This window comes from Phocoena sinus, chromosome 11 (assembly GCF_008692025.1).
Source record: "Phocoena sinus isolate mPhoSin1 chromosome 11, mPhoSin1.pri, whole genome shotgun sequence".
In the NCBI taxonomy this organism is placed as follows: Eukaryota; Metazoa; Chordata; class Mammalia; order Artiodactyla; family Phocoenidae; genus Phocoena; species Phocoena sinus.
In genome coordinates this window covers 12,110,514-12,182,602 of record NC_045773.1, presented here as the reverse complement: position 1 = coordinate 12,182,602, position 72,089 = coordinate 12,110,514, and the positions used below count along the sequence as shown (strand labels likewise).

At 40.1% G+C, this 72,089-nt stretch overlaps 1 protein-coding gene across 1 annotated transcript; it reads left to right on the top strand.

The window, feature by feature from the left end:
• The first annotated feature begins 20,255 nt into the window (after nt 1-20,255).
• On the top strand, nt 20,256-59,768 carry LRRN1 (leucine rich repeat neuronal 1). Its single transcript, XM_032647561.1, has 2 exons — nt 20,256-20,725; nt 54,305-59,768. Exon 2 carries the CDS (start codon nt 54,584-54,586, stop codon nt 56,732-56,734), a length of 2,151 nt encoding a protein of 716 aa, XP_032503452.1. The 5' UTR covers nt 20,256-20,725; nt 54,305-54,583; the 3' UTR covers nt 56,735-59,768.
• The last annotated feature ends 12,321 nt before the right edge of the window (nt 59,769-72,089 follow it).

The window sequence follows — 72,089 nt, the reverse complement described above, 5'->3', positions numbered from 1 at the left end:
GAGAAAGACCCTGTTGAAGGAGTCACCTTTTTAAGGCAAGTGGCTTGCTCAGTGATCTAACGTAACTGAGTTTCAACTTCCCCAGAAGTGTTGATCCAGGTACAGCAGGTGGTGTTGGCCACAGCACAGACACCTCCTAACTCACCTAAAAGACAGTCAAGGGCTGTCCTATTACCAAGAACGACTTTGGCCAGAGATTCTTAGGATTTTGGGGGGTAGCTATTGTTTTAGCAATGGATTCCGCAGTACTTTCAAGAGTTAAGGAGAGGTTCCTGATCATAGCCTCATTTACATTTACTCCTAACCAGAGTATTAGAGGCCTGCCAAAGCAAATCCTGATTTATGAAAGCATCCTGGTAGGTTCTTCCTAACTCAACGATGTAAATTCAAGGGAGTGGACTAGTGAGATGTCTCAGTCTGTCTGTGAAGAGGTAGGGGCACAGTTAGGTAACCTAAAAGGCATTGATCTGTTATACATCAGCCATCTAGGCATTCACTTTTTTAAAAATGTAATTGGATCCTTTGCAGTCTTAGCCAGCTTGTCCACACATTAAAGTTTCTTTCTAAAGACTCCTTTTCCATAAACCTTCTACAACTTTCTTTTTAACATTCAGATTCTGTTCTGTTTTTCCTCTTTCCTACTCTGAAATACCCAGTCTCACATCAGGACAAAATTACTTTCTTTTCCCTCAAAAAAATGCATCTCTGTTTCTCATTCCTTCTCTTACCAAAAACACAATCCTACTTTGCATGCATACAGAGATGTTGCCCTTTTTCTTCCTAATAGCATTAAACAGTTGTGAACAGTCTGTTACTGACAAATTTATGAATACATTTCATAATTCTTAAAAGTATATTTTCCTCATAGTACATTTCCAATGTGACACAAAACATGTTTACCATTAGACCAAAATATCTTTAGTTCCTCTGCTAAAGGAAGCCAAAAATGTATAAACCTGTTTTTAGTAATGTTTCAGTTTTTTATTTGGAGATAATCTAGATATTCAGTAAATTTGACTTAACTCATCATTTAAATTAACCTAGCAAAACCTCAAGGTTACAAGTAACCAAAAGACTTTGGCGAAAAGTTCACCTAGAAACTCTTATTCCATTTACATCTATTACATCTTTAAACCGCTTGTTCTTAATAATCATGTTTCGATTACCTGCAAAAACTTCATTAGACATTATACAAAGGTAATCATCATCCTAAGTTATTTTTCTGGCCAACAAATTTTGTAGGAGATAACATGAACTTAATTAGTAAACCCAGATAGAATGAAAGGATTATATTTAATGCTGATAACTCTAAAGATATGCCTGTTTTAACTAAACCAAAAACCTTAAACTAGCTTTTATTTACTAAAGATTAATCCTATATTATGAGAACTTGAATTTGAGTTATGTTTTTATATTTCCAAGAGCTTTAGGAATCTTTAATTTATATAAGCACTTAATTCTCTTCAAGCCAATCAAATAGAGCTCTTCTACAAATCATTTATAGTAATATCATCCAGAGGTAGAAAACACCATATATCTACAACACATATACACAGATACACATAAACATATAGACAGACACAAACAGACACCTTTTAACTTCTATTTAAAAATTTTAGCCATGAATCAGACACAATAATACAAAATTCACTAGTTATAAACATCGTTGGATCCAAATTACGTTTCTGGCAGCTGGAAAAATTTAAAGTTACCTGCTCAGGTAGCTAAAGCTTTTTTTTTTTTTTTTAATATTTAAAAAGAGGGTCAAAGATAGAACCTTAAGAACATCTGTATTTAACAGAGGACTGCAGAAAACTCAGCTAGGAAGAAAGACTGAGAAAGCATGATCTTTTTTAATTTTTTTTTTTGGGCCGCATCACATGGCTTGTGGGATCTTAGTTCCCCAGCCCAGGCCTTGGCAGTAAAAGTGCTGAGTCCTAACCACTGGACCGCCAGGGAATTCCCTAAAGCTTTTTATTAATAGTAGTGAAGAAGACACTTAAGACTTTCCATTTGCCTAAGTTTCAAAATAACCTTTCTCCCTTTACTTTTTTCCTTCTGATAAGAATTACCTCCCTGAAGTTTTCATTTCAAGGAGATGGCCTAGATAAGAAGATAAGAGTTCTAGGCAAAGACCAGGTAGAACATTTACATCTCAAAGGCACAGAGAAAGAATGCAGGATCCTCCAATAAGGACTTTTGTTCTCTAGGACCAGAATTTTTACACCTACAAGTTGTTTGCCTTTGGAATGTTTCAGTAAATCTTTTCACAAAAGCTTCAGAAGGTTTTTCTTTCCATCTGGGTACATAGTTTTCTTTTAGCTTAGGGGAGAAGGCTTTAAAAAATTTTTTTGTCTATCAGGCTCTGAATATCAGCTTCACATTTGGCCAACTTCTGATGACAGAGCTACTTAAAACAAAACAAAAAAATCCTTTCAAATATCTTGTTACTTTTTAGCCTGGACAAACAGTAAATAATTAAATAATTTTGGCAATATTGAGTAATTCCCCTTCAAGAGGTGTCCCCCAAAAGGATGCAAAAGATATTTTCTTTTCCTCTGTCTACCTGGTATTACAGACAGAGATTCAGGAGAGCAGACTCTGGTAAGAATTCTCACCCTTTACTGACTTCTGCCAGTTTTTCCAGGATACAACATGCCTGCTATGAATAGCGTTCAAAGTACAGAGTATAGCTATGATATCCACCAGAACTTGGCAAGATTTTTTTTTAATTTTAATTTCAGTTTTCCCTTGGCTGTTTAAAAGTATTACTGGTAGCGTTTACCAGAGCGTCCCTCAGAGGCCCATCAGCTCTTGAAGGGGCCCACATGGGGGCCCTCCTTTAGGGGGACAAATGGGAGCATTTGAGATGATGCTGAAGACTTTTCATAGAGCCTCTGAGAACTTTTCTTCCCAGCGCCCCAGCTGATTACAAGAGAGACATCAGTCCCTGGGCCAGCATTTTGATGTTGCTTATGCGGGTGTGATGTAGAAGGCCCAGGTGTTGTTTTGGGTGCCAGGACTTAGAGCTGTTGTAGCTGTAAGGCCAATAGCTTAGCAGATTTTTGCTTGTGGTCTTGTTCCAAAATATTTGCTAAGTGCTCAGCAATGGTCATGAATTCAGTCAAACCAGCAGCCTTCCGTCCTATTTTCTGCCCTTTTATGAGTCCATCTATCTCAGGAGAGAATTTCTCTCTCTTTTTTTTTGCGGTACGCGGGCCTCTCGCTGTTGTGGCCTCTCCCGTTGCGGAGCACAGGCTCCAGACATGCAGGCTCAGCCACCATGGCTCACGGGCCCAGCCGCTCCATGGCATGTGGGATCCTCCCGGACCGGGGCATGAACCCATGTCCCCTGCATCGGCAGGCGGACTCTCAACCACTGTGCCACCAGGGAAGCCCCAACTCAGGAGATAATTTCTTTACAAACAGGGCACCTAGAGCACATTGAGTGACCTCGTTTATTGAATGAAACCTGGAATGTCTTAGGAAAAGATCTTCCAGACAGACTTTAAAATCTGCAACAGATTCATCTTTCTTATGTTTACATGTTTGAATAATAGACCAACCAATGTGGGTAGGGAAGGCTTTAGGAATGGCTTTTAAAAGATTGGTTGCTATTTCTTGAGCTTTATTTTTTGGTCCATGAGGGGACCATGTTGAACACTGAGGATCTCCTCCTCAGGGTTATGTCATTATGCTTCGCACATCCATTTTTTGGCTTCATCAGGTCCTACCAACATGTGCACAAGCTGACAAAGATCTGACAACCCAGGGTCATACACCCTGATAAAAACTCTAAACTCTTCAGAAAACTTTTGGGAATCCTCCCTAGGTTTAGAAAATTCTTTAACTACTGCCTTTAGTTGGTGTGTAAAAGAGGAGTGAAAGATACCTAAAGAGGATCTCCTGAAACCTCAGGTGGTGTTATTTTAAAAGGCAACTGTTTAATAGTCTCTTTGCAGTTGAAAGGCAGTTTAGGTGGAGGATTAGTGGAATATAAGCACCCTGGTGAAGGATAGAGGGGAACAGTAGGAGTTATGTCAGTTTTATTGTTTTTGTTTTGAAACTGAGCAGGACCCTGTGGGGCTCCTGGGCATAGAAGCCTTTCTGTGTCCCCTGTTTCTTGTTTGTAGGGAACAGACTCCAGCCTCCATGACCTTCCCTGAGTTCCAAAGGGCAGATTCAAACAGTTGAATCAGGGAAGGGAGGGGATGCAGAGACAAGGGAGGAGCAGTCAAGAAACAATAGTGCAGCCTTGGGGCAGGGTCCTGGTTCTCAAGGGATACACATAACAATATCTTTAAGCTCTTTATAGAACTAAAACTCCCAAGAATGGAAGATGTCAGCATTCTTAATTCCAGAGAAGATCACCTGAGGCCATATTAAAGGAACTAGAGAAGCTCATCAAGAGCTTACCTGAGACCAGGCTAAAGGAGTGCAGGCCCTGCACACACCCTAATCTTATCAGCAACCCCACCCTTGAGCCATTGCTATAAAAACTTCCCACCAAATCCTCCCAGGTTGGGACCCTCAGTTTTCGAGGGCAGGAGCCCGCTGTGTCCCCCTTTGCCTGGCAAAGCATTAAAGCTCTTCTCTTCTACTTTTCCCAAAACTCTGTCTCTGAGATTTGATTTAGCACAGGGCACAGAGGCCGAGTTTTCAGCATCAGTTTTAGGCACCTCTTGGGTCTTTAATTTTCCATTAGTCTTTTGCAACAAATTTTTCATTGAGGCTATTTTGGAATCTTGAAGCCTTTTGGATGTTTCTGCACACCAACTAAAATAGGTGTCCCATTCTGGTTGTTTAATTCAGGAACGCTTGCTTTCAACTGTACTTCTTAAATGAACAATCTTGTCTAATTGGAACATTCCCCATAATGGCCATGGTAATACTAGATTGCCTTTAGTAAGATTTTGCCATTTTTTGTAGATATTTATAGCTTCCGGAACCATAGTTCTTAGACATAAAATAAGCACCTGTGCCAGAGATGGCATGCCCAACTCTTTGGAATTTAAGCATTCCATTTTATTATCGTTAATTTATTTATTTATTTTAGCTAAAACTTTGGGTCTCTTGGAGCCAAACTAATACCTAAAAGGGATGTGCCTCTGGGTTGGGAAACTGTAATGTTTTGCAGTGTACCTCATTGCACAGAAATTTTCTCGAGATTGGCAGGTCAATGTCAACCTAACCCATTCCATGACCAGCTTAACCTAACGTGGGTGTGTTAGGGGCGCGCACTCGAACACCTTTTACTTGCTTGACTCGTGTACATTTCTGTGGCTTTCTGGCTTCTGAGATGCCCGTTAGCAATAGCCTCTACTTCATGTGCGCATTATCACTGAGATGTTACTGTGGAATGGCCAATAGAAGGCCCTGTGTACACCAACAGCACTTCCCATGGAACTGGGGGCTGGGGAAAGAACTGAACCAGCAGATCCCAAAGAAAGGGAACGGCAGGCTGACTCCAGACAAATGAGGAACTCCAGACTAAACTGCCAGCAGTTCCCAATGTGGAATCTAGGGACAGAACCAAAGGCTGAGGTTTTCCAATCAAATGAAAAACTGTGGACTGAACCAAAGGCTAGGGTGTTGGGTTCTGGATGGGACCATCTGCTCACTCATGCTGACCTGCCCTGTACTGCAAAGCCAATTAGATCAGGAGCTTGACACAAAGAGAACAGAGCTCAGAACCAAGAAGAACTTACCCACAGCCCTCAGAAACGGTGAGAAAGACAGAACTCAGAAGAGTTTGCGGTTACTATACCTCTGTTTCTCATTGTCCCTGAAGCCGCTGGAAGTCTCCTTCGACTCCACCACTGTCACCAAGTCTGTTAAAAAACAAAATTCAACGGAATAAATTTGAAGATCTAATTTGCTGAATTTCATGATTCATGAATCGGGCAGCATCCCATCTTAGCAGATAGAAAGGAGCTCTAAGGAGCTGTACAAAATGAAAACTTTTATAGGCAGAAGGAGGCAGGGCAAGGAAGCTATTCTAGTGAAGAAAGGATTGTTTCAGGCAAGGTCACCTTCCTTTGGGGAAAGCCAGGGGGCTTTCAGGCAGATTACCTCATTAATACTGACCAGATAATTCCAGATTGACTGATTAAAGGTCACATTCCTGGGAGAGGCTGAAACTGCAATTAGGTTGGGTATGAAGTCTTGGTTTGCTGACTTGGGACTTAGCACAGGCAACTCCGTTTTGGGCCTGTTGTTTCTTTTTTTGACATTTCAACTGTGTTTTCTCAGACTCATGGCACAGAAAGATTTCTGCCTACTTTACATGGCAAAATGTATATATCTGTCCTGTCTCTGTCACCTTTCCTTTCCCTTAAATTTGCACATGGCAAGGAAATCACGCAGATAAAGGGATTAAGAGGCAATAACTTAGGTAAGGGGGGAGGTTTCAAAAGGATATGATCTGAGCTGGCTCCTATGATCTATATAAAAATAACATTCATCATGGTTTTTAAAAACATATAAAAAACATGTTTAAAAAAACATTTTAAAAAACATAAAAAATAAATATAAACATATAAAACATATAAAAAAATAAATATAAACATATAAATAAATAAATATAAACATATAAATAAATAAATATAAACATATAAAACATATAAAAAAATAAATATAAACATATAAAACATATAAAAAATAAATATTTGCTGCATATTTTATCTCCGGGGCCTGACAAAGTAACCGCAGCACTTTGTGTTCCCAAAATTTGACCATGCTAAGTTCTAGAAGCTTTTAAAAGATACCCAAGACATAAAAAGTTCACACCTGCACTTGGAGTTCAACCAATGAAAACATTTAAAGAGAATTTCCAGGGCAATACATGAAGCACAAATGACGAAGCTTAATGCAGACCAGCACATGTATATGAAATTTCTTATTTTTAAGCCAGGGTAGTATGTTTTCTTAATTGAAGACAGAAAATTTTTTAAATACTGCATTTCTTCTCTGTGCTAGGCATGTGTACTATCTCATTTAACCTATTCAAACACACAGAGGGTAGGTATCTATACAATACCTGCTTCTCTAGATGAGGGAGCTGAGGTTTGGAGAGGTAATTAATTTGTCAAGGGTTATCACAATACCAAGAGCTAGGGCCAGAGTCACATCTGCCCTCTTAAACCCCACTCCAGACCACTTTGGACAGCATCACAGCTACCTCCCAGCACAGAGTTTCTCATTTTAGATGCAGGGAGTTAAAGTCCTCCAAGGTAGAGAGGCTGCCTAATAGTGGATATAAAACCTGTTAGTATGACCAGCTCACTCTGGTCTAGACTGACCTTTCTGGTTTTGGGCACCAAAATATTGCATCTTGGGAAATCACTCAGTCTCTGTTTGAAAAAGAAAAATTTTGTGCACCAGCAAACCCCTCAGTTGCAGGCAAACTGGGACAGTTGGTCACCCTACTTGTGGTTTTCCCACATATGTAGGGGCAGAGTCAATCCTAACATCTGCTTCTTCAGCATCATTCTCCCATGTGCCCACCACAGCCTACATCTGATCCCCTAGGGCCTAGCTAAAGCTCAGAGCCAAAGATAGCCCCTAAACATCATAGAAACTCAAAATATATTTGCTGAATTTGTGTCCATGTTTGTCTAGCCTCCCAGTTCATGGACCATGGTGTTTTGCCTCTAGTCAATGTTCATCAGTGTTTACTGAATCGTATATAGATGAAATCAGTCTGTAAATAAACACTAATGGAAATCTTAAAGAAATAAAGAAGGTTCCAAGCAAGGGAGAGCTCTGTGTCTACAACTTGATGATGGTAGAGGACTTGGGTGTCAATTAACCATTTATGAATATCACATCTCTCTCTGCTAGATCAATTGGTGGAGCCACATTTCCTCTCCTGGGCAGCAGCCTCCCCAAATCACTGCTCGACTGCCAACACCAACTGGGCTTCCAAAGGAGCAAAGGTCAAGGTAGGTGCTCCAAAGACTGTTCTAGAAAACATTTCTCATGTCTCAGGCAATGTGCTAATAATTAGCCCATTTAATACTTGCAACATGACACCGTTACTATTATTATTCCCATCCTATGGATAAGTTGATTAAAGCTTCTAAAGGGACTGAATCCAGAAGCCAAGCTCTTAGGCACAAGGACATAGTACGTTCCAGGTTATCATACAGTTGATGGATATGCCATGTGTAATAATGTGGTACCTCACTGATTTCTGTTGTCTTTGGGGTGTCCAGATAATAACCAGAATAGTTATTTTCTGGTAACTGACAGATGTTAGGGAGTAAAAGATACTGTAAACGGATCTTTGTATATTTAAGGTAGATTAAATTTGCTTGTTCTTTCTTCTGATTTTTGAAACTTTGCGCTGGGAACTTGTAGATCTGAACCTGTGCCAAACACTGTAAGCAGTTTTCCTATACCTGCATCTGCAAGTATTTGCAAACTTAAAAATGCTTCCTTCGAAAGGCCCTAAATATGCCCTTCTGAAAAAAAAAAATCCCGTGCAATGTCTTTTTCAAATGTCCCTCCTTCCTTTCCCTTGCCCTCCCTTTTCTCTCCTTTTGTGTGAATTGGATGTTCTTGTACCAATATACCTAACTGAGGGAATCAAGCAAAATGTAAATGTAGGTGAAGCCATACTCCTTGAGTATAATATCCTTAACTACTCTAATTATAGAGAATATATTGGAATTGGCTGAATCGTACAGGAAATAATTCTTTAAACTTCTCTAATTTAACCTTAGAAATGCATAGAATCAAGAAATTTTAACACTAGAGAGAATCTTAGAAATAATCTAGTTTGGTGGTTTTCTACCTTTGGTCTACAGAGCCCTGGGAGCCTGATTAGCGAGTGACCAGCCAACAGGGTCCCATCAGCATCAAGGAACAGTGACAGGTAACGGTCAAAGAGGGGCTCCTGCTCACCTTCAATGCGCACCAATGGCATGTGTTGTGAGCTGACCCACCCAGCACGTATTGCAACCCCTTTCTAGCTGGCCTCCTGTCCTGCACAGTGCCTAGGTTCAGTCAAGCAACACACAGGTACAAGTGGGCTACGTGAAAAGGCAGCCATAGGCTGGGGGTTCAGATCTTCTGGCAAGGACAATGGCAGCATCATTAGGCAGAGCTGTGTAGAGTTTCTGGATTCCAGTCTATAGTGTGGTAGGTATCAAGTGATGGGCAAGTGACAATTTGGCTTCCACCAGAATAGGGGCATGGTGGAAAATTCTCTAGCTGCTTTGTTCCTGGATGGGCAATAGGCATGCCCAGCTGTCTAGCCTTCCAGAGACCCTGTAGGCTTACTTGTATCTTTTATTAAGCTCTTCCTACCTGAACTACCTACAGTAGATTTGGTGGTGGCAACCAAAAACCCAGACAAATTTGCTTTTATGTCTTGATGTAGTGTTTCCTTATGATTTTATTTAACCAAAGAATTCTGGGAGGAAGAAAATGTGACAACTACAGATTCTATCAGCTGCCTATCAGTTCTGATTCTATCAGTACTCTTACATACAAAGAACTTGGGGTTCAGAGAAGTGAAACTATTAGTGGTAAAGCTGAGTTTAGAATCCAATTCTCATGATAGGCTCACCAAGTGATGTTCCAGAAAGTGACCTTGGCAAACCAGATCCCATTCAATTGCCCAGTCCTTAAGAATCACCTAGGTGGGACTTCCCTGGTGGCACAGTGGTTAAGAATCCGCCTGCCAATGCAGGGGATGCGGGTTTGAGCCCTGGTCCAGGATGATCCCACATGCCACGGAGCAACTAAGCCCGTACGCCACAACTACTGAGCCTGTGCTCTAGAGCCCGGGAGCCACAACTACTGAAGCCCTTGAGCCACAACTATGGAAGCCCACGCGCCTAGAGCCCATGCTCTGCAACAAGAAAAGCCACCGCAATGAGAAGCCGGCGCACTGCAACGAAGAGCAGCCCCCGCTCGCCGCAACTAGAGAAAGCCCACGCACAGCAACGAAGACCCAACGCAGCCAAAAATAAATAAATAAATAAAATCTACATTTAAAAAAAAAGAAAAGAATCACCTAGGTGGCCTTTGGCTGGCCCTTCCTGCACACTTTTTAAAAAGCTCCAGTTTTACAAATTAAAATATTGTTTCCTTTTACATTTCAAAAGTTTTCAAATGTCCTGCTGTAGACTATCAAATATTATTATTTTGTGAATGTCTCCATTATTCTAATAAAATGTGATTAGTATTCCTCAGATTTCTCCTTTCCAAAAGTATTAAGATATTTGGGGACAGTTCCTAGAATGCTACATCAATCTTTTTTTTTTAATTAAAAAAATTTTTCCCAAAAGGTGTATCTATGTCAATATGACCAACATGGTGCAGGTCTTTCAGATTATAGTACTGTATCACAGATGGAATCTGAGATTATATACTATAGCATAGCTAAGAGCATGAGTTCTGATATCTGGGGCATATTATCTACCCTCGTTAAGATCTCAATTACCCTATCTGAAAAAAACAAGAGTGATGATCATACCTACCCATCTCATGGGATTGTTGTAAGAACTACGTGGAATCCATGCAAAAATTGCACCACGCCTAGCACATAATATATGCTTAATAAGAGTTAGCTGCTATATTTTTCTTCTTCTCCTTCTCCTCCTCCTCCTTCTTCTTATTAAAACAAAATCTTAACTATGATAAGGAAAATTCCAGAGAAAATTGCTTCCTGTCTTCCAATCCCAAACTCCTTTCAGATTTCAAAAGAAACTGCCCCGGAGGGCATTTAGTTATTTGTCCCAGAGTCTGCTGGTAACTTTTTTTCTGCCCAGGAATGAGGGTGAAGGGAAAAGGAGCAGCTGGCCAAACCAAACAGGCCAGTAAATCTAAGTGTGTGAGTCAAGTCCGGTGTAAGGCAATAGGCAGGGTGGTTTCTGAGAGCATCTAAAATTCCCTGCCTCCCTGAAAACATTCACCTTCAAGAGTCGTTAATGTGCAGGCTTACTGTCACTCTTACACACTGCTGCTGGGAATAAAAAATGGTACCACCACTTTGGAAAACAGTTTGGCACTTTTTAAAAAGCAAAAAAAAAAAAAAAAAAAACCAACCCACCTACCGTATGATGTAGTCATTTCATGCTTGGGTATTTACCCAGGAGAAATAAAAGCATACATCCAGATAAAGACCTGAACACAATTACTCAGTGTAGTTTATATGTAATAGGCAAAAACTGGAAACAATTTAAATGCCCATCAACAGGTGAATGAATAAACATATTGTGGTATATCCACAGTGGAGTTCTACTCAGCAGCAAATAACAAACTATTAAAACACACAACGACACGGAAGGACCTCATAATAATTATGCTGACTGAAAGAAATTCTAGAAAGTACAAATTAATCTAGAGAAAGCAGGTGAGTTTACTGAACCTAGGGATGGGCAGCAAGGAGGAGAGCACAGAGGGTAGGAAGGAACAGAATACAAGAAAGCACAAAGAACCCTTTGAGGGAGATGAATTTTTTCATTATCTTGATTGTGATGATGGTTTCATGGGTGTATACAGAGGTCAAAATTGGATACTATAAATATGTGCAATTTATTCTATGGTAATTGTATCAGTTTGCTAGGGCTGCTATAACAAAGTATTGATACCACAAACTGAGTGCTTTAAACAACAGAAATTTATTTTTCCATAGTTCTGAAAGCTAGAAGTTCATGATCACAGTGTAGGTTCTTAGGACTGCGAGGGGGAATCTGTTTTGTGACTTTCCGCTACCTTCCGGTGGTTTGCTGACAAACATTGGTGTTCCTTGGCTTGTAGAAGCATTACCCAGACCTCTGCCTTTGTTTTCACTTAGTGCTCTGCCCACGTGCATGTATGTCCAAATTTTCCCATTTTATAAGGACTCAGTCATTTTGGATTAGGGGCCCACCCTACTCCAGCATGACTAATCTTCACTAATTACATCTGCAATGACCTTATTTCCAAATAAAGTCACATTCTGAGGTCCTGGAAGTTAGAACTTCAATATATGAATTTGTGGAGACACAATTCAACTCATACTAGCAATTATATGTAAATAAAACTGTTTAGAAAAAAAACAAAAAAACCTACCAAACCAGTTAAACTCAAATTCCACCATCAATTCTATGTAAGAGTTGAACTTTTCCCCTTTTTTCCGTAAAATTAAGTCAACTTTTAAAGTGTGAACATGGTACTCATGCCCTCTCTCTCTCTCTCTCTCTCTCTCTCTCTCTCTCTCTCTCTCGTTTAGACTACTCCATGTTGTGGGGTGATTCAGTTCTCTTATCCCTTTTTCTTCCTCCCCTCACTTTTCAACTCATGAAATTTCTCAGGAACCTTCTTTCTTGGAATGTGCTGAGACATCATGTGGCCTTTACCCGGTGAGAAGACATCATTTCTACATCGAAACCACCCCGTTTTCCTCTCATTAGTTCCAAATACTTTAAGTCGTACTGCTTGGCATGAACGTGATCATAAACACAAACATAAACACAAGCACTGGCACTAGATGGCATTTTTCTTCATTCAATTATAAGGATGCTATTCAAATGACTCAGAATATGCTTATATTAAGTCTTCAGATTATTATTGGAATTCAAACAAATAACATTTTCTTATAGTAACCTAGCAGACTCCTGAGAGTGTATCCACAAAATCCTGGGGGGCCTGAGGATCCCAGTTAAAGTTATACTACTGCTAGAGAAAGATTCCTGACCTAAATATCAAAGAACGAGATTTTAGGTTTAGTGCTCCTATTAACCAGCAGCGTGACCTTGGATAAGGGCTTAAATCCACCCAAACTTTCCAGATGCTCTTGAGGTACACGGAAATGTTAGCATTCTTGAGACCTGAGTTTGCTCATCTGTGAAATGAAAGGGTTGAGCCAGATTACCTCTAAGGTTCTTTTCAGCCCTCAAATCCTATGGTACTTGCTGAACTGAATTGCAATACAGCCTCATTTCTAACGACAAGCCTAAGTCACCACTTACATATCGCACATCTTTCTGTGGTTTTTTCTTCTCCCAAAGTCACAAAACTCAAGACTAAGTCCCTTTTCCAAAAGACTGTGTACAGTGCAAGGTTTGGGCAGGATACAGACTCAAGGGTACAATGTGAATCAAACTTCAGAGGAATAAGGATTTCATTAGATGATCAGTCTGGTAGGAGAGTAGTTAAGTTATCCATGAAAATGGAATACAGGCAATGTTTTACTCAGAAGAGACTGTTAACATGCTCAGAGATATAAAGTGTGAATGTCTGTTATAAAATGGAGTACAGTCAAAAATGCAGACAAACTTGACAGAGGAAGGTGCTGGATGAAATGCAGGGGAATTCTGGGAGCTTCCGTGTTTCTGCAGGATGAGTATAAAGCATTTGTGTCTACTCTGCCTGACCATCTTTCTTTTATAGGCTGGTAGGCCCCTAGGACTAAAAGTAAGTGTGGACATTCAATTTATGGTAATAGGGGCACTGAATTCCAGTGCAGTAGTCTCTAAGCATTTTCTTACGAGGAAATATTCTGAACTTCTTTAAAGTTTTATGGTTACTGAAAGAAAAAGGATGTCAATGAAAGAAGGAGTACAAGCTGCTATTGGGGCAGCTGACAGTCACCTCTCCGTGCTTTAAGTTCTCTGGGAACTTCGGGAAGGCAATATGGGGAGGGTAATCAGGTTAGCCATCTACCAAGAACAGTTTTTTTGTTTTTGTTTTTGCTGTACGCGGGCCTCTCATTGCTGTGGCCTCTCCCGTTGCGGAGCACAGGTTCCCGACGCACAGGCTCAGCGGCCATGGCTCACGGGCCCAGCTGCTCCGCGGTATGTGGGATCTTCCCGGACCGGGGCACGGACCCGTATCCCCTGCATCAGCAGGCGGACTCTCAACCACTGCGCTACCAGGGAAGCCCACCACCAAGAACAGTTTTAAGAGGAAGTGAGAGGAGAATATAGCCAATATTTATAACTATAAATGGAGTATAACCTTTAAAAATTGTGAATCACTATATTGTCCATCTGTAACATATACTATTATACATCAACTATACTTCAATTTAAAAATTTTATAATAGTTAAAAAAAGGAAGTAAGAATTGGAAAGCCCTGTCTAGCAGCTGTTCTATGTATGTTTTGTTTGCTGTAATTATGGCCTCTTCCTTGCTGTATGACCCTGAGTCAGTCATGTGCTGGCTCTCCTACCTTGTCCAGCTTGTTATGAGGACTAAGCAAGATGAGAAACAACAGTAAGAGAGATTGCTGTATTTCTAATATATGTTGCTATATATTTAATACAGATCGCTGTGTGTTGCAAACTTTCTTCTACTCTTAGGCACACACCTCATCTACCTTTGCCAGTTTCCCTTGCTATTCGGTGTAGCTATGTATCTGAGTTCTTGCCAATAGAACGTAGGTGGAGGTGATGTGAGCCATTTCTTAGCCTGGCCCATAAAATTTTCCCGTGTGGTCCTTTCTTGTCTTTCTTTCCCCATCCTCTGTGTGAATGGGAAGGAGTCTGCAGAAATAGAGGAAGAAGAATCAAAAGATGGAAGGAGCCTACACCCTGAATGACCATGTGGAGGCCACCCAGCCAGGAAGACACTCTGTTACACAAGTGTGAAATAAACTTGCCTTATTTAAGCTCCTGGGGTTCTTTATTTGTTCCAGCAGCTAGCATTATATTTACTAATACATTAATATTTAGTGAAAGCTTGCTATATGTTAGGCACATAAACATCTCTTTAATCCTCACAAACCGCATGATATAGATGCAATTACAAAGAGGACTTAAATAACTTGCTCAAATCCATACAGGTTGTGCTGGAATATAAACCTTAGTAACATGAATAAAGAGCTCTAGCTTATAACTATTATAGTATATTGCCTCTTTCAATATAAGAAACATTACTAAGTGTATTACCTGGCACAGAGTAAGTACTTAATTTATGTTAATTTATGTTAGCTATTATTATACAGGCAAAAGAGAAATCAGAATGGAGAGCAAATAACTGAAAACAAACATATCAACTAAAATCTTTATAACATAGAAACAAAAAACCTAAATAATTCTTTATTTTTTAGTAAGGCCTGGCTGTCTAAAAATAAATAGTAATGAAAACAGAAAAAATTGAATATGTTAAATTGATGATCCAAGCTATGGTTCATGTATCCATAGTTCAATAACCAAAATGGGCATTTCTAATGAGTATGTTTACTATAACATATGTTTTAGCAAATAATTGATAAAGGCCTTATTTCTCACCAACAGAAGACTGGTGGAATGATACGGCCATAAAGCATTATAGTTTTAAAGACTTTTTAATAGTATGAAGAAAATGCTCATGATATATGTGTTCTAATTATATAGAGACATTAATTTATTAATTGATTCAATTCATCCATTCAAAAAATGTTTACGGAGTACCGATTACATGCTGGGTGCTGGGCTAGGAGATGGCCATCTGGTCTCTGCCTTCAGACAGTATATAGTGTAGCTTTTTAGTGTAGGCTTCGTCAACAGACTGGCACAGTCCCTTTCTAGGGCTTAGTTTTCTTATGTGTAAAATAAGGAGGTTGGCTTAGATGATTGTCAAGGGCTATGTATGCAGCAATTAAATTAAGTGGAAATGGGATTCTTGATCCAGTCAGGCATAAGCACATTATCTGGTGTATGTGCAAGGTTATAACACAACTAAAGTTGCAAAAGTACCATAAACCTATCAATGTGAGTTATTTAGAACAATGAATCATCTTGGTTTGATCCAGACTAAGGGGTTTCTGAGATGTGAAACTTCTAGGACTAAAACCTGCAAAGTCCTAGGCAAACCAAGATGGTTGGTCACCTTAGTTTCATGTCAAATTATTAACTTAAATGCTAAAATAATTTTCATTAATAATAATCAAATTATTTTGCTAATAATTAATACATAATAATTACAGAAACCTCAATGAATAGTTTTTTTGTATTGGAATGATTTCATATGCAGTACAAAACTGAAAGAACAGGAAATATGAATATGTAGTAAAGTCATTCAACTGTCAAAAATCTTTAGAGAAGTACACATTTCATGTGAGAGTTAACAATGATCACAACAATCACATAACTATGAGTTTTACAGTCATCATCCTCTGGAAGCTTGGTGATGATTACAGTTTTGAAACTATAATCTTAATTCAGAGGCTGTAAAGAACACTATTAATATTTCAATTAGAGAGACATATTTTCTTTATTATTATTTTTTTTATTGAAGTATAGTTGACTTACAATGTTGTATTAATTTCTGCTGCACAGAAAAGTGATTCAGTTATACATATAGATACATACTTTTTAATATTCTTTTCCATTATGGTTTATCACAGGATATTGAATATAGCTCCCTGTGTTATACAGTAGGACCTTGTCATTTATCCATTCTAAACATACTAGTTTGCATCTGCTAACCCCAAACTCCCACTCCATTCCTCCCCCCTGCAATCCTTGGTAAGCATAAGTCTGTTCTCTATATCTGTGAGTCTGCTTCTGTTTCGTAGAAAAGTTCATTTGTGTCCTATTTTAGATTCCACACGTACGTGATATCATACGGTATTTGTCCTTCTCTTTCTGACTTACTTCACTTAATATGATAATATCTTCATCTTCAGGTCCATCCATGTTGCTGCAAATGGCATTATTTCATTATTTTTTATGGATGAGTAGTATTCCATTGTATATATATACCACATCTTCTTTATCCATTCATCTGTCAATAGATATTTAGGTTGTTTCCATGTCTTGGCTATTGTGAATAGTGCTACTATGAACATAGGAATGCATGTAACTTTTTGAATTATTGTTTTGTCCAGATATATGTCCAGGAGTGGGATTGTTGGATCATATGACAACTCTATTTTTAGTTTTCTGAGGAACATCCAAACTGTTTTCCATAGTGGCTGTTCCAGCTTACATTCCTGCCAACAGTGTAGGAGGGTTCCCTTTTCTCCACATCCTCTCCAGCATTTGTTATTTGTAGACTTTTTAATGATGGCCATTATGACTGGTGTGAGGTGATACCCCATTGTAGTTTATTTGTACTTCTCTAATAATTAGCAATGTTGAACATCTTTTCATGTGCTTATTGGTCACCTCTATGTTTTCTTTGGAAATATGTCTAAGTCTACTGCCCATTTTTCAATTGGGTTGTTTGTTTTTTTGTTGTTAAGTTGTATGAGATGTTTATATATTTCGGAAATTAAGCCCTTGGAGAGGGATATATTTTCAACTTTTAAAAGTTGTGGCTTAAAATGGCATACAATAATTTTGTTCTTAAAATACAGATGTCCTTTTAAAGATTATTCTAAGATGATCACCTTCTAAAGTTTCACCTTTCTTTCTTCCCTCATTTACCACATAGACCAGTACAATTAGGCTAATATCAATTATAATGTTTCTTCAAACTGAAGCTGAAGAACCTCAAGGGGATAATGAGGGAACCCAAAGGGATTTGTAGTGTCTCAACAAGGCCAACTCCAGGGGCAAGAACTCCTCCCTACATCAACAGTAAGACCTGGCTCCCTTGGGAACTCTGGGGCCCTTTTATCCATTCCATTCTCCTCCAAAGCCTCCAAGGTTTTCCAATATGTAAGAAATATTTACTAATAAATTTAGGACCCCAGAACTGGGTGAGCTCACTAGGAGTAATTCAGATACATTTGAGGATTCTACAAAAGAAACAAATGAGTTTGGTTTAGTTATCCCTGTCTATTGACTGAGTGTTTCCTCTTCATTCATTCCAACAACAAGGGGCTTTTAAGTGTCAGTTGATAAAACAATCCTGAAACCACTTCGCAGAGTTACAAAATGGCAGTTCCTAAAATTTGAACCCATAAACCATTTAGGCAATTCATCAAATCTCCAATGACTGAATCAAACTTCAGATTTCTTTATAAACGCTCTGCCTACATTTGTCCTCCTCTGTCCCACAGCAATCTTTCCAACACACAGCAATCTTCATGCTCCTCCACAACCAGGCCCCCTCCCCAACTCTGGCACACACATTTCTTCCTAACGATAATGCTCCTTCTGTCAGGAGCCAAATATATGCAGTGGTCAAGGGAAAAGAGGCAGAGGTTCCGTTCCCACCCTTGCCTTGGGGAAGAAGGAAATTAGTTTAAATAAATGATATGGTGATTTAAAAAGAAATGAACAGTGGAGAGACAGAGTCTGTTTCTCTCACTGGAGCTGCTAGTGCTTTTAAAATATTCTGTCACCTGTGTCGGTTCTGTGAAATAATCGTCCCACCTGTCTGACCTGATGTCTTGCTTTAGTCCTCACTACCTGGCTAATAATGCCTAGTGCTTCCATGTGTTGAATGCTTACTATGTACCAAGACCTGCACCAAATATTTTACAGGCTTACTCTTACTTAACCAGCACAACCCTTTGGGATAGATACTGCTATTAACCCTACTTTGTAGCCAAGGAAACTAAGGCTTAAAGAGGTAAAGTGACTTACCCCAGAGGGACACAGTTCCTAAATTGCAGTGCTGGGATTTAAAGCAGTGTCAGCCTGGTTTCAAAGTTCATACCTTGGAGTCTAACTCAGTTTCTTCTTAGCTGGGCTTAAAAACCATTCTCATGAAGTCTCTTCCAAAACCTGGAGGCTGTTAGATATCTTGCCCCCTGGGAAAAGGAACTCCAAACCACCAAGAATTGCTTCAACTGCTCCCCAGGACCTACCTCTGGAAAGCCCCACCGTGCAAGGTACAGCATTGTTTCCCCTCCTCTCCCAGAAAAACCTAAAGGAGACTCCCTAAGAAACCTGTGTTTTGTCTTTCCCTGATCATTCAAGTTCTGTGTTTCTACCAGAGGCCAACCTTCTTTCGGACAAACTCCAAGCTACATGTAATCAGCATGAGAAAGGGAGGAAGAGACAAAAGTATGGCTCTTGAGAAAGGTTCTAGACAAGTTATTTTGAAAGTTTTTAAATCTTCTTTTACAGGTAGCACCCTCCCACTCTAGTTGCAATGGGCCGTTTCCTATAGCTGTCCTTCTACTCTTCACTTACCTTCTTCCCTAAATCCTAATATCTTCTTTCCCTAGAGCATTCTAAGGCACACTGTGACCCACTGGTATTTATATGACAGTTTCAGGATAATATAGAGTAAATGGACATATGAGAGCATCAAATATTTATCAGACATCTATGAAAGACACCAAGAAATGCTATAGGAATCAAGATATAAGATTATTGTTAAATTTCTACTATGTTTTCAAGGAATTCAAAATATGATTCTATAATAATGAATGTATCCGTCCTAATTCCCCAGAAGTTCTAAGCTTGGACATCATGAGGAAATGTCACCACATTCTCTTGCGTGAAGTTGCTTGGCACTGAGAGGTTAATAATGCTCTAGCTTAAATCAGATCCCCCAGTAACAAGCACCAAGGGCTTCTCTGGAGTCTGGCTCTAAGCTGGCCACTTGGAAGATGAAACTCAGGTTCATGAGCAGTTTCCAAAAACCCATCTCCACCTTGCTCTCTGACACCCCCCTCTCCAAACAGACTATATTCTCAGCCCTCCGCTTATTCGAACACAACTTTCACACCTAACAAATCAGAAAGCTGTAATTACAAAGTTTCAGAGACGTTTTCTGAAAGCCTCCCTAAATAAGAAGCTGCTTCGCCGTTCATTTAAGCGCCATAATAATACTCTCTTTCCGCGGCAAGGGCTCAGACCAGTTCCGCGTGCACGTACACCCAGGCATGTATACCCAGGCATGTACACACAGCACAAGGAATCGCCATTCATTTTAGGAGGAAGGGTCAGATTTCATACTGAGACTTGGTTCTGTCGGGTTGAATTTTATCTGCTTCTCAGTCCCCGGAGCCCAAGTTCTACGTTGCACAGAGATCTGGCACCGTTGTGCCTAGCTGGCCTGGAGCGTGAGCTTTTTTGTTTTTTCTGGTGTGTCTTTTGCTAAGAAACGGCAATGTGTTTTGCCTGCCTAACCCAGCCGCAGCCTGTCGTCCCCTAGACAAAAAGCGGCAGCCCGCTGCTGCCTGCAGCGGCCGCGGCGGCGACGCAGGGAGGCCGGGCCACCTGAGACCCGCGGCGCTACGCCTTTGTTGGGCGGGCTACAGATGGTGCCCCAGCACTGGGTTGAGCCGGGGGCGGGCGTGGGGGGCCGGAGGACCGGAGGGGGAGGTCGCGAAGGGGGTCGGGAGGGAGGGGAGGAGACCGTGGAGCAGCCAATCGGAGTGCAGCCCATCAGCTGACCGCTTTTGCTTACACCAGGTGCACGCCGGCTGCGGGGAGCACAAAGCCGGGCGCACCGAGGGCGCCGGCAACAAGCCGGCGAGCTAGGCGAGGCCAGTGCGTCCGCGCCTGCAGCGCCCTCCGGGCGGGGAGACGGGCCGCCGGCGTCAGCCCGGGCAGCGGCATCCGCGCGGTGGCGTCCCTAGGCGCCCCGGACGCCGTCCTCCGGACCTGGACGCTCGCTGCCCCGCCCTCTGCACCCCACTTCTGCCTTTTTTCCCAATCCTGACTGCCCCTGCCCCGGCCCCCGAGAGCCGGATTGAGCCCAGGCCCGCGCAGCAGCTGTTGCTTGTGTGGCTGCCTCGCCTCCTGTCTTGGTGTTCTGCCGGGAGCCCCCCAAGGAGCCAGTGCCTGTGGGTTGGGAGGGAGGCGCCGCTCAGCCGGTCCTCCTCCTCCTCTTCCTCCTGCTGCCACCGCCGGTGCCTGGTCCGTGCGCACCCCGACACCCCCGCCAGCCGGGCCTCGGGGTAAGTGCGCTTGCCTAGCCGGGCAGCGGCGGGAGATGTGGGCGGCAGCGAGGGGAAGTCGAGGCAAACTTGGCGATGCGGCGGGCCGGAGAAGGGTCTGGGGAACCTGGGACAAGATCGCGGGCCTAAGGGGTACGAGGGGGCGCGGCTCATGAAACTGGGGAAAATGACGAAGTCGGGGAAACCGGAATCTAGTGACCTCCTTACTGAAGAAAATCACTGGGGTCGGGGAGAACGATACTTCGGAAGGAAGGCCGAACAGAAGCGAGCAAAAGGCATTAACAGGAGGCGAGCCTGCTAGATTTCAGGGACCGACGCGGGGGAGGGTGATGCCCGGGTATCCGGAGGAAGGAGGGCTGCTGGAATGTGAACTGGGGAAGGCAGCCGGAGCCAGAGAAGAGCGCGGAGAGGGGGCCCGGGGAGTTGGAAAGAGGACTAAGAGAAGGGGAAAGAAGGTGGCAGGCTGTGGAAAGAGAAAAGAGGAAGGATGTTTTGGCGGTGGCCTTGTAGGTAAAGAAAGGGACAAGGGGCGTAATTCACAAAGCATCGAGTGTACTGAAGTCAGGGTATTGGGGAGAATTGCTCAACTGTCGCGCGGTCGAAGTGGGGAAAAGACCTCATCCTACACGTTTTGAGTCCAGAAGGGGTGGCAGCCTCAGGAGGCTTGCCAAGGATGCTGAAATGTCAGGGAAGCCTCGGTCCGCTCGAGGCACGGAGCCGGTGCTGGGTTCCCCGCGCGGCCGGGGTCGATGGCGAGGAAAGTTTGCCAGCGAGTGTCCTTTGTGTTGCGTGGAGAGGGGTGTGGGCAGCCGCCGACTCGGCACTTCCCAGGGCCCTGCAGCGACTACCTCCGCGGAGGGGAGTCCCTGCTTGGCAAGCCCAGGTAGAGTGGAAAGATCGAGTAGATGGAGGGGCGCGGCGCACTGGGGACTGGTGGGAAAACCCGTCCCAGGACGGTTGTGAGGGAGCCGGCCTGCCTACTCGCACTTGGAGGTTGGGCGGTGGTACCTGCTCTGGGAGACAGAGGGGGACCTTGACTGCTGGGTTCACCGCTGTAGCCACAGTGCCTGGAACTGAATGAATGAATGAATGACCGGGGTGAGAATGGTTTTGAGGCATTCGAACCACAGAGGAAAAGGCCACGGGTCCAGGAAAAGAGACCCTTTTCTAAATCTCATGCCACCATTAGCATTAGCATTTTCACTCCCAGACCCAGAAAATAAAGAAAAAGTGGAATTCAGTGAGGGGACAGGTATTACTGACTTGAGCTGTTGCTTGAGCTGTTGCTTGTAGGATTTTTTTGAAAGACAGGCCACGATGGTATAAAGAACTAATATTACCCGAATATGCTCATTACTTCATTTTTAAGAGCTAGGACTGGAGAACTGGAAAGTTCAGGAAGGTACTTGGATCAGTGTTAAGTCTAGAGTAAAAGTGGTGGTGTTGGCTCCAGGGCCATGTGTGTCCCGAAGTCTCTGATTCGCATGCAAATGTGAGCGAATCCTGGCAGATGTCTGGCCTCATCCATTCACATGAAGGAATTTGAAAAGACAAGGAGTCTTTAGTTAACAATAGACCTTAAGAAAATGGAATAAAGGCGCACTGAGTTTTTCTCTTTGGGAATTCCAAGGCGTGCTGACACCTTTATTCAGGAGCCAAATTCCCTGAGTGCTATTGTACTGAAAGCCTCAAGTCCTGCTTGCTCTTTACCTGGCTGTGTGTTTTTGTGCAATTTCAAGCTGGATGTTCTGAACTAGTGAGCAAAATGGTTATATGAAGCAGACAGTAACTTAATTTCACTTCTGGTGGTTTCAAGTAATTTCTGAATTGACCCTTCAACTTTTATTTAGAGTTTCTTCTCTTTTTCTTTTAGTAATCCTACCTCCTGCTCACATTTGCTCTCCATCCTCAGAAATATACAATATAGGAGAAGATAGTTGTAGGCGACTAACAGGAAGGAATCTCTCATTAGAATGTCCATAGTCCAGTCAAAATCATTTTAGTAACAAGCACCAAACTTGTAGAACTGCAGGTGATGAAACCATCACGTTCCTGGTCACCTGAGGGATTTTCGGGTCACAGGACAGAACAACGAATAGCGAGGCAGTCATGCAATAGACCCCAAAACAGGGACATTTCTGCCTTGTCTAAGAGTAGCTAATAGACCACTGCACTGCTCACCTCCTGGCACTGATCAACCGGTGAACAAAAGGCGGGCAGTGTGGGCCACACGTGAGTCCCAGGGATTATACCTACTGACAGGCCAGCCCAGTGGCCTCTTCTTTTGTCAGTCTCAAACACTGTTGAAGGGAAAAAGAACCTATTCACTGAACAGCGTTTGCCACTGTATGCTATATATTCACTGAAAGGGACATTAAAATACAACCAAAAAAACCCACAAAAAACAAGACAACATTGTTTTGAGGACTCAGTGGGGTGGGGGTGGGGGGATGGGTAGCAGATGTTAGTCTGCTGTTTTACATGTTTCCTTAAGTTATTTTCGCTGGTTCAGTGACTTTTTTACACATAAAGCAGTACTTTCCCAGGAGGGGAAAAATGAATTGAGTCAAATTTAAGTAAGAAAATGTTATAGCCAAGACTACATTTTCTGTCTTAGAGCTATCTAGAAGTCAGAAAGTAACAAATCATTATAATAAACTCTTACGTGACTTAAGCCTGGGATTTTGTCTTTATTATGGACTTGAGGGCTACCTGTACAATGCAGTTGACATTTCTAAACTAGGCAATAAGCCATTTTATTGTAAAGTTATCATCTAGGTATTTTTGAAACAAATGTAAGTTTAAAATGACCAAAGCCTCATATTTTGTGAGAACTTACTTCGGTTGTTACCTGCCTGTGTGAGATCTTTGTTCTGCAAGTCTAATGAAAGGGAAGATTAGGACTTACTCCTTGGTAAATAAAAGTAATAAAGTACTTATTATTAGAAAAGGATCACTCTGCTAAATAAAATCTTAGACCGGATCCAACTGCCGACTCTGGTTCTGAACAATAATATAGGTAGTTCTGGGCAGTGTCTGGAATTCCCAAAAAGCAGGGAAAAACTCAACCATTGATTTCTCTCTGGTTAGACCCTGCTAAAGTTAGCTTCTTGACCTGAACTGTTAGAACAATTATCACATATTCTAAACCAGTGACACTCATGGGAACAAACCCAGTAGGTACTAAAGAAAATATGTCTCTACAGAATTATAATGCTACTTCCCAAGCCAGTTGGGCATGATTATAAATAATTAGAATGGTGGACTTTTTAATGTCACCATAAATAAGCTATGAATAAAGTATGGTAAATTATAGGACCTGGGTGTCACTTTTTACTAGACTTCCATAATGCTTTCTTATAATTTATTTTTAAGCTACAAAATAATAGTTCTTTGAATGATTTGCTTGAGCACTAATGTAAGCTTGCTCAAATATTGTATTTAACTTTTCAGAATTATTATGCTGAACAGCTATTTTGGGTTAAGGCAATCTGGAGATAAAGCAAATTCCATTTTAGATTCATAATTATATTTTGGTTTGGGGGAACAATGTAAGTATCTTTAACTCATGAATAGAGCTTTGATTAATACTTTATTCAAGATGAAATTATAATTATATAGATGAAATCAGAAAAACATGTATTCTCTCTTGTTTTGGCTCAAAGTGCAGAATAGAGACAAAAGTTAAACCCTCTATGTAAAATCCAATACTTTAGTGACCAAGGGAACCATTCATTCTACAAGTCTTCTTAAATGAAGTTTGCCTTTTAAATTTTCTTGTTTTACTTATTTTATGGATACATCACTGGATGTACCATCCAAGTCTCAAAACATTGACAAATGAATAATAAATTGTTTACTGACATTAAAATTACAATACATGATAAAATAATATAGTATATATTTTCAGACTTTATGGCCACCCTATAGAAGTGTTAAGCATATTATTCAATAATTAAAACACATGCCGTTTTATGTTAGAGGTTTTTTTTAAGAAACAATATGCAGGCTTATATATTATTATTCTTATTTTTACTTTTTGAATATTTCCAAAAGGTCTAACAAAGGTAGGATATTATTAGCAGTTTTATCAGTTATTTGGTTGGTAACTAAGCTAACTAGTCATAGCCAGTTGATCTTAGATCAGCTTCTTAACCCCACCAACCCTCAGTTTCCTCATTTGTATCGTGACAAGGTTGGGAGAATAGGGTTGGAAGGACTAACTACCATAATTAGTGAGATTGCTAAAAGGTTTGTGGAAGCTGTGTGTGTCTTCAATACCACAACTGACATAAACATTTAACTTGGATGGAACCATTACACTTAATATATGAAAAGTCATCCTGAGATGCACAGAAACTAGGCTTAAACTTGCATTGATACAGACTGGAGGTCTGTCAGCTCTGATTTGACGGTACCCTCCAAAGATGCTGCTGCCTTGACTTACAACATTTAGTTTTGAAAACTGTGTTTACGATGGCTTATTGCCTTCCATTTACACTCTTCATAGCTCAGGGTTGAAATGTTATTTGAAAGCTCTGATTAATATAAATGTCTTGTAATTTTCTGGCCATCCTAGCTCACATCTATTATACCCCTGGCAGACATGTGGACTCCACAACTGCCCCCTCATTTGTATATGAAACAGACACACTGGTGGCATTTTTTTGGTTACCATAGTTACATTAACAATATACACATGACCTGACATACTTCTTCGTGAAAGGTTTTTGTTGCAAATATTATGTTGACCTGAGAGTAAAGGACAACTATCTAAAGTTTGAGGCATACATAGATTAATCTGTTGTCCATTTCCGGAGCCACCATTTCAATCATGGGAGAAGAGCCATCCTACAGTGAGCTCCAGGAAAAGGCAATCGCAAGACTTTGACTAGCAAAGATGTCCAAGGGAGGCATTTCCAACAATGCTTAACCTCTACAGGAGGATGTCTGTTACATATTCATTTCAAAATATTTGCTTCTCCTATTCATGACTGCCCTTTGTGAGATAATGTATCAGCATAGTCATTTTTGGTCCATACAGGGGAAAAAAGGACAGCATCTATCTCAGTAAGACCTAGGGGACAAAAAAATCAATCTGCGCTATTAAGCAGTAAGCACAAAGAGAGAAGAATCTTCATTTAGGAAAACTAAAAAAGCTTTACAAAGAAAGAAAGATTGCTTAATTGGTTTCACGCCTATAATTTTCCCCTCTAGAAAAAAATGTTAGCATGGCAATAAAGAATATCACTAACCTGCACTGTTATTTCACAATAGTAATAAGTCTTAATTTGCATCTATAATAATCACTGTAATCAAGTACTGTACAGAGACTCAGGAAGGCACAGGCTCATTTCCCAGCTCTGACACCAATGACTGAATGTGTGACCTTCTGGATGTCCTGCATCCCTCCTGGTGCTTGACGCCCCTATCCGAGTTGTGTTTTAAAGGATCCAGGAACACTGGTAGGTATTTCTAGTATTACCACTGCAAAGAATTTGATTTCTGCCCTATACGTCATGATGAAATGGAGAGCTAAAGGTCTGGGGGACACGGCAAGGTGATTTTTCTGGTTCCTAATCCCACAACTGAGATATTGTTTTGTTCTTTTAAAAATTTTCTCCCCCTAATAGGACAATTCTCCACCACCTCACTTGGACTCTCTTGAGGGAAAGAATTTTACTTGGGATATAGGAAGCTGCTTAGGATTACAGAACCCTTGCACACTCAGTAAATACATACTGACCACCAGCCATGTACCAGGCATCATAAGAGGGACTAACACCGCAAGAAATTAGCTTGATTTTTCTGCATCTTGTATGCTTAATCCATCATAAGCATTTTAAGTATTTATTGAGTGCCTGGTATGAAAAAGCACTTGGCTAGATCTAGCATGGAGGCTTTCAACTAGGGATGATTTTGAGCACCCCCCGCCCTCAGGGACATTTTTGTCAATTATTGTCACAACTGAGGGTGGGGTGTGCTACTGGCTAGAAGCCAGAGATAATGTTAAACATCCTAAAATGCACAGACAGTCCCTCCACAACAGAGAAGTATCTGCTCCACATGTCAGTCAGGCCAAGGTTGAGGAATCCTGCTCTGGTAGATGTAGCTCTGCTCTCAGTGAGTTTAAGTCTCGTACAGGTTACAGAAAGGAGACTGGCAAGTACAATAAAGCATGCTGTGATGGTAAAAGTGTGAGCCACAGAATCTGTACACAAGTAGGAGCCTTCATTCAAAGTTTGGCTGCCAGCAAAAGCTTTAAGAAACATTCTGATCAATTCCCAGAACGGGCTATCACCTGGAACAGCAGTGTTCAGCAGGAGACAATTTTAGATCTAACCTCATTGAACATAAGTGAGTTGGATGGTTGTCTGAAAGAGGGTAGACGCCTTAAGTTTGTTGGGAACTCTACACCGGGGATGGAGTTCTTAATTCCTTGTAGGACTCAGAATTCAGAGTGTCTTGAGTCGTTAGGAGAGGAGGCTGGAAACAGAACGAATGTCATTGGCAAGAAACATAGGGCTGTACAAGCTGCTTAAAGAGAAGATGTAGCTGAGTTGACAAAGTGAATAATGCCTCATGTTTTAGAACCTCAAATTCTGCAGATTCCTTAAATATGTATCTCGTTTGACCTGCCGCAATCTGAGACACCAAGTATTATCATTCCTTCTCCCTTTTTTCAATAACTAAGGAATCAGAGCCATGGAGAGATTCAGTGTGACCTTGGATGAGTCACTTAACATTTCTCTAATGTTTATCTATAAAAGAAGAGGGGTTGCAAGGCTCTTCTTCCTAATGCAAGTTCAGTTTGTCTAAGGACACATCTAGGGAAACAATGGAGCTGGGACAAGACCAGCCTCACTGCCTCTCTCAGACCCAGTGCCTTTCCCATTCACACCAAGGCTGCTTCCTGGACCGTGAAATCAGAACAGGTAATAATATGACAGTGATTCAGCATTGTACCTCTTGGGTTACCAAAAAGAGCAAGGATTTTTGGATGCATCAATTATAATGTATAATGTAGAGATACTTAAGCTGGGTTTCCCAGATACCTAAGGACTAATCAGACCTTCCCTCTAATATTTTATTTTAAGCTGACCTTAGAAGCTTAAAGAAATTCTGTGACAAGCTGGGAAGAAAGATTCATAGGAGAGTGATGCTAGGGTAAGAAAATGATATAACCCAGAATGTGTGTGCAGAACTGAGGATGTTCTGCCTAGAAAAGAGATGCAGTAGTGGCGTGGCTTTCTGCCTTTGATTTTGCTCTGTTCTTTGGCAGGGGTATTTTAACTTTCCTCCCAGAGAACGATGACCAGTGTGTACACACACACACATGCACACCCACATACAACAGGGATGACATACTAGATTCCATACTGAGACATTTATGTTTTTGCTTTAATTAAGACTGGCACATTAAAAATGAGCTTTGGGGAGAGCCTTCTCTCAAGATTTTAAAGATTTAACTACTTCTCATTTCTCTGCAATGGAGTAATGTTTTCTTGTTAGAAGGAAGACTGAGAAGCTGCCTGACTGCTCAAATTTCTTTTCATCTTCATAATTCTGTGATTTCCAGGATCATGAGCGAGAGTTATGTAGGACTTCAGCCATGACCTGAGAGTTTCCGAGACACTAATGGAATGTATATTAACTTATCCAAGCATGATAGAACCACTGAAGACTCTGGAGTGGCTATTAACTGGATTTCTCCACTTGTTCTTCCAGCTGATTGTAGTTCTTTGCAGGGAGAACTACACGTCAGGTTTAACCCCTCAAAGGACCAATTAGCTTTGCTGTGTCCCATGGGGATAGTCTGTCTCTGGAATCCCAGCTGACCTCCCGCACATACCCACAAACTCATCATTTCTCTCCTGGGAGGCCAGGTGAAAAATTTGGGTCTCTTCAAAACCATCTGAAGGAAAAACACAAAGTATGTGGGCAAATACTGGTGGGATAGTTTTCTCTTCATGCATGAAGGATAACACTGTCAAAATAGAACCCTAGTGAAGAAGTTTCCAAATGGCTTCACCCTCAGGATAGAGCAATGGAATGAGAGATTCACTCCATGCACATGAGATACTTTAGTTTTTAGGAAGAAAATATTATATAGAACTCCCAGATAGTATCCCCAGGGCCCACCATATTACCTAATACAGAATGTAGAAGCAGTAGGAGAAAGGTAATGCTATCCAACATTATTGTACCTTTCCAGTGTGCCAGGAACTATCTCACACACCTTACCCACATTCATTCATTTAATCCTTGCAACTACTGTATAATGTAGACACCCGCTTTACAGCTCAGGAAACTATCGCACAGAGCAATAAAGTAACTTGCCCAAGGCCACAAACTAGTGTGTACTCAATAAATATTTATCAAATGAATGAATGAATGAATAGAATATACATCTGTTTTAGAGGAGAGAGTCCTTTATTCGAATTCTCAGTTTATAGCAGTCCTGCTTTCTAAGCAGGGCACTTTCAAGAATGATGACAAATGAAGTCTGGATGACAGATGAAGTCTCAGAGCTGGTAAGTGACAGAGCAGGGATGTGAACTTGGGTCCGACTCTGCAACTGCACTGTTAAAGCACTCGGCTATGCTTCTTTCTCTTTAATTGCATCTATGAAACAAAAGGATTGGACTAGACTAGCTTTCATAGCCCATCTGGCTCTAAAAATTCTACAATTCCATTACCAAAGTAAGGTTTATGTAAAATAAAACATGATGTATATTTTATTACTTTAAATTTTAAAATCTGATATTTTTATTTAACCAATCATCATGGAGTTATCCTTTAAAATTACATTGGCGTTATTAACAGCATGTTTTTAAATTGTTTTTAAGATAAGTATTTTAAATAGATGAAAATGCATACTTAAAGACTGCATTCTCCTAACCAGTACCATCACATGGCATATTGAATTATATCATCATCTAAATTCAGAAGGTTTCTAAAAATTGAAAAACATCTTTCTGTTACACAGAGAAAAGAAGTCAAATTATTAATTGTGAAAAAAGTTACTTTGATATTTGCAGAGATAAGGAGATTGCTGAATATTATGAAAAGTATTGAGTGATTTTTACAAGAGCTTAAAGCTGCTAGCAATATTAGAAACTACTTGAGATTTGCTTCTAAATATTGTTTTGCTTTAAGAGATCCTTCTGGCATCCAAGTGATGCATCAGAACAATGTGAGTCCCTGCCATAGTATTTCAGGATGTACAATCCGAGGCAGGGCAAAGAGAGTGGATAACTAGGCAGGTCTTAGAGTGGGGAAGAATTGGTTCCAAAACTGCATCCTAGCTGTGGCCTGGAGTGATTTCAGTGAGCCTCAGTATCCTCATCTGTAAAATGGGGATAATAATAGAACCTGCCTTATAGAATCATTGGATTCATTCAATGAGATCATGTGTCTAAAGCCCTTTGCACATTTCCTGGACCAAGGTAAGTACTTAGTAAATAAATAGTAGCAATGGGTAGTAGTGGTATCATTATGTGGAAATCTGGCATTCTGACTGCTATTGTGTCTGGATGCTCTTTTGGAGGCAAGTGGAGGTATTTTAACAGACAAGTAGAGTCAGACTAGATATTTGAGAAGTCGATAGTTCACACCATTGTCACCTTTTATGATGAACCCCAAGAGAGCTTTATATTTGTCCAGACATGCAAGAAATCTTGAGTCAGCGGATGTACTTTGAAAGAAGTGGCAAACAGATGAATACATTAAAGCTTTTTGGTTTCTAGATTCTGCTTTGTATCCATTCTCTCTTTTCTCTCTGAAAATATTATAATACCCCTAAGTTGTGATTCATAGAATCAGATTTTCTAACCAGAGAGAAAAGGTTCAGTTCAGAGCTATCATTCCCCAAAGAGGAGCTGAATTCAAGACATTGTTAGAACTAACAGACCCAAAAGCTTCAACTCTCTGAAACCCACTGTTAGATAATAAAGTTGTTGAGGCATATAAAACTCTTAGAACAATGGCTAGCATCTTGTAAATGCTCAATAAATCCTGCTGCTACCACTGTTATTGTTGATTCTGTGTATCACCATCTTCATAACATTTATCTTCTTGCTTCTTGACCAAACTACAAAGCTCCTGGTTGGGAGCAGATTAGAACCCAATGCAGTGTAGCCAAGAGTCCTCCTGGGAACAGGTCAGTCACAAAGCAAGAGGAAGTACCAGGCAAGCCAAATCAGGTGACTCTTAAGAAGACCCCTGGTAGATTGACATAGGAAAAAGTTGCTATGATTTAGCTTCTATAGCCTCTACCCTGTTTCAGCTAGCAGATTCTCCTTTACTCATGAATGGGAGTGTTAGAATACAATTAAGTGCCTCATTTTCTTTGAATTCTTTGAGGGCTGGAAATAATAATTATATACAGAGAACCTTATATTCATTGTCTGTTTAATCCTTCTAATCAGAGCTTCCCAACTGGTAGCTGGGTGCATTTACAGGTAATTGGAGATACTGATACTCTTAGCCCTTGGGGAAAGCCAGTACCACCCAGTTAGTCACCTCTGGTTACCCTTGCCAATAAACAGCATTTTCTAGTGTGCTGAGAGGAGGGCATAGCAACTATTATCCCTGGTTTAAAGATAAGGAAAAAACCTGAGACAAAGAATTTGTCCAGTATCTCACAGCCAGTTAGTGTATAGGACCAGGCGCTTTTAACTCTGGTTGTCCTCCAGGCTGAGTTAGTCACACTGTCTTTGACTTTCCCACATTTCCCTGTCCTCACTTTAAGCATAGTGTGTTATCTTAGTTTAAGATTATTTATTCACATCATAGTGATACCACCCCTCCACCAAACAGCTCCTTAAGGGAAAGGCTATGGCTTACTCAGCCTTGAGTCCCTGGCACCTAGAAGAGTACTTGGCACGTGGAAAACACACTTACAAATATTCAGGGGATGAAAGAGGAAAGGGATTTCCATATCATATGTCTTCTTCATTTTGCCACACTGTTTCTTCTCATAATTAAAAAAAAAATTATTTCCTAAATAGTTTGGTAGAAATTAGTAGCTCTTAAACCTGTGCTTATACTCAGAGATGTTAATACATTACTATTTTAGACAGGTTATTATAGAAAGCTGAAATCATTTGAGGATGCTTTTATGTTATTAATGCCAAGGAAGTGTTATTAATCAAAAAGTATTCATTAAATGCATGTAGAATATCCAGTGCTATTAGCAGGGTGATGTGGAGGAATGAAAAAAGTGTACAAGGTGTTATTTCCATCCCAGATAAGCTGTGAGACTCATTGGGGAAACAGAATGAATAGAGACGAGACAAAATAATTAAGTGATCATCTGTGGAAATTCCACAACAACAGAAAAAAAGAGGGGCTCGGATGAGATGGGTCTGGGTTTGAATTTCAACGCTATCACATACTAGCTGTGTGATCTTGGTTAAAAGACTTAACTTGTCTGATCCCCCAAGCTGTGTCATCTGCAGAATGGAGGAGTGATACGACCCCACAGGGTTGCTCTGAAGATATGTGGGAAAGCTCTTGCTATAATGCTTAGAACATGACAGTCATTTACTTCAGTCACTTGGCAAATATTGACAGCATCACCTCTGTACAGATCTTTTTGTGTGAGCTGGGGATACAGTAGTGAGCAAAACAGATGAAATGCAGTCCCCTCCTATGTGGGGCTTGCCTTCTGAGGGGGGATAAAAGCATTAATCCGATTATCACACAAGGAAATGTAAAAGTATGGCTGTGTTAAGTCCAGTGAAAGAGAAGTTCATGAGGCCAGAATAGAACATTACATGGAGGCTTCTAAGAGAAGACCTGCCTAAAGAAGTGACATTTCAACCAAAATCCCAAGCGTAAGTGAGAATTAGCCAGGCAGTGGGGTGCAGGGGGGAGCTTTGTAAGCTAAGAGTTGGAGGTTGGAAGAAACTCGATGGGTTTGAGAAACAGAAGACCTGTGAGGCTTAGAATAGAGCAAAAGGGGGGGCCATTAATCTCAGACCTTCCTTTCCCCCTTCCTTGAAAGTACACTGGAGTTCAGACAAGACAGATTATTATGAAGTTCCGCAAAGGGGGGAGTTTGCATTGTGTACAGAAGGGATGGGATGTGTTGAATCTAGTCATGGGAAGGGGAAGAGAACAGAAGGCTTGAATTCCTGGAGAGAAGAATTGCAGGAGCAAGGGTTCAGGTGCCTGAGCTGGCTGAGTGGCATGCCAATGCCCTGACATATTTGGACTGACATACCAAGACTAAGAGCTAAAGAGTGAAAGGAGGAGAAAGTCTCTCCTTCCTTTCTGTGTGGTCTTGGGCATGTTACTTAACTTTTCCACCTCTTGGTTAGAGATAAAATGTATGTGAGAGTGACATAGAGTGTCTAGTAAGCTAATATACATTCTTTTATTTCCTGCTCTCCATTGCCTTTTTCCCCCCGTAATACATTTCCTTTTATTGTAGATGAACCCCTGATTAAGACACTGGCTAACTGACAACACATCAACTGTGTTGCCCACAGATGTAAATTTTTAAATACTAGTTTAGGGTTTTCTTAAAACCCTCTTGCTTGGTATGCAAATGTTTCATGTGTGGAATATCATTCTTGTTCCTGGTCTCCATCATGTAAAATTGCACTTAGCCGCATCTGGCCAGGTGTTAACGTGAAAGACGTGACTGATGTTGAGTGTTCAAGATCCTCCAAGAGATTTAGATGGTGAGTTATTTCATTAGGGTGCTAATGACCATAAAACCTAGTTGTTAATTGATTTGTCCTCCATGGAGAGATCTACTTTTCTGCCTGATCTCAATTATTATGGTTCATAATACAGAGATCGTTTCAGCACTGAGTTAGCATGCTGCCCCTGTGATAATCTGTTTTCGCTTCATCTTTGTATTGACATATAACTTAACTCAGACACTATCACCAAATAGTTATCAAAGGAGATGATGGAGATAGTCATTTATTTTTCAGTAAGATGCCATTATCCTTCATATTTGTACTGTGCTTTATAGCAGTACATCTCTGGTTCCCTGAAAACTTTTATTACTATACTACTTTTCTTTTTTTTTTTAATAGTAATCTTTTATTTATTTATTTATTTTTGGCTGTGTCGGGTCTTCGTTTCTGTGTGAGGGCTTTCTCTAGTTGCGGCGCGCGGGGGCCACTCTTCATCGCGGTGCGCGGGCCTCTCACTATCGCGGCCTCTCTTGTTGCGGAGCACAGGCTCCAGACTTGCAGGCTCAGTAGTTGTGGCTCACGGGCCCAGTTGCTCCGCGGCATGTGGGATCCTCCCAGACCAGGGCTCGAACCCGTGTCCCCTGCACTGGCAGGCAGATTCTCAACCACTGCGCCACCAGGGAAGCCCTATTATTCTACTTTTCTCTCCATGCCTCTTGAGATCTTCTTAAGTCTTACGAATTTCACTTCTCATTACCTCTTACTTAGTTTATTGAAAGTGCTTCTTAGTGGGTTTCCCCATATCCATTATGTTCCCTCTCCTGTCTTACACACAGCTGGTGGATCAATCTTTCTGAATTGTAGAAATGATCCCATAGTTCCCTGAAAAGACGTTTAGTGGTCCCCACTGATAATGAGATTGTGCTGGATATTTTCCATACCCCTCCAGAACCACCCTACTCCACTTTGCTTTGTAACCTGAGAATCAGATTGTATGGACTGTCCCAGTGGGTCCTCTGCCATCTGGTTTTTGTTGACTTCTGCTTCGTGCAGTAGCTAGCTCAGGGGTGTTTGGCCATCCTTTGTGAGTTTACCTTAACCTTGTCCATGCCTTGTAAATGGTCCCTTTTTTAAAATTTTCTTTATTCACTCGTTTTGAATGTACCTTCTGTTTTCTGCTAGGTCTCTAACCAGGATAATAAATTGAGAGAATACTTCTTAGTGAAGCATAAGAAGCCCTCCATAGCTAGGCACCATCCTTCTTTTCTGTCTTGATTTCCATTCCTATCTTAGAGACCTTGAATCTCATTCATAATGTAATAGTTCTGATTCCATGTGCCTATTCCGCCTCTGCTACTTTGGTGCCTTGACACCAGCAGTGTGCTGGTAAATGTTTAACAGTCAGCTCTCCAAAAAGATAAGCCTGATTCGTAGTGTTTGCCAATTTCTGTAGTGTAAAGTACACTCACCATGACCAATTGTAAGCTAACAACATGATGTCTGTAAACTTGGATGTGAAAAGAAATGCTCACAATTGGCTCAAGACACCACTGCTTTGCATACAACTTCACCTCCACTTATGACGCCTGCTTCCCCCCACTCCCCAACAGTGTCTTACACAGAAGAACTGCCCGGTCAGCTATTCTAATTCATTTCTATTTTTCCTTTGAAGGGTACAATAACCTAATTGCCAGCCACATGTTGATGGTAATACTTCTGAACTCAGAATTTTCTCATGAGTGCTAACATGGGTGATTGTTAGATTTTGGAGACTTAAAAGTTCTGAAGCAAAAATCAGTTACCTGTCCATATGTTATCCCAAGTTGCTGAAGCTTACTACAAGTTGCTTAATTCTCCAAGAAAATAATTCTCATTTTCTGGTCTTGTGTTCAAATTATGTCTTCATTATCCTCATTTAAATATAACTTGAAGTAATAATAAAACAACATTAACATATTTCATCACTATTATAACCAGTTGAACATTCCACATTTTAAATAGTGTACTCTTAAACCTAAAACTCTACAGAAAGCTTTTAAGGTGTATGTTAGTCCTAGAAAGATAAAGATTGCACTGCATTTTATTCTAAAATGTACTTTATTATGAAATAACCTTTTTATTTAGTCAACCTTTCTAAGAGATAACTTTAATTTTGCTTCATTAAAAATATCATTCCTATATCTAAAGTTCAAAAAGTAACTACAATTTCCATAAGAAAACTAGGGAAAGTAATAAAGATGATCTTATAATAGCATTGGATTATTTTATATTTTAATGCTTATGATGGCAATACAAGATATTTAACTGAAACTATTCTTTTAACTTTTAATTTAATAAGACACATGAATTGAAGAGAGTATAGAATGCGTTATGATTTACAATGCCTGCTGGCATTTTAATGTTCTCAGCTGTTCCTTTGCACCATTGATTACACAAAGCCTAAACTGTATAATTAAGAACCATCCCACTAATGTGCTCTGGTGGATTTATGGCATCCAGGTCATCCATGAGCTGAAGTACTCTGAGTATTGGACCATTAGTTTCGAATGCATACTAACATAGGTGAACACATTGGCATCAAAGAGAATCTATAATAAGAAACTATTTCAAATTCAGGGAGGTAGCTTTCACCTGATTTTAATTTACTAAACCAATTTAAAAACCAGATTACTAAAATCCTAATTAACTGGAATTCTTTTCCTCTAGGGTCCACTTTTAGGAGAAAATGGGAAATTGGAAGAAAATAAGTTAATAACCAAGGCTTTAGATTTTTTTAAAATTCCCAATATGAGTTCATTATCAAGGCCTTGAAGAAAAAATGTCTTTTAAAAAAACAAAAATTTAACTACCATTATCAAAGGCAAGAAAGTGGGTATTAGAGATTGAAGCTAAAAGCTTTCTAGGAAACCTTTAAATTTGCAAATTCCCTGAGCCTAATCTTCTGATTAACCAAGGTTTTACTTTACAGGTTAGTTTTATTCTGTGTACCTGGGAGAACGCTGCAGTGTATTCATGCTACTTACTGGAGGTCCCATAACATCACTGAGGCGGGGCTTCCCTGGTGGCGCAGTGGTTAAGAATCTGCCTGCCAATTCAGGGGACATGGGTATGAGCCCTGGTCTGGAAAGATCCCACATGCTGCGGAGCAACTAAGCCCGTGCACCACAACTACTAAACCTGTACTCTAGAGCCCGTGAGCCACAACTACTGAGCCCACGTGCCACAACTACTGAAGCCCGCACGCCTAGAGCCCGTGCTCTGCAACAAGAAAAGCCACCGCAGTGAGAAGCCCGCGCACCGCAACAGGGTAGCCCCCACTCGCAGCAACTAGAGAAAGCCCGCGCACGGCAACGAAGACAGCCATAAATAAATAAGTAAATAAATTTATTTAAAAAAAAAAGATCACTGAGGCAAGTGGTTCACAGAAAGGGTTCTCACTCAGACTGTAACATACTTGGGTTTAATATCAGCTCTTTCACCAATTAGCTGTGGGAATTCTGGCAAGTCCCTTGATCACTGAGCCCTAAGGTCATTTATAAAATGAAAATAATCACATCTGCCACCATCTCGTGCTGTGAGAATATAGGCAAAGCACTTCCCACGGTGCTGTTCCTCTTGCTCTATATCCTGCTCCGCACCCCTGGCCTTTGGCTATCTTAGCACTCTTCCTTAGAGAGCCACTGCAGCCCCCAAGCCTTCAAAGGGAAGGTTTGAACAGGCAGGCACACTTTTTGCTATATTTATCCTCTCCCAATGATGAAGAAAATCAGGTTCTTTGAGTCCTTATTAGAACAAAGTCATATAAAAATAGTTTAGAAAAAGAACTGAAACCAAGTTTATTTTAAGAGTTCAGGGACAGATGGCTTTATTTTGCTTCTTTAAAAAAGATGGCATTCTGTAGAAATACAATGTGCTTAAGGTCTATCAAACTGAAGGGCAAATACTGTCACTCCCTGAAACACTGCAGTCTTTAACCTTGAGTAGCAGGAACTTTTTACACTAAAGATATGTATACTTCTATATGTCGGTCTCCAAATTTTAAAGGAGCATTTCAGTGTGGAAGGGATATCTTCTTGACATTTTCTCAGTCTGAGATTTAAACAGCACTTAGTCTCCTATTTGGCAAATTCTAAGCAGTCAGATTCTTTAGAGAAATATCGCTAGATGACATCTAAAAGTATAGGCTCCCCTCTGAAGGACACTGGATGCTTTCATTTTTTCAATAAAAATTTTGTGAAAATGTCAGGTAATAAAGATTACTACTGGATATAAAAAAATATAACAAAAGATAGTACAGAACTCTCTTTGAGCAAAGAAAAACGCAATAAATATTCTGAAATGGATGTAAAAATTTTTTTAGATGAGAAGTTATTTTCACTATTACAAACTAAACTCTCGTTCAGTCTGGGAGCAAAAGAAAATCTAATACAATCTAATGGAGTTGCTTGACTTAGTTGGCATCCAAAAATCTACAGCGTTTGTATTAGCAGCCTACATATTGGCACTTTCAGTACCAACCATGATGAGTCTATTTTTTTCATTGGTCTATCTGTAGTTTTGAATGTATAATCAAGAGCCATTGTAGCAACTGGCTCCTTATGGAACATTTATTAACATGGCATGGTGAAATCCATGTGTGCAGTGAAAATACTAAGCAATATACTGTGAAGTTCTTAAAAAGAAGTAGTGAAACTTAGCCTTCTAGGCATGTTAAGGCTGCCCAACTAAAGATCTCGCATTTATTTAACATTTAATCATGTCGGTAATTACAGAGCAATTATTTTATATAGACATATTATGGGAGGAGAGTTAAAATAATTTGTAAAAAGACTAAAATTAATTAATTTCATGGTAGTTTTTATATCACTGCACTTGCTGGTACTAAAAAGGAGCAATAAAAATAGCCCAGTTGTTGGTTCATGTTTTGTTCTGTTTAGCCTTCTGTCGGTTTCTCAATTCAATAATGTTAAATTGCTACCTTATGATTCCAGTTATGCAAAAATAGCTCATTTCTTACAAAGAAAGAAAGAAAAAAAATTTCTTGATCCTGCAAGTAATGTAAACAGAAAGAAAAAATTTTTTCCTGGTCCAGCTTCCTTTGCCTGTCTTAGAATCTGAGGTTTAAAAGGGATTTGAAAGACTGTAGGTTCAAGAAGTCTGCAAACTGTAACTGGCACATGACTTTCAAAACAGTGGAGGGAAAATGATTTTGGCATAGAGCTGAAATAGCTCATGAGTAAGTATTAGTCTTGCTTGCTAAGTCCTAGAGAAGAAGCTCTAAAGATCGTCGAGTTTACCACGACATTTAAAATTAAGAATGGGTATCTCCCTATCCACAGGATGTATAGGCAATGGTAGAAAACAACCTCTTTTCATAATCAGTGTATGTGTTGTAGGTATGCAGCGGGGAGAAAGGTGGTGAGCAGAGTGAGCACCTTAAATATTAAATAAAATAAGCATTCATGTAAAAATAATTAGGAAAGTAGTTAATACACATATGGCACTGTATTATTTTCAGGACTGCCCTAATAAAGTCCCAAAAACTGGGTGACGTAAACAACAGAAATTTATTGCTTCACAGTTTGGGTGGCTAGAAGTCTGAAATCGAGGTATCAGGATATCAGCAGGGTCACGCTTCCTCTGAAACCTGCAGAGGGTCCCTCCTTGCCCCTTCCTAGCATCTGGGGGTTTGCTGGCAAACTGGTGTTCCTTGTGTACTGGTGTAGCTGTATAACTCCAGTCTCTGCCTTCATTGACACAGGGCATTCTCCCTGTGTTGTCCCTGTATTTCACATCATCTTCCCTCTTAAAAGGACACCAGTTATATTGGATTAGGGGCCCACCCTGCACCAGTATGACCCCATCTTAACTAATTACATCTGCAACAACCCTATTTCCAAAAAAGGTCACTCTCTGAGGTCCCAGGGGTTAGGACTTCAACATATCTTTTTGAGGGAGTACAATTTATTTGAGCCTTTTAAGCGACTCCATGAAGAAAGGATGCTCACACTGCTCTCAAAGGAGGACCTGGAGTCTAGAAAAGTGACTCATGCATGCAGAGCTGGAGTCCGTTGGCTCCAAATCCTGAGTTTACTCTCATCTTCTCAAGAGCTGCCTTATCAGTTGGCATGTTTTCCCCTTTCTTCTAGCAGGAAATAGAGATCATTTCCTGAGTTCTCAAAAACGATTTCCATCTTTCCTACCATAATATGAATTTGCCTTGCTGGTTTTTAGCATTACTTTTATCTCATGTCTTCTACTATTATCTTGCCCAAGGGTATGATCCCAAAATGACAATGTTTTGATGGGAGCCAACTAAAATGCTTAAAACAAAACGGGCATTAGCACCTAAAGGCCTATTCATTCCACAACGGATTCTGAGTGCCCCCTAAACACTCAGCACTCTACCAGGCACTGTGTAGCAAACACCATCAAGAATTCGTAATTTCTAAAAAGTTTCCTACACTCAGCCTTGTCTTTAGGAAATAGACAAAGAATCATGGCATTTGCTACAGGGACAGACATTTTTTGTTTAGGTTAGTTTTTATGCAGGATGGTTTCTGACAACTATTTTCAAAGAAGGTAAGGAGAACAATGGTGCACTCTGATACTTGGTTTGAAGGCAGGAGTCCAGACTTCTTTGCCTTATCCTGAGATCTGGACAAAAGAATTCTTTCTTTATGACTTTCCTTCTGGAGTCAAATTATGAATCTTTTAAAGAGTGCATTGGCTTTCCTGTGTTTGCCTTTTGCACACCATCATCCATACACCTGTTTCAGGTGGACTTTGTTCTCTGGGCTGGCAGGCCCCATGAATGGAAGACTGTTGAAAATGTGTTTTGTGACATAATCTTGGTTGTTTCAGCCAACATTTATATACCACTCATAGGCCAGGCACTGTGGCACAGTGCCTACCAAGAGGAATAAAACACAACCTTGGACCTCAGTTATATATTAGCTTAGAGTTTGGGTCACCTCTAAAAACATCTGGTTGAGTAGGTAGAGGAAGGAAACAGAGTGGCTTAGAGCAAAGCCAAGTCAAGCGACATCTTTGCCTTTATCAGGCCCAGGCCATCGTGGCTACCAGACCCTCTGAGCCTGTGAGTGGTGATAGGGCAGAGCCCAGCTAGGATAGCCTGAGGCTGGAGTATTAAACTTGGTCTGCTTTAGAGCCCCATGTGGAGCTTTATACACCCAAACCCTATCCCAGACCAACCTCATCAAAATCTCCATAAGGAATGAGAATCTGCATTCTTAAAAAGATCCCTGGGTAATAAACAGCTAAGTTTGTAGATCTAGGGCTCTGCTGCCCAATGTGGTAGCTGCTGGCCACATCTGGCTGTTTACATGTAGTTGAAATAAAAATTTTAAATTCCATTTCTCATTCATACCGGCTACATTTCCACTACTCAGTAGCTTACTCAATCCCCTGTTGGGAAGTGCCAGTACAGAACACTTCTGTCATCAGAGGGTTGGACTGGAGAGCGCTGATGGAGCTGTCACATGCTGGCAACTCTGATCTCTCCTTCCCAAGGATCCACATATCTACTCACTCCTTCCTTCCTTTTGACATGTATCTTATTTCACAGAGTCACTTGTGTATTTGTCTTCTCTCTCCACAGGATTATAAATTCTTTAAGGGCAGGGTCTGGTCTTTCTGGCCCTGTGACACAGTAAACACCCAATGGGTATTTGTTTGATTTAATGAATCTAATTAAAGTAGGCATCAGTTTATTAGATCTCTTTTGCATTTAGTCTGAATCCTGATTTCATCAGAGTCTGGAAAAAAAATCAGAGAGCAGGATTTTCATAAATCACAAGCATGAGGATGGATGGGGAGCAGATATGTGCTAAACTGAAAGCTTTTTCTTCTTCTTCTTTATTTTAAATAAAAGTGTGACATTTAAAAGCACAGGGTTTATATCAGCCCAAATGTAGAAGAGACCCAGTAGGACTGAACATTTGCAAGCTTAATATCATTGTCATATTTGGGCACCTAGAAAGCACATTTTAATTGATTCAATTATTTTATTTATTTATTGAGTGCCCACTATGTAGATGCCAGGGCAGTGTCATTGTGAACAAGACGGAAACAGGTTCTCTACCGCATGAAACTCAGTTTAGTCCTGGCAGGTTAAAATCTTGGCAAGGACTCCCCCTGCCCAGACAGACTGGGATAGAAGAGGAGCATCATTTGGCCTCTGGCCTCAGGTGCCTGGATTCACAGACTCTCCACCACTCTACTGGCTCCAAGACCTTGGCCAGCTTATTTCATTTTTCTGAGTCTCCATTTCATCATCCATAAAAATAGAAAAATTAATGTCTCCTACCTCATAGGGTTGTGAGCATTAAATGCAATAATTTATGTAAAGTGCTTAGTGCAGTGCCCGTGGCATTGTGAGAGCTAACTGCTGTTAGCAAGTACTGACTGCTATTATTATGGCTACTACTCAGCCAAAACGACTCCACAACAAACATTAGATGTAAAAATGGGAAGTGTCTACAAGGCTAGAAAATACCTCATTATTTGCAAGAGATGCTTCCTATCTTTCTTGGGCTAACAATTTAACTCCCTTTGCTTTTTGTTTACATCTTTGCAGCCAGAGTATTTAAGATCGATACATAAATGTGTTGGTAAATGCCCATCCCTTGCTTTATTTTTGGTTTTGGTAAATGCCCATCCCTTGCTTTATTTTTTGTTTCTTCGTTTGGCGAAGGATTTAACTCATTTGGAAATGGAAATGCTTGGGTTGTCATTCAACCTCTCTAAAGGTAGAGAGGTGTATGCACCTTTTTCGCATAGTGCTTGCAAAGGAGAATTCCTTAAAGGGTTTTACCATTAAACTGCAAAATTGAAACCCTAAGTAACCAGCATGTAAAGATTTAATTAGCATTGTCTCATTAAAATAAATGCGTGACATAGTCTTAATTCCAAAAATGACGTTGCCTTTGAAAATGCATTTTGGAAATGAGCTGGGGAAAAGGGAAAATTGAACTTTGAAGGCGGTAATGTGATAATTGGGGAGTTTGCAGGTTGAGCCTTTTCTGAGTCCTGCCCATTGTTTGGTCTGAGGGAGAAGGACACCTGCTTATATACCTGTATTTCATGTTAAAATAAAACAAAATAAAAATCATGGTACTGGGCTTCCCTGGTGGTGTAGTCGTTAAGAATCCGCCTGCCAATGCAGGGGACATGGGTTCGAGCCCTGGTCCAGGAAGATCCGACATGCCACAGAACAACTAAGCCCATGCTCCACAACTACTGAGCCTGCGCTCTAGGGCCTGCAAGCCACAACTACTGAGCCCACGTGCCACAACTGCTGAAGCCCCTGCGCCTAGAGCCCATGCTCCGCAACAAGAGAAGCCACCACAATGAGAAGCCCGTGCACCACAGTGAAGAGTAGCCCCCACTTGCCGCAACCAGAGAAAAGCCCGCACACAGCAACAAAGACCCAATGCAGCCAAAAATAAATAAATAAATAAATAAAATTTTAAAAATAAATTAATTAAAAAAAAAATCTTGGTACCTACCAGATTCTTCTGTAAAGATTCATTGCAACCAAACTGCAGAACTACTCTTGTGCCTGTGTTCTAAGATCTTTCTAATATTCTAGAAATCTGTTCTGTCCTTAACTGAGGCATAGAAGATGTCTCAGTGGTACACAAGATTTTTGGCATAGAGATGATCCATCCCTAGATCTTCACACTGATCTCTTGAGCTCCAGTCATTTGGGAGGAATCTGCATTGCCTTTAAGAGCTATAAATGCTCCCAGCCAGCCAATCTATACTTTTGATACTTCATGGACAGTCCCACTCCTCTGATTCAAAAGCAAGGGTTCTTTGGGATGATCATGTGACATGTGGGAGGTGGTGTTTAGGCCATGGGCTTTGGAGCCAGGCTGTCTTAGTTTAAGTCCTTCTCCATTACTTTCTAGCTGTATGTCTTGAGCAGGTTACTTAATATCTCTATGCCTTGGTTTCTTCAGTGTGAAAAGGGACAATCATAGTTCCTACCTCCCAAGGATGTTATGAGGGAAAAATAAAGCACTAAATAAGGGTTGGGCTTGACAGCGAGAGTGAGTGTGAGAGAGGGAGGAAGAGGGAGAGAGAGAGAGAAGCAAAAGAGGAAAAGAAAAGAAAAGCTGTTCCAGATAATCTTCAGGAAATGTATTAATTTCCTTGTTGGAAGAGTAGATATTAAGTCGGTTTTCAGCACCTGACTCTAATTTTCTAAGTTGAGAACTCCAAAGGAAATGTATGATTATTGAGATTCTACTATGTACCAGGCACTGCTCAAGACATGCTGTCTCATTTAATCTTCACAACACCCATGTGAGGCAGGTAAATGTTGATCCCCTTCCAACAGGTGAGGAAACCAAGGCCCAGAGAGTTAGACTAATCTGTCCAAGGTGACGTATGTAGTTCCAGGGCATGGCCCTAGCTCTGTCTGCCTCTTTAGACCATTTCTTTTTTTAAAAAACTGCTAAACACAGTTTCTCTTAAAAAGCCAGGATCAAGTGTTTTTCGCAGGTGTAAGAAGTGCTGCTTACATGGGTGCTATTAAGAGTTGAAACTCAGAAAAAGAGTCCTAAGACATCATCTAGACTTGCCCAACCTCACCACTTACAGGCAGGAAAGATGGCCAGCATGATCTGAGTCGGAGGAAAAACCAGAGCTAAGGACTCGGGTCACCTAACTCTTCATCTAATACTCCAATCTCTGCACCACTCTGAGTTTTGAACTACCTCCAAACCAGATAAGATTCAGAACTAGACAGTATTAGGGCATGAGCCTTATATCCTTGACTCAGTCTTATTTGAGATCTTGGACAAGCGACTTGACCTCTCTTTGAAAAATAGGGACGATCACACTTTATACCATATACATGTAAGTCACTCACTATAGTGGTTAGTTAGTACATAGTAAGTCTTCTATTAAAGTAAGTCTGTTAATAAAGTTAGCTAATTCATATTATTATTATTCATGAGGCGTCTCCTGTCTTTAATGCTCACTTTCCAACTCCTACTCATGTTTCAAATCCACTTTACACTTCTCACATTTGAATATCTATGCCCTTATAGAGTTTGCAACACACAATCCATCAAATTAAAGGAAGTTCAATTTATGCATTTTACAAATTAAAGTTATAGAACAAATCAACCATTATAATCAATTCACTGCCATGTTTTAAAAAATCAATGAACATTGTTTAGATGACCTGACTTAATTTTTTGTAATAAGTTGGCCATCAGCATGATTGATTGAGCTGTCCACCCTATCTGTGATCTACCTAAGCAAAGGTCAAGACAGAGGTTACTAAACAAGCCACAGCACTCTTCCTAAATTGAATGTTTTCCTATGCGTCTAATAAATGGTAACCGATTAATGATGTGCTAGAGGCCAACGTCCTTCAGAGAGTTTTGGACCCTGCCCATTTAGACCCTGCCAGCATATGAATTTCAACTAATCCCAGACTAAGTGAAGCAGTGTAGGGTTCTGTAAAGGACCCTGTTTTTGGAGAGTAGGAATGCAGTCCAGCTTGGCCTCCAAATATGTGATCTCACCTCTCTGAGGTGTCCTCTGTGAAATGAGAGGTTTTTTTCGATGTGCCAGGTGATCTCTAAGGCCTTATCCAACTTTCACAGTTTGTGTTCCTCATTTCAAAGGGAGGCTAGCCTGCTAGCCTTTGATCAGTTGAAGCCAAATCAGAATCTGAAGTAGATGTTCTTCCCCAGGGCTCTTCCACAAGCCAGCTACTTCGATTTGGATTCATGCCAGGTGGCTCTGGGCTTTTGGCTTTCGTTTTTCTTTTGCTTTTTTAAAATTTTCTTTTGTACTTCTTCAGTTCATGCAGTCCTAGCCTGCCCTGTTTACCATTCCTGGCCAACCCTCCTACAATGGCTAATGTGCTGCCACGCCCCGTTCCTCTCAGGAGCCTAACGAATTGTGGCTCCAGCTTATACCCTCAGCTCCGAGACCAGCTGCGCCTTTGAGCTTTTCCCAGAGGTGCTGGCTGATGCTGCACCTGCGGCGTGATGGATTTGCCCTAGCCCAAAAGAGGAAGGAAAATGAGGGGGAATCAAAGGATCACTTGTGTCCATCCTCTGCTTTACACACTAGTGCATTGGTACCGCCTAAGTGTGCCAGAGAATTTTTGAGTCTTTGTTAATTAAGAATAACAAATACAAGAAGAAAATGAAATTAGGGAAAGGACAACCAAATTTTTCTCTGGGAACCAGAAAAACCAACACAGAATTTTAAAATGGTCAGAGCAGGAAATGCTGAATCGGGGATCAAGACATTTGTGTTTTATTTTGTTCCTCTGCCAATTAACTGGGTCATCCTGGATCACCTAGGGTATCTCTGAGGTTCTGCCTGCCTTTAAAAGTAGGTCTTCCAAAAGAAAAGGAGTGTAAGATGAATTTTTGTAAATGTAATGGTTTTTTAAAAAGCACTAAACAGGTTTTCTTCAGAGCAAAGAGTCACACCGTAATATACTGTTTCTAATTATAGGTTTTCACACATGGAGTATTTGCCAATAATATTTGAAAATTGATATCTAATTATCAGATCCTCCCATTAGCTCAGCGTTATTGGTGATAATGGTTATTTATGGTGATATTTAAATAATTCAGACGTGTCAGACTGGCCACATGCCATAAAAAGCCTCAAAAAGTAGATTTTTTTTTTTTTAGCTTGTACAGTTATAAACATCCATGGATGCCTCTTGGAGTGCATGCACTCTCCAGCTTTTTACATGACCACTACTTCCTTCTGTGTTCTACTCAACTGACTTGACCTACCTGGCCCCTGAAGGCACTGCAGTTCGAGATCAAACACCATGCCTCTACAACAATTTAAGAACCAAAAAAGGGAAACAAAGGAAAGAAAGGGGGAAAAGAAGAGAAGGAGGTAAGAGGAAGAAGGGAAGGCAGGAGGAAGGATTACCTCTCTGAAAATGGTCCGAAGTATAGTTTTCATGACATGGGAGAATGGGCTAAGATGACTTCCCGAGGTTCATGTTGGTCTAGGAAGCTGTGACTGTCTCTCCTCTCAACCCACTTACTGTAAGACAAATAAAATAGGACACAAAGTCACTGGACTTGCTCACGGTCACCTAGAAAGTTTGTGGTGAAGCCAAAAGTAAGAATCCTTTCCCTGGCATCCTCATCCTGTTGCTCGGCCCACTCACACTGCTGCACTGTTTGCTGATGAATAATGTGGGCTCTCAGGAACAGTTCCTTATGCAAAAGAGCCTCAGCAAGCTCCACTATGTCCTTGTGAGGGGATGCACTTCACTGTTTTCTTCATGCATTATGGAGATGACTATAGCTCCTCCTCCCATACGCACCCTCCATCTGTGATCACTAACACACACTACAGGGTGCTTCACTTTGGATAATGTGTGAACAAGGAACTTAATTTTGGAAAATGGAGAAAAAAATCTAAAAGAAAGGGTCAGGGGCCAAACAAAAGTCCAAGAAACTAGTGTCTTTAAAAACAGTCCATGCGGGCTTCCCTGGTGGCGCAGTGGTTGAGAGTCCGCCTGCCGATGCAGGGGACACGGTTCGTGCCCCGGTCCGGGAAGATCCCACATGCCGCGGAGCGGCTGGGCCCGTGAGCCGTGGCCGCTGAGTCTGCGCAGTCCGGAGCCTGTGCTCCACAACGGAGAGGCCACAACAGTGAGAGGCCCGCGTACCGCAAAAAAAAAAAAAAAAAAAAAAAGTCCATGCAGATTCAGCATTCAGCATGCATTTGCAAGACCTTCTTTCCTGCTCAAGGGAAATAAAATATACCCTCCATAAAGAAATCTCTGTAATCTCTCTCTCTCTCTCTGGCTCTACCTACACTAGTCATCTACACTGTTAGAAGGTCTCCACCTACACTAGTCATCTACATTGTTAGAAGGTCTCTGGCCAGTCCCTTTTCAGGACTTGCAGTTGCTAATACCACAAAGGGCACCCTCTACTGATTTCCACTACCCTGTCATCCCCAGTGCCCATAAAGAGACTCAGATTCAATATGAGACATCAAAACTGTAAACAATAATAGCTAACATCTGTTGAGTACTTGCTATGTGCCAGGCCCTCGACCAAAAGCTCTGTGTTTAACATCTCATTCTACTCTTAACCACTCTTGGCAAAGAAGGTTTTATTATATCCATTTTCTTAAAAAAGGGAAATAGAAAGCTTCAATAACTTGCCCAAGTTCACAGAGCTGAATTTGAAACCAGGTATGTCTCTCCAGAAGCCACACTCTTAACTCTATGCTAAATTCCTGTTTCAAAAAGCTTAACAACCTTGTGAGTCTAACAATCAGCCACTTGTACCTGCAGTAGAAGTCAAGGTGGCCTTCAGACCCGGGGGGATTCCCTATGGGGGGGTCAATCCATCAAGCGAAGTCTGGCTGTACCTTAGCCCCCCATGCAAGCCCCCACCCACATCAGGAGGGTGGCTACAGGGAGAATGTGTATTGAGACAATCATTGTTTATAACCAGAGGAAAGCTTACTGGAACAAAAATCCCATTTCTCCATTATTCAAGCCATTCCCAAAAGAAGACATGCAAATCTGAATGTGGCATTAGCCCTGGATTTTTGGGGACTGACAGAGCTAAAAGACTGATTTTTCTGAACATTATGTACATAGTATACACATGTACATGAATTTGGCCACCAAAGAAACTTTGCATAAAAGCACATATTCTATGAAGGCATTTTCTTCGTATTTTTAGGAGATCAACTTTTAGTTCCTCATTGCTGTGACTAATAATGTCTCTGAGATGATGTTAGTTTCCATGTGGGGAGTTTGTGTTTCATAATATGCTTGCCTGCATCAGGTTTTAATTTAGCCCAAGTGTAATATTTGGTCTCTGAATTTCTAACACTATTAATTCCAATAATACTGATTGAAAATATAATGGAAATGGTAAACAATAATAGTTTAGAAATAATTAGAAAAAATAATTATTTTTTTAAATATAAATTTTTAAAAAGTACCTGTTATGCCCAAGAGTCTTAAAGAGATTTGCCTATTCATTAGCTCCCAAAAGCCCTGCAGGGTGAGAATGAAATTTAACGGCAAACTTGATGAGGTTCCAGAGATTCAGACAAGGATTTGAGGTCTCAGTCTGTGCTGGACTCTTCCCCAGATTCTGGGCTGAATACTTTCACATAGAGTATTTTATTTAGTGTTCATAGTTTTCATATATGAAGTATGTATAATTAGCCTTAATTTAAGCCATAGAAACTGAGACACAATGAATGTATGTAGCTCATACAAGGTAACACTTCTAGTGAGTAAGTGAAGAAGTTGGACTCTGAGTCCAGATCGCTTGATTCCCCCAGGACAGAGTTCTTTCTATAAGTTGAGCGCTATTTGGATTTAGTATACCTAGAATTCACATAACCGTCATGTTACTGTGATTGCTTATTTCTTTCGCTCAACTCCCTAAGAACTTAATGAATGAGGATCCTAGCCCAAATTCCTATCAACTATTGTGATTTTGTTAAACTAACATCCCATCTGACGTGATTCTATGGGAGAAATGGGGGTCAGTGCCAACTTCACGGATGGTGATGACCATGCAGTCCATTTCCTATGGAATTTTATATTCAGAGCAGAGTGTTCCAAACATATATTGTTAGAAAAAGAAGCATCAAATTTAATTATATAGTTGTTTGTGGGCCTCTTTGAAAGGCATCCCTTGCCAATTCTGGGCCTTTAAAGCCACGGTTTGTTATTTAAGGGATTGTTCCTTTAAACTGCCAGAATTGTTTGTGGAAGACGTTTTCTTCTCACATTTGACCAACTTAGTTCAGTCAGCCCTAGAACAAAGCAATTTTACTTTTTTTTTTTTTTTTTTTTTTTTTTTTTTTTTCCGGTCGCGCAGGCTCAGCGGCCATGGCTCACGGTCCCAGCCGCTCCGCGGCATGTGGGATCTTCCCAGACCGGGGCACGAACCCGCGTCCCCTGCATCGGCAGGCGGACTCCCAACCACTGCGCCACCAGGGAAGCCCCAGCAATTTTACTTTTAAAAAGATCTGTGCCAGCCATTTTTTATTTGTTGCAGAATTTAAGATCTTAATTTGTATGTGGGTGATAAAAGTTGGCCTGTATTATAATTAATTTACTTCATTATAATGAAAAGCCCTAACATTAAATCTACCATCTTCCATTTTTAAGTGTATAGTTAAGTAGTGTTAAAATATATTCACATTGTTGTACAACAGATCTCTCAAACTTTTTCATCTTGCAAAACTGATACTCTACCCATTAAAATCTAATCCTCTCTTTTCTCTCCCTACAATCCTTAGCAACCACCTCTCTACTTTCTCTTTCTATGATTTTGACTATTTAAAATAATTCATATGAGTGGAATCATACAGTATTTTGTCTTTTTGTGACCGGCTTATTTCACCTAGTGTAATATCCTCAGGGTTCATCCATATTGTAGATATGACAGGGTTTCCTTCTTTTTTAAAGCTGCATAATATCCCACTTTATATATATGCCATGTTTTCTTTATCCATTCACCCATCAGTGGACATCTGGGTTGCTTCCACCTCTTGCCATTGTGAATGATACTGCAATTTTCATTGGTGTGCACATATTCCTTTGAGATCCTGCTTTGAATTCTTTTGAATACATACCCAGAAGTGGGATTGTTGGATCATATGGTAATTCTGTTTCTAATTTTTTGAGGAACCCTCCATACAGTTTTCCATAATGGCTGCACCATTTTACATTCCAACCAGTAGTGCACAAGAGTTTTAATTTCTTCACGTCCTCACCAAAAGTTTGTTATTTTCTGTTATTTTGACAGTAGCTATCCTCTTGGGGCCCAACTTCATTCTTTTGCAGTGGATATCTAACCCCATTTGTTGAACAGACTATCCTTTCCTCATTGTGTAGTCTTGGCACACTTGTCAAAGATCATCTAATCATATACAGAAGAGTTTATTTCTGGGCTCTCTGTTCCATTGGTCTATATGTCTATCTCTGGTTATTATTACTTGTAGTATGTTTTCTGGGGTTTTTTTAAAGATTTTTTTTGACGTGGACCATTTTTAAAGTCTTTATTGAATTTGTTATAATATTGTTTCTGTCCCATGTTTTGGTTTTTTGGCCATGAGGCACATGGGATCTTAGCTCCCCCACCAGGCATCAAACCGGTACCCACTGCATTGGAAGGCAAAGTCTCAACCACTGGACCACCAGGGAAGTCCCACTTGTAGTATGTTTTGAAATCAGGAAGTGTGAGGCCTCCATCTGTGTTCTTTGTTTTCAAGACTGTTTTGGTTATTCAGGGTTCCTTGAGATTCTATATGCATTTTAAGATTTTTTTCTATTTCTGCAAATATTGCCATTGAGATTTTGATAGGGATTGAATTGAATCTATAGATTATTTGGGGTAGATAGACATTTTAACAATATTAAGTCTTCTAATCCATGAACATGGGATGTCTTTCCATTTATTTGTATCTTCTTTTATTTCTTTTAGCAATGATTTGTAGCTTTCAGTGTACAGGTCTTTCACCTCCTTGGTTGAATTTATTCCTAGGTGTTTATCCTTCTTGATGCTATTGTAGGTGGGATTCTTTCCTTAATTTCATTTTTAGATGGTTCATTGTTAATGTACTGAAACACAATTGATTTTGTGTTCTGAAACTTTCCTTAAATTGTTCATTAGTTTTAACAGTTTGGGGGTTTTTTTGCGTGGCATCTTTAGGGCTTTCTACATACAAGATCATATCATCTGCAAACAGGGACAGTGTTACATCTTCCTTTCCAATTTGGATGTCTTTTATTTCTTTCCCTTATCTAACTGCTCTGGCTAGGAGTTCTAACATTAAGTTAAATAGGAGAGGCTAGAGTAGCAATCCTTGCATTGTTCCTGATTTTAGAGGAAAAACTTACACTCTTTCACCACTGAGTCTGATTTTGACTGTGGGCTTTTCATATAGGGCTTTTATTATGTTGAGGCAGTTTTCTTTTATTCTTAGGTTGTTGAGTGTTTTTATCATGAAAGGGTCCTGAATTTTGTCAAATGCTTTTTCTGCATCAACTGAGATGATCATGTGGGTTTTGTCATTCGTTCTGTTAATATGGTGTCTTACAATGGTTGCTTTTCATATATTGAATCATCTTTACATTTGAGGTATGAATCCAACTTAGTCGTGGTGTATAATCATTTCAAAGTGTCATTGAATTCAGTTTGCTGGTATTTTGTTCAGGAATTTTGCATCAATATTCATCAGGTATTGGTCTGTAGTTTTCTTCTCTTGTTGCGATAATGGATTTACTTTTAAACACTGTTAGTGAATAGGTCCTGAGATATAACCTAAGTTTTAAACGTATAAAATGGTATAGGGGCTCTGAAGCTTTGTTCTATATATAATTTCATGTTCAAAAGTAAGTCTGGGAAAAAATGCTAAAGAGAATTTACAATGTTATACAAATAGAAACATCTTAAACAGCTCCTTTTGTGTTAAGGAAGTTTCATTCTCTACTCCCAAAGGAGCCAAATGCAGGTTTGAGAAAGGAAAATGTCTTCCCTCTGTGTTTGATATGACAGCTGACATTATGAGCTTGTGACCTTTGTTTGTTTGTATAAAGAGTTGTGTATGTGTGTCAAAGAGAATTTTGAATATTTCAATATAATAACCTCAAGTCATATAACTTAAACTAAAATGGAGGCATCACTCATGACAATATTCAAAGTATAGCCCCATAAAAGGTATTTTTTCATGGTAACAGATTGCTTTGGGAGTCTCACATGACTTATTAATACATATTTTACTTCCTGCTGTTTTCTTCAATTCAGTCAAAACAGAAAAATTAGTTGAAATTCCATCTCAGTTACGAAAGGTAGATTTTATTCTCCTAGTTTTCTATTTTGAATTACAATTAAGGAATAACCTGTGGCAGAAATGTTCTTAACTGAACATTTATTGTGACTACTGTCCCTGTTTTAGGATTACTCTATATGGAAACAAAAGAGTGTAATAAACTTGTGGAGTTAATAATATTTGGAAAATGCTATTCTCTGAGGTATGTTTTTATTTTATGGAATTTCTTGATAAAAGTCAAAATCAGATAGGGTTAAATACTGAAAAGTTTTGCATGTCCATGATATATGGTAAACTATCCAGATCAGGGGAGAGGAGAATGTCAGTGTGTTTCTCCCCACAGAGAATAGCAAGGATCCAGCATTATGCAACACATACACTTCCTTCTCCCACTTCTGATTTGGCAGATCTGGACAGGATGGTTTTTTAAAACTCCATCTTGTTAGCTGGTAACTTGGTTTGTGTATTTTGTAAAACAAACCAAAAAATGTAGAATTTTTCATTCTTTCTACTAAACTATAACAAATACAGAACTTTAGGACTGGCTGTTTGTAGTATTATACTTCTTGGTCCATCACAAGGATAACTGTGTTTTGCAAAGTATGAAGGTAGTAATAGTAGCAAATATGAATTGAGAGCCTGCTGTGTGTTGAACACTAGGGCTTCAAATATATTATATGCTCTATTTTATTGAATCCTTACAGTAATCTTATGAAGATAAAGAAAACACTAGTCACTTAAGTTCCTTCAGTACTGAAAGCTGAAGTGCATTATAACAAGACAAGTGTAAGGAAATATATATCTCTACTTTCCATATCTTAGCAAGTGACTAGAGTAGTCTTGGGAAAGCAAGACAGACACTGGATCCATAACGGCTTTTTACACCTGATTGGAATCCAGAAAACTAGCAGCATTAGCTACTATATGATGTTTACAAGCAGGTGAGCAGTACATATTTGACTTCAGAAGACCTTATCAAAGTCAACAGATGATAGCTAAATAAAATCAATTATCTCCAGCTTTCCTTCTTTTACTTATCCTCCAATAACCACTACATAGCTAAAATTAAATAGATGTGCGATATAAGAAGATGATAATAAATACAATTAACCTTCATGAGAATTTAATATCTGCCGGGCACTACACAAAGAGCTTTACATAGATTCCTTTAATTCTCTCAGTAGTCCGGTAAGAGAGATACTTTTATGACCAACCCTATTTGATGGTTGAAGGAGCTGAGGCTTTAAAAGGTTAAATAACATATTCATGGTGTATCTCCATGACTATTAAGTGGCCATGACATTCCCATGAGATTGATGAAATCATGCATGTGAGATTATATATATATATATATATATATATATACATTTATAAGTGTATTTATATTTTTAATGAAGACCAGTAGTGTGGTGGAATAGAGTCCTTTTACAATTTTATTCAGTCAAGATCAGATGTGGCTATGAGAATACAAGAAAAACTGGTATTTTTCTTTTGTAGTTCTGTTAGATTAATTTTTTGCATAAGAATAATTAAGCTAGATCAGGTTTGGCTGAATATTTCTACAGAATGTACTATTTGGAAAAGAAAGAATTCCTAAAAACAAATGAAGTATTAATTAAAATATAAATAACTAAAAATGAACTTTGAATCTTTAATAAACTGGCTTTCATGTTTTGCTTTCATGAGGAATTACCTTTTGATTTTTTTGGAGCCATGAATATATGTAGTTTCTAAGTCACCTTTGTTTTTAAAGAAATGACATCTGTGGGCTTTTCTAAGTGTTTCTATTATGTGTGTGTGTGTGAATGGGTGTGTATGTGCAATGTGTGTTTAATGTTTTTACCCAGTAATACAAGTGGACCCAATTTAATTGTAAATGTGAAGGAACACTAAAACTACTTTACTAAGTGTAATAATATATGAAAAGTATTCTACAGTTTAAAAGCTTTAGTTTCTTTGAACATTGTTATTAGATTTATAAGTGATTATGCCTTTTTAGTAGACAAAAGAAAAGCTATAATGTATTAGAAAGTATATTAAATAAACATAATATTTGTCCTAATCTAATTTTCAGGCACATCTCCAGACTGTGATTTGGCTGAAATAACTTATGCCACAGAGCTGTGCGCATGCCTGGAATTGAGAGACACAGGTAAAAGACTCCAAACTGTTTCCTGCCTTTCAAAAACTCCAGGAAACCATCCCTTCAGACTCTGGAATTCCGCACATCTCAACAGAGACCTTGCTTGAATGTTTACATTTTCTGCTTGCTGTCCTTCATACCGCTATATAGTGTTCACCTTTTGTTAACACTTAACAATTATCAGGAGTCGAGCTTGCTCAGCAAGCCAGCATGGCTAGGATGAGCTTTGCTTTAGCAGTTTGCCGAATGGTGCTGAGCTTGCTAATGACTTCATTAACTGGGTCTTCCCTACAAAATAGTGAGTGTCCACAGCTTTGTGTATGTGAAATTAGGCCCTGGTTTACCCCGCAGTCAACGTACAGAGAAGCCACCACCGTTGATTGCAATGATCTCCGCTTAACAAGGATTCCCAGCAACCTTTCTAGTGACACTCAAGTGCTTCTCTTACAGAGCAATAACATCGCAAAGACCGTGGATGAGCTTCAGCAGCTTTTCAACCTGACTGAGCTAGATTTCTCCCAAAACAACTTTACAAATATTAAGGAGGTAGGGCTGGCAAACCTGACCCAGCTCACTACTCTGCATTTGGAGGAAAATCAGATTACGGAAATGAATGATTTTTGTCTGCAAGATCTCAGCAACCTTCAAGAACTCTACATCAACCATAACCAGATTAGCACTATTTCTGCTAATGCTTTTTCAGGCTTAAAAAATCTTTTAAGGCTCCACCTAAACTCCAACAGATTGAAAGTGATTGATAGCCGCTGGTTTGATTCAACACCCAACCTGGAAATTCTCATGATTGGGGAAAACCCCGTGATTGGAATTCTGGATATGAACTTCAAACCCCTCTCAAATTTGAGAAGCTTAGTTTTGGCAGGAATGTATCTCACTGATATTCCTGGAAATGCCTTGGTGGGCTTGGATAGCCTAGAGAGCCTGTCGTTTTATGATAACAAACTGGTCAAAGTCCCTCAACTTGCCCTGCAAAAAGTTCCAAATTTGAAATTCTTAGACCTCAACAAAAACCCCATCCACAAAATCCAGGAAGGGGACTTCAAAAATATGCTCCGGTTAAAAGAACTGGGAATCAACAATATGGGGGAACTTGTCTCTGTGGACCGCTACGCCCTGGATAACTTGCCTGAACTCACAAAGTTAGAAGCCACCAATAACCCCAAATTATCTTATATCCACCGCTTGGCTTTTCGAAGTGTCCCTGCCCTAGAAAGCTTGATGTTGAACAACAATGCCTTGAATGCCGTTTACCAGAAGACAGTAGAATCTCTTCCTAATCTGCGTGAGATCAGTATCCACAGCAATCCCCTGAGGTGTGACTGTGTTATCCACTGGATTAATTCCAACAAGACAAACATCCGCTTCATGGAGCCCTTATCCATGTTCTGTGCCATGCCGCCTGAATATAGAGGGCAGCAGGTGAAGGAAGTTTTAATTCAGGATTCAGGTGAACAGTGCCTCCCAATGATACCTCATGACACATTCCCAAATCATTTAAACATGGATACTGGCACAACAGTTTTCCTAGACTGTCGGGCCATGGCCGAGCCAGAACCTGAAATTTACTGGGTCACTCCCCTTGGAGATAAGATAACTGTGGAAACGCTTTCAGATAAATACAAACTAAGTAGTGAAGGTACACTGGAAATAGCTAACATACAAACTGAAGACTCAGGAAGATACACCTGTGTTGCCCAGAATGTTGAAGGGGCAGACACTCGAGTGGTGACAATTAAGGTTAATGGAACCCTTCTGGATGGTACCCAGGTGCTGAAAATATATGTCAAGCAGACAGAATCTCATTCCATTTTAGTGTCCTGGAAAGTTAATTCCAATGTCATGACATCAAACTTAAAGTGGTCATCTGCCACCATGAAGATTGACAATCCCCACATAACATATACTGCCAGGGTCCCGGTAGATGTTCACGAATACAACCTAACACACCTGCAGCCTTCCACAGATTATGAAGTGTGTCTCACAGTGTCCAATATTCATCAGCAGACTCAAAAGTCATGTGTTAATGTCACAACCAAAAACGCCGCCTTCGTGCTGGACATTTCTGATCAAGAAACCAGTACAGCCCTTGCTGCAGTTATGGGGTCCATGTTTGCCGTCATTAGCCTTGCATCCATTGCTGTATACATTGCCAAAAGATTTAAGAGGAAAAACTACCACCATTCATTAAAAAAGTATATGCAAAAAACCTCTTCAATCCCACTAAATGAGCTGTACCCACCACTCATTAACCTCTGGGAAGGTGACAGCGAGAAAGACAAAGATGGTACTGCAGACACCAAGCCAACCCAAGTTGACACCTCCAGAAGCTATTACATGTGGTAACTCAGTGGATATTTTGCTTCTGGTAGTAAGGAGCACAAAGACGTTTTTGCTTTATTCTGCAAAAGTAACAAGTTGAAGACTTTTGTATTTTTGACTTTGCTAGTTTGTGGCAGAGTGGAGAGGATGGGTGGATATTTCAAATTTTTTTAGTATAGCGTATCGCAAGGGTTTGACACAGCTGGCAGCGTCTCTAGGCTTCCAGTTTGTGTTTGGTTTTTATTCTCATCATTATGATTACGATTTTGTTTTATTTGTTGTGCTAAACTCAGTAATGCTGTTCTGACTAAATGCTAAATAAAATGATTAATGACAGGTTGGGGTTCCCCTGTGCTTTTACCAGTAGCATGACCCCTTCTTCTGAAGCCATGAGCAGACAGTACCATGTCCTCCAAAAAGCTAACACACAGTTGTGAAGCAGCATTGAACTTTTTGTAGCAATTTGGTCTACAGACTTGTAACTGGAGAAGCTAAGGCTAGACTTGTTACCTTTGTTGAATGATGTTAGTTGACTGTACTGTAATGTTGTATCAACTGAATTGAATGTTTGCTTTTGAACGACTTTTTTTTTTTTGTAATAGTTAAAAGGCTTAGAACAAGCTAACAGGCAATAGAAATATGTATATCAGATTTTTTAATGTAGCTAACTACATGTTAATTGTTACCTTATTCTTTTTATCTTTAGTAGACACTTTTAAAAGACAATAATTTTGTTGTGTTTAACTCACCAACATGTGGTGTATAATGAAGACAGAACTATATAATAAATTAGTTTTGTTCTGATTTTTTTAGAACACTTGCAATAATGTATCATTTATAGTTCTTTCTAGTTGCAGTGGTGATATTTTTCACATTCCCCAAAACAACCACCAAAATAAATTACCTATATAGCATGTTGCTTTTTAAAACTAGGCCCTAAAAAGTTTTGAATTCTTTTTCTAAGGGAAGAAATAAATATTTTAATGAAGATATTTTACTGAATAGGATTTCTATATTGTAAATATTACTGACCAGACCTAATGGAAGGAAAAGTTCATTTGAAGAAAAAAGGTATATTATTGTATCCCATGTATAGCTAAACGTGGTAAAAGAGATATATACATTGGATATGTCACATTGCTTTTCTGTAAGGGTCTTGTTAAAATTTGATTTTTTTTTTTTAGTAGTATCATATTCCCCATCAAAGTCTAAATCATGCTGCTATGTAATATTCCATAATGTATTACATGTTATTCCTCTTTTAACAGCTGTCATTACGCCTAGATCCATATTAGTCCACATATCAGTGGGGAGATATCTGCTGAGACAAGTAAATGATTAACAGAAAACAGAACAACTTCTCTACGGTTGGCATTTTTCATCCAAATAATATACAGAAACAGTTTTGTAGAATTAAGTGTTTCACGGGTAATGTGTGTGAAATTTACAACAGAAGGAGCTAGATTTAGGTAGGATCCCAGTTCCACAAAGTGGGGGAGGGGGGAGATTTAAAGGTATAGGTGGAGGAAAAAGGACCCACTTGAAAATGCAGGTTGATAAAGCAGAGAAACTTTTTAAAAGGCTGCTCTAGATGGCACCTGCTTCCGCAGACATGCTATCACACCAGGAGCGATGAAATTGTAAAAAGGGACTGAGAGCAAGCAGGTGCCAGCTGAGCAAAAGCAAGGAAAAGGGAGAAAGAGAGCGCAGGCAAGGAAGGATGAAGGATTTCTTTCTTGGTAAAATTCCTTGTTTCATGAATCGCTTAGGAAAAAAATCGTCACCTTCCTTCCCATTTCTAAGGTGGAGAAAAGAACTTCAAATGCTGAAGCAAGTAAGCTGCACAGGAAAACAATGAGTGTCTGAACCAGGAGCATCTTTGTCCACAGCCTACATTTGTTCGCAGAAAAACCTAGGCCCAGGGAAGAATTGTAACTTGCCCCGGTCAGACTCCTGCCCATTGAGAACTCTGCCCTCCCTCTATTGCTCTGGGTCCAGCAGCCTTCTAGGTTGCTGTGCAGAGCTTATCTTTTTCAGTTCTCAACAACTGTTGGTGACCTTGCTCCAAAAATGCACTATATCCTCAAGTTCTCATTTATTCAGGACATATTTTAGCACAAGGGCAGAGCAGAGGGTCAGGAAAGCTTCTACATTGCCGAGTACATGTGGGAAACATTGAGAATTAGAGATGCCTTGGATGCAACCATGGGCAGGGGTCAGGGTGGGGGTGGGGGTTTCCTGTTGGGGATTCTTGTCTTCAAATATCTACAGAGAGTAGTGGACTATCGAAGAAAAACAGTGAAAGGGGAATGACACCGAAGCATTAGGCCCAGAGCAGGGAGCCCAGAGCAGGGAGCCCAGAGCAGGGAGGAGGCATTGTTTATCCCATAAAGCAATGATTTGAACCTGGCACATAATCAACACTCAAATATTAGTGGAATAAGTGAAAACAAAAAACAAAAAAAACAACCATTTCTCTATTCTGGATATATAGCAATCACCAGGAAATCCACGTGTTTTTTTGCCAACTACCTTTTGCCAGGCCACTTTTGGGGGAAAAATATCCCTTTTATTCCTCCTCCAATAAAATATTTGAGCTTCTTTTTCCTTGTCCGTGCTACTTGGTTTGGTTTTCAGTTAATAGAAAGCAAAATGGCATAGCACTTGTTTTTTCCCTAGCCAAGTATTTCCTCATTTGTACTTAATTTAATTTGATAAGTTCGACAGCCAGTAAAATTAGACATCATACTAGGTCCTGATTGGTAATGGAGGTTATGTCACCTTTACCAATGAAGTGACTATTATAGGTCACTTTCTAATTTCATATTTTCCCTTTTGCTTCGGGCTGCCCTCAGGGCATATAATGTATCTCTAACCTGATTTTACAAGGTTATTTCTGGATCAGCTTCTTAAAACAGGCATTCCCAAAGTTGCCTGTTTAATTAATGAGAAACTGAACTGATGCCATGAATATAAAAACAAATGCAATGTTTGATTATCAAATTCTCTAATTTGGCTGTGTGATTGACAAAAAGGAGTCATCTCCATTCTTTCACAAACAAACAATACTGAAGTCCATTATTTTCTCTCATGTGGTTTTCTATTTATTCATTCCTTTATTTGCCAAGGACACCACAATCAGTCCTTTACTTGGTGTTTGCTTTCTCTCTCTGTATTCATCTTCCAGGGCATTTTCTTTTCTTCATTACTGGAAAAAAAACATTACACACCCCTAACACTTTGCTGGGAAAACCATGCTTTCTGCCTTTCTATTCACTGATGAGGGGATTTTAACTATTTCTGATGCATTCTAACTACAACTGAAAATGCTTTCTTCACCTCAGTTCTTTCACTCTCACCCTGCTTGCAAATAGAGTTTTTTATTATTATTCATAAGGGATTACTTGGAGGAAAAATATTTCTTAAAAGATGAATTTGAGAGTCATCATCCATCCAGAGCTCTGGAATGACTTTGGCATAGAATCTCTGCAGGACTTGATCTAATCTGGTGTGGGCATGATTTCTCAGTCCTCCCCCCCTCCCCCCTTTGCAGTGATACCAGCACCAGCTCCTTCTCTCTGTACTCCAAGTCAGGAACTTAGGGTATGTGGTAAGAATAAGGAGATGGCAAGGGAACTCATTTTTGTACCTCCTGGTTCAGCATTGCCCAGCACACGTTAACAGAACTAAATGGGTTTCTTGTATTGTAGAACTCCTCAGAGACTTGATGGTACTAATATTAATTACATAGCGTTTCCCACAGCTGTTTGACCATTAGTATATTTCAGGCTACTATTCTGTACTACAGATCCTGAGAAACTGAGGATTTAATTTAATCTCCAAAACAGTCCTGATAAATTGGTTATTATTCTTCGCAATTTACAGAAAAGACAACCAGGGCCCATAGGAGTAATCATTTGGTGACACCGTTCAGTTCTTTAAGTGGGTGATCATGATGGGGCCGTCACTTCCAGTTTCCTCTCCATCCATCCAGCACCCTTCTAAGGTGGAGGTGGGAGTATCTATAGAAGGTGAGAGGCTGGAGGTCACAGAGCACCTGGGGAAAGCAGAGTAAGTACATACAGGAGAACCCATGGGAGATGACACTGAAAACTTTCTCTATGTCTTAATGTTCTTCTCTCTTCCCCTTTAAAGATTTATGTGCTGGGAAATTCTAAACTACCCATCAAAACTGTGTTCACATCAGGCTAAATTTTAATTCTAACCTTCAGTTCTCCTATACTCTCCTCTCTGTTACCTGCTCAGAAAATTTGAAAGATTTTGTGGAGGAAATGCCAAGCTCATTCTTTCCTTAGCAGTAAATCATGGAAGGCGTATGTAAAATTAGTAACAAACTCAATGTTTAGCTCCAAAGCTTAAAGGGGCAAATGTGAAATTCATATAACTGGGCAGTTGCAAGGGTGTATATGACATACCTGGAAACAAATGGCTTTTGTACAATCACCAAGTTTGTGGAGTTGGTGGGATATTTTTATTCAGGGTTCTCTCTGTTCCCCAGAAAAAAATTCTATCCAGAGGCCGTAACACATTAAAAGGATGTCTTTTTTTTTTTTTTTAAATAAATGTGATAGCCCTCCTGACATACTCCAATTTTGTCAGTTACATTCTACTTAATATGAAGCAAAACCAGTTTCACTCACTTCATGAAAGTAGCTCTGGGTGCACAGTGGGTCAGACCATGCAGTCCTCTCCTTTCCACCTTGCCTCCCTCCCTCTCTCCCATAAGATTAAACTGACAAGGTAAATTTCAGCCTGGGCCCTGACAAAATGGTCATGAATTCCTAATGGGGGGCTGCCCTGAATTACGTAGCATTTTAATGGGAATTGGGTATATTAGTAAGACAGTCTGCACCGCAGCCTGTCTTACTAACATAAACAAGACAGGGTGGTCCTGGAGGGAAGAAAAACAAATTTACAGTGGTGACATGAAAGAAAAAGGAGGGAGAAACATTTTTTGTGTACATAACCCTCTGCTAGGAACTTCACATAGATCATTTACATTTAATCCTTTTAATTGACCCGCCTCCCCCAGGGAGTGGGTACAGGGCAGGTACCATTGTCCCTCCATTAGAGAGGAGAAAAATGAATACTCAGCCTCAGAGATGCAAGCAATTTACCTGAAATCACACAGCTTGTAAAAGGCAGAACTTAAACTTGAGGTCTATATGCATAAAACTTATTGTTTTTCCATTATAAAATGGTCTGCAGGCTAAATCTGGACCAGGATTGTAGAACACAGAGCCCAAAAGCCAATTTGGCACTTGAGATAGAAGGAAAAATGGAGCAAAGAGAGGCACTGCCCAGAAGTGAGGACTCAGAGTACAGGGGTCTAATTTAAGACCCAAACCTGAGATCAATATACGGAAATAATAGTAAGTCAGAGAGAGGAAAAAGTAAGGGACTGTTTGTGATCACAAATACATGCAAGCAAATGGAAGACACTGAAGCTGAAGAAGAAAAAAACAGTTTAAAAAAAGGGGGAGGGTAGTCTGGGTAGGGGTGGAACTCAGAGTATGGTTATTTCTATGAAATAGGTATATCATTTTTTTCCATGGAGAAACTGAGCCTCAGTTCATCAGTCCTAATCTGAAGTCAAATCTTGAAGCCAAGATTTCAACCCTGGCTGTCAGACTCTAAGGCCCGAGACTAACCACTAAACTGTTCTGTAGCTAAAAGGCACCCAGAGGACTGGGCTGGCCATCTCATTTGCTTGATTGATTTAGTTCTTCCCTGAGAGCAGCAAGAAAAAGGGTAGGTTTCATGACCTTGTAAGGATCTTGCAAGGACCTTCCTACAAAAGGTGTATAAACCTGGGATTAATGCCACAGGCTTTGGTGGGGAGAAAAATTCTGCCTCAGTCTTTTTCTTTTGTAACCATTAAGGTCTGCCTCACATTTTAATCATTTCTCTGATCTGTTTTACACCACATCACCCAGAGCAAAGACTTGTTCTGGTTCTCAGTGTAATCTAATCTTAACTTTCCTGTAAATCATTCCAGCGGACCAGTGTGTGTGTATGGGAGGAGGGTGGAGGTGGAGGAGGTTTTCAGGAGGATAAACTCCCTGGGGTACCTTTAAGTGAAGAGTTTTTATGCCATATCTTTGTGATCTCAATAGCCCTTCATTTTAAAATATATTGCTTTCTATCTTATAAGAAGCAAATTGGTTTAAATACCTTCTACTCTACTGATAAAACTATGAAAAAAAGGCCACTATGAATATTAACTAAAAATGTATGCTCCTGTATTATTTTTCCTCTTGTTAGAATATCACACATAACAATGCTCTATTTCACCAAATGTTATTCTAACTGGCTTTGGTGTACCCCTGCCATCATAAGATAGTTCATATCTGCCATTCATTTTTGAATGTTATTTTTTTTCTTCGATTATGACACTAATATATGTTCACTATAGACAATCTGGAGAAAAATGGTAAGAAAAAATAGTGTTTATCAAAATAACCAAGTGAGATTTTGGTGTACTTTCTTCTAGCCTTTTTTCCCTCTGTGTGTATATTTATATATGTATATATACAATAATTATAAACTATACATATTTATGAATATAGAATTAGAACCCTGATATATGTGATTTTGTATACTGGTTTTTTTTTCTTCATGCAAAAAATAAGCATCTTCTCATATTATTTATTAAATTCTCTTGGAAAGCCTGTTGTTAAAGTCTGTATAATCATATGGGTATCCAGTGATTGGAAAATTCCTTCCTTTGGGGGCACTTTTCTTCTACTACATCAAGCACTAGGGGCATAAAAATAAGCATCCCATGCCCATGCTCTCCAGTGCACAGTCACAAAGAAAGATGAACATCCACATAAGTGATCACCCAGTATAAGAGCTGTCACCAAGAGGATGAAATCATGGCATGAAAGCACAGGGAAAAGAACCCTGGTCAGCTGGGGAGCTCAAACTTCAAATCTTACTACCTAAGCTCAGAATTAAAACATGAGGTGAGGGACTTCCCTGGTGGCGCAGTGGTTAAGAAACCGCCTGCCAAGGCAGGGAACACGGGTTCGAGGCCTGGTCCGGGAAGATCCCACATGCCGCGGAGCAACTAAGCCCGTGTGCCACAACTACTGAGCCTGCTCTCTAGAGCCCGCGAGCCACAACTACTGAAGCCCTCACGCTTAGAGCCCGTGTTCCTCAACAAGAGAAGCCACCGCAATGAGAAGCCCGGGCACCGCAATGAAGAGTAGCTCCCGCTCTCTGCAACCAGAGAAAGACTGCGCAGCAACGAAGACTCAACACAGCCAAAAATAAATAAATAAATATATTTTTAAAATGATGAGGTGAGCATTCAAGGAGACAACATTCAGAGGGAGGGTGTTCTGGGTGAAAGAAGCAAATCCCCGTGATCACAGAGCTTCCGATGACATGGAAGAAAGCTTCTCAGAGGAGCTGGGGATTCTGGAGGCATTCTGGCGATGAGGAAAGGGCTACTAAAAATACAGAGTAACTAAACAGGAAGCTGAGGCAGGAGGAAAGTTTTTGTGCAGAGATGAGAAGGTGAGGCTGAGTAATACAAGGGGGCTATAGGCCCCAGAAGGAGCTTTGCTCCCAATTTAATTTCTTTTAGCCATTCCACATAATCCCTGGAGGAGTGCCTTCCTGGTGAGATAAGAGAAGCTTGCAAGAGCAACTTGATAAACCTCCCAAGCCCTGGGGCTTCAATGTGGAATCTCAACTGCAGAAATACATAAAACCCAAGCATTAAACAAATGAGAGATTGCCCTAATTGCATATGTCTACCCATCAGTGGCCTGCAGTTAGTTCAGGTTTCCTTTGGGGATTGTGGTGTCAAGGAAATAGGAAGTGCGTGTTTGGAAAATGGAAACTGATTATGTGAGATCTTAAAGCACAAAAATTCTCTGTTACCCACTAAATACAAATATTTCTGGTTCTCTTGTTTAGAGAAAAAACCTGATTTTTTAACGTAAGAAACTAGGCCTTGGGCTGGGAATAGCAATAAAGAACAAGCCATACTTTGACACGTCTACCTCCAGACTCACACACTGCACCCCTCTTTGTTCCCCAAGTAAAAGAGGTCAAAAACACTGTAGTGTAACCTAATACAAAATACTTCTGAATCTAGAATCCATTCATATGGGATTTCCTTTGGATTCTTAATGGGATTAATTCCTGAGAATAGAAATTCATGACAGCAAGAAGAGTTTGGTAGAGAAGTTTCATTTTCCTAATTCTGCTCTTAATAAGTATATTAGTGGGACATAATATTTAGTAGTGTTTTTTTCATTGGGAGATTTTTCCAAGCCTATTTTCACATTCCCTCAACTCACCCTCTGAATTATTGGTCTTTCTCTGGAGAAAGATTCAAATAACCATTCTACAGATATCTTCATTCCAATCCGTTTTCCCCAGACAGACAACGTAAGTTATAGTTATCTTCCCATTAGGTACATAAATTGAGACAAGCAGTTCTGTAGACAATGAAAAACACCGGGCAGTCCTAAAGTCAATAGCAGTTTGTTGAATGAGTGAATTCATTCACAATTTTGACTTTGGAGTGAAAAAGACGTTTTTGCTAGGAGCAGATTCATCTTCCTAGTTAGATTTTGTTTTGGCTGGTAATAGATTTTTGGACTGCTGCAGGGAGCAAGATGGCATTTGGTTGATTTGGGGAACAGACTGCATTTCTTGTATTTTCTATTTTTCTTCTGTATTGAGGACTGGGGAAACGTTGCCTTAACTTCAATCCAAGTTTCTGGATATCATGCAACGTAGGACATCTGCTTGAGCTGAGCCACTTTTGGTGACCCAGGATTGTTGCGATTTCCTGAACACACCACACAACAGCTTACAGTGTCTGGGCATATAGCTAGCAACTGTCAGTGGCTTTGGTAGCCTCGAGTATTCCCCATGCAGATGAGTACATATGCTTTATGGTTCAGTGGAGTACACCTTCCCAATTCCCAAACTCTGGAAGCCTTAGTCAAAATAGCATAGCCACCTTTTTGTTTTTGTTTTTCCCACAAAGCCCTGTGCTTTGCAGACAAGCAGAAATTCATATACAATCTCCCTCAGGTTTCACAACTGCCAATAGGCAGACTGGGGAAGAGTTTTGTTAAGAGTAATGCCACTAGGGGAGAAATGGAAAGAAAGCCATGCAATGCAGTGACTATAGAAATGCCAAACAACGGGGACAATGTAGACAGAAAACTGCTTAGGGGCAGAGTGCAGAGAGACAACCACCTCCCTAAAAGCTCTGTACCATGCAACAATGGTAGAAGCAGAGAAAGGACAAAGTTTGCTGGAAAAGAGCCTCTTAAATTGATCTTTTGTGAATCGGTCTCCTTTTGCCCCCTTTTTTCTCATTTTCTCTAAACAAAGCACTCTGACATTTCTACAATCGCTCCTAGCCCCTCTCTCACTTGGGTTTTCTCCTGGGGAGTGAAGAGAACTTCTAGTTGAACCTAGAAGAGTAGAGGCAGGGTCCTAGTCATTAAGTTATCTTTTAAATTGTGAGACAGGGAAAGATACCAACTTGGCCAAATCTCCCCATCCAGTGAGTAGAGAAACTGAAACAAGAACCACGGTCTCCTGAATTTCAGAAACAGGCAAACTTAAGCTTCCCCCCCAAATTTTCCCACCTTGCATCAAAAAGATAATTGTATCAGGCTTATTTCATTTAGTCTGTCAAGGACAAATAATCTGTGGTCATATAGTGTTCTGGTTATGAAAGTGCTGCTTTTAACTCCTACAATATAGGAGGGAAATTCCTTTCTGTTTTTAACCTCAACACCTTGCCCATATCAACTGTGCCGAGCAAAACCACAGGTAGCACCCCCGCCCCAAGGCCAATTCTATTCTTGAAAAGAAGCATTTTTTTCAAAATATAGGGGACTTCATCTTTTTTTTCTACCATCTTGCGAAGGAAGAAGATGACGACAGAAATAATCCATCATAATCTGTTCAAATAACAAAGCACTCTGTTTCCCATGCAATCACTTTTAACCTGGATCATGAGTGAAAATGGTAGCTATCACAGAGAAAAGAACTATGAATCTGAAAAGATTCAGCTCTCACCTACAGAATTCCCAAAACCAACCTAAATTCATGAGCCATAAAATATATCTGACATGTCACCAAATCCTCCCCAGGCTCAAAGTTCAAAGGGTCTTCGAACCTCACTATACACACTTTCTGAGGAATTTCAAATTTAGGATGAAATGTGGTCTTCTGATGGAATGATACACATGGTAGCCACAGAGAGTTCCTTTCACTCCACACAGATCCTTTCCCTTAATAAATATTTATTGAGCATCTACTGTGTGCTGGATATGATCACAGGGTAGTTACATTTACCAGTTAAGGCCAAGCAGCATGCTAGGGAGGACTGATGTTACTTCAGAGATGCAGGGGAAAGGAAGAAACACGCTCCAGATCTCAGTCACCAAAAGGGAGTCCAGAAGGGCATCCTTGATTCAAGCGGCTGCCACTTTGACCTCAGAAAAAAATGTCAATGGGATTTAAAGAAAGGAGAGGTCACTTAGAAGTGTGGGGAGCAGGAAAGGAGGAATTACTTTTGTGGAAGCAGTTAGATAGGAGGCAACATTGTGAGAGGGCATCAGAGAACGAAGAACATTTGAACTCGGGAAAGAGGGGAAGGAGTGAGGAAAAGCATGAGGCAAAAGAAGTCTGAAAGAAAATGTAAATTATGGGGTACTTGCAATAGTGCTTGCAGCAGTAATTAGTTCCATTTGCTGGATCAGGGGAGAGAGGTGGTAAAAATAACAACCTTTTATTGAGCCTTTACAATGTTGTAGGCATAAAATTGTGCATTTTATATGCATAATTTTAATTAATCTTCAAAACAACCCCCAGGAGATAGGTTCCATTGTTTGCTCCATGAGAAAATAGGAGGTTTGGAAAGATTAAGCAATTTGCCCGAGGTCATCCAAGAGGCAGAATCAGATATTTAATCCCAGAATCTATGCATCTATGCTCCTAAACACAACACTATTCTAGAATTTGATTGTAAGAAAACTTAAGTGCGGAGTGAATGCTGAAGACTTTATCTACAAGTGTTGGGGAGCTGGTGAAGGGTTTTGAACAATAACACAATCAATGTCATTCTTCAGGAAGGCAGAGACCCAAATAAGCGTCCAAAATACACACAAAAAAGACCTCCTAGAATTTATACAGAGAGTAAAAAAAAGTACAGCTTTCAAGAACAAAGGCTCTTTCCCAACCTCAACTACCATTAAGGAATTGAAGCAGTCAGCAAGAGTCTCCACCCTTCCCCACCCCCATTTCATGCATAGCTCCAGGTCATCAGACTTTGGGCACCAGAACAAAGGAGGCTGGAGGGACAGGTGACTCAAATCCTCACAGGTGGTTGATGGAAGGTTCAACACACAAATTGCCTCACCTTTTAAAGCTGTATAGAAACAAAAATCAATCACCTATAGAGGTGGTACACAGGTTGGAGATTATCTAGGGCAAATGATTAATCTCAGTGTGTATCCCTACTACCCCCTCACCCCCTTTCTGCCTCAGTAGTATGAACTGTTTGGCTTTTCAAAACTGACAAAAAAAAAAGGGTGCACTTTTTACAGACACTTAACACGACAAAATGTGTGTTAAGAATTTCTTCATCAGAAAAATAAAAGAGATAAACAAATTACTTTTCAAACTTAAAAAGAATCTATTGATACTTGGTGAATTACGCATTTCAGTGCTACCAGATACATATGCTAAAGCTCCTTAAGAAGTTCCCATTGATATAGCTGATTCACTTTGTTATAAATCAGAAACTAACACACCATTGTAAAGCAATTATACCCCAATAAAGATGTTAAAAAAAAAAAAAAAAGTTCCCATTGATATAGGAGAGACCCACATGTTTGGTATCATGTGTCAACTTATTTATTTCTTCTCTATAATTGGTATCTTTAAAATCACTTTCATGGGAAATTGCCTATTCAGTTATTGGAATTTGAAATCTCAGGGGCAGTTATCTTGGCATCTTGGCATATGTGGTGAAATACTGTCATACAGGAACAGGAAGATTACATCATGGGTTATATAATTCATTCATTCATCACTAAATAAATCTTTATTGAGCCCCTACTATCTGTCAGGCACTGTGCTGGGTGCTGGGGACACAAGAAGAACAAAGCATATTTGGTTCCTGCCCCCCTTGAACTTTTATGTTCTTGACGGGCAACCAGAGATAAATAAGTTAAATAATTAGTTAATAATTTCAGCTTATGATAAGTGTTTTAAAGAAAATGAAAGTACTGAATAAAAATAACTCATGTGGGAGAAAGAGGGCGGTCTGTTCCTTTCCCTCAGCATGGCTACCTACAGTACATTGTAGATCCTGCTAATATGAGAAGACTTAATACCCTGGGTGCTGGCATTATAGCAGGAGCTGACCGTACTCTGATGAGGATGCTTTGTTACTGAAATATCTCCCTAGCAAAGGATGCACAGCAGTTTTCAAATGGCATTTCCATTCATCACTGCAGCACTTCTGAGAGGCAGGAGATTCAAGCCTCATTACCTCTATTTAAAAAAGAGAGGAAGGGCAATGACTAGAAAACTACCCCCAGCCAAATACCAAGGAGCAGAGCAGCTGTAGGGTTGATTCTGTGACGAGCTCAACTCCCCTGTTCCTAGCTGTTTCCACTAGTCTGTTCATTCTCTCCTTCAGTGTAAGTTAGGAACTCACACATGCCTGGAGATTTTGGAAATAAACCAGCTCAAACTATAACTCAGCAAAAAGGGCTAATTTGTTACACCAAGAAAATTGTTCCCAGTAGTCATTAATATGAAATTTGATTACCTAAACTTATAAAATATCCTATGTGAGAAATCTAATAAGTGGAATCACAGACTGAATAATTTTCTTGAATATTTTGCCTGGCTTTTTCCCTCCTTCACAATAACAACAACAAACAAATAATAACCTTCCACTGGAAATTTCTTTGATGTCATAGCTGCCACATCAGGTGGAATGTATTATAAGGCAAAGTCATTACAAACCATACCCAGAAGAAAAGATTCAGTTATTCAAACATCCAAAGGACATTAGAGAATCATAAATGAGTGTTCTGGAAGGGATGAAGAAGAATCAAAGAACAGTTAAAATCTTTAACATTCCAGACACGGTTGAAGCCAAGAAAAGTAAAATGACTTAGCAAAGGTGACACAACTACAGAACCAGAACTCAAATTTCAGTTTCTTGATTCTCAATCCAGTGCTCTGGATTGCAGGTATTAGAAACTCTACTCAACAGTCAACATATCTCTGGGACACAGCGAAGACAGAGACAGTGTGGCTTAAGAAAGCCGAGGACATTTTAGTTATCTCATAATGTCAACACAGCAACCTGTAGGTAAGCAGGGCAATGACTCAATGACTAAGATGCCTTATACTTTTCATGTTTTTAAATTTTTGCCATACTTAAGATATAGACAAAACCTGCGAGAATAGTACCGAAAAATTCCCAGATACCTTTTACCCAGATCCTCCAAATGATAACATTTTACTACATTTGTTTCATTCTCTCTGTCTCTCTTCTGAACTGTTTGTTTCTTATGTGATGTTCCTTCATCCTTAAATAATTCACTGTGCATTTCTCAAAAATAAGAGAATTCTCTTAAGTATTCTAAGCATAAAAAATAAGAATATTCTTGTACATGACCACAGTACAATTTATAAAATCAGGCCCATTGATATTGATAAAATACTATTATCCAATCTAAAGCCCTTATTCAATTTTTTTTTCAGTTGCCTTAATAATGTTCTTAATAGCAAAATAAAAACTCAAGATCATGTATTTCTTTTAGTTTTCATGTATTTTTAGTCTCCTTTATTCTGGAATAGTTATAGTTCTTGAATCTTCCTTTGTATTTCACGACATTGACATTTTTTAAGAGGACAGGCCAGTTGTTTTATAGAGTGTCCCTCAATTTGGTTCTGTCACTTTTTTTCATGATTAGATTCAAGTTATGCCCTTGTGGCAGGAATACACTGAGATCCTCTCAGTGCCTCACATTGGAAAGCAGATGATATGTCCCATTGACCGATTAGATAATTTGCTTAAGGTGATGGCTACCAGATTTCTCCACTGTCAAGCTATACTCTTTTACCCTTTGTAATGTCCTTGTAGGGAAATACTTTGAGACTATGTAAACTCCTGTTATTCCCAAATTTTTACCCCCTGGTTTTAGCATCCACTGAACTTTCTTGCTTGAATCAGCTATTATTATGATGTTTGCCAAATAATGATTTTATGATTCTATCCTCCCTTCTTCATTTATTAGTTGGATTTGACTGTAGGAAGAACTTTCCCTTCTTATTTATCTGTTTGTTGTTTCTTTATCAGTGGACTCATGGATCCTTACTTTATTGAATAGGTAGTAATCCTTTATAATCATTATTTATTGTCTCGATTTGGCTATTGGGAGTTCCTTCAAGCTGGCTCCTGTGTCCATTTGACCTACTCCCATAATTTTTTTAATATAAATTTATTTATTTTATTTATTTATTTTTGGCTGTGTTGGGTCTTCGTTGCTGCGGGCGGGCTTTCTCTAGTTGCAGCGAGCAGGGACTACTCTTCATTGCAGTGCATGGGCTTCTCATTGTGGTGGCTTCTCTCGTTGTGGAGCACAGGCTTTAGGTGCACGGGCTTCAGTAGTTGCAGCATGCAGGCTCAGTAGTTGTGGCTCACGGGCTCTAGAGCACAAGCTCAGTAGTTGTGGCGCATGGGCTTAGTTGCTCCGCGGCATGTGGGATCTTCCCGGACCAGGGCTCGAACCCGTGTCCCCTGTATTGGCGGGTGGATTCTCTACCACTGCGCCACCAAGGAAGCCCCTACTCCCATCATTTTTTGAGTACTCAAAGAAATTCACTCTTCTAAGGGTTTACAGATATTAAGCAATTGAGCTGTAAGAAGCATACCCTGAGGCAGGACAGGAATAAAGACACAGATGTAGAGAATGGACTTGAGGACACAGGGAGGGGGAAGGGTAAGCTGGGACGAAGTGAGAGAGTAGCAATGACATATATACACTACCAGATGTAAAACAGATAGCTAGTGGGAAGCAGCCTCATAGCACAGGGAGATCAGCTCAGTGCTTTGTGACCACCTAGAGGGGTGGGATACGGAGGGTGGGAGGGAGATGCAAGAGGGAGGGGATATGGGGATATACGTATATGTGTATAGCTGATTCACTTTGTTATACAGCAGAAACTAACACAGCATTGTAAAACAATTATACTCCAATAAAGACGTTAAAAAAAAAAAAGAAGTAGACACTGAGATTTGAATGGAAGTATAGATCTTCCTTGACTTGCAATGGGGTTACGTCCT

Coding starts and splice junctions, on each gene's coding strand:
- LRRN1 (XM_032647561.1), top strand. CDS start 54,584: ATGGCTAGGATGAGCTTTGCTTTAGCAGTTTGCCGAATGGTGCTGAGC.